The sequence below is a fragment of the Aquila chrysaetos genome, chromosome 1, assembly GCF_900496995.4.
Source record: "Aquila chrysaetos chrysaetos chromosome 1, bAquChr1.4, whole genome shotgun sequence".
Taxonomy (NCBI): domain Eukaryota; kingdom Metazoa; phylum Chordata; class Aves; order Accipitriformes; family Accipitridae; genus Aquila; species Aquila chrysaetos.
The window spans coordinates 74,932,791-75,004,879 of record NC_044004.1 but is presented as its reverse complement, the minus strand read 5'-3'; the positions used below and the strand labels follow the sequence as shown (position 1 = coordinate 75,004,879).

The following is a 72,089-nucleotide window of genomic DNA, read 5'->3' as shown; positions in this document are numbered from 1 at the left end:
CTTTCCCTCTTAGCTGAGAAATTGTCTCTTATTCCTTGTCTAATTTCAAATGTTTGGTTTGTCTTCATAAACATCTTCATAACCAGATGTCTTTATCTGTGTACGTGTGTGTCCTCTGTCCTCTACTAGCTTTGTTTTCAGTACATTGAATAATTTGAGGTTCTGAAAGTGTTGTATCATAAACACTGTTTCCCAGCTCTGGGAGTAGCTAGGTGATCTTCCTTCAAAACTTTTCTAGTATTTTTGCAGCCTCATGAAAGTGTGGAGGAGAAAAATGTACTCTTTAACACTTTAACATAGTGATCTTTCTAAAACTGTGTATGAAAGTACCCTGCCTCAGTTTCTTTTTTTTTTATTATTTATACACATGAACAGAGGCATTTTCCTTTTTCGACCTGTGCTAAACATTCATTTATGAATACTTCTGAATACTCTGTAAGTTTTGAATCACTAGGTGTCACTGTATTTTTCTGGCTTTTCTTAGATTAAAGTCATTTCACTAGGTGATTCTGATTGCTAGAGATTGATGAGAAAGACCATATCAAAGATCTTTCTAGCTCATTAACGTGTCTGGGCCAAAATCAAATACCTTATGCTTAGCAATGAGTATAAGACAGCAAATAGCAATATTTTTCTGGAATATTCTGCACACTTTCAGCAATTTGGAGCTTAGAGAGCTAAAGATATCATTTCTATATCTGAGTTTCCTGGCTGTTTCTTCCCTGAATTTTCCTAGTGCTTTTTTGGACCTATATAAACTTACCACCCACAAAAATCCTGTGTTAAGAAGTTATCTTGCTTAACTACAAGTGTTGTTAAGAAGCACTTCATTTTTCTTGGTGAATTTTCTTCATGCTAGTTTCATTTGAAGCCTCTAGTTCTTAACTTGAAAGACATAGTCAGTAGTTGATCTCTCTTCACCTTCTTTATTCCTCTCTGTTTCATACACCTCAGCTACCTTCCATCCAGGCACCTGGTTAAGTAACTCAAAATGAGTTCTACTATTTTATTATATACTAGTAGTTCCACTAACTTATAGGGCATAGTCATCAGTCTGATCTGTCTGTAATTCGCTAGGGTGATCTCTTTTGTAAGTTGAATACATTAGGATGGTGTTGGCAGGACAAGGCTGTCTTCAGAATGTTTTTATTTTTCCAAGATTTGTTAAAAAGTATCATTAGTGGTTTATCAGTCTCATAAGCTACTTCATTCAAAACTCTTGGCTAAAGTTTTTCGAGCTGTTGGTTTGAAAATACTTTCTTTTAGCAGCAAGTAGATCCTCCTTTCCTTTTCCTCAGCATCACCATGATGGATATTTGCTCTTTTGCTGTTCCAGCTGTAGAACAGAAGTATCTGCCGAACATATTCCTCTTTCAGAGATTCTGCCAACTGATTCAAATAGTCGATCTATATAAGCCTGAGAATTTTCTTTGTTTCTGTTGCTACAAAACTGCTTTTCAGTGAAAAGATTCAGAGCAGTGTCTGAAAATCAGTCCCTCTCAGTTCAAAGATCTAAAATTCAGGCATCTGAATTCCCAAGTCACCTTTACAAATGTGGGTTAGGAAACAGACTGACTAAAATTTTGTATCTCAGGGGCAGGAGGCACATGATTTTAATTAGAACTGAAAATGACATGTTCTTTTATTCTTACATAAAATCAGAAACTTTTTTTTCTTATATTCTGTGAAACTTTTCTGTAGCATAGGTGACCTGCTGTTAGGGAGCTATTAGCTGAAAATTTGTTCTCAAGTACAGATTAAATTACAGCTAAAGAGACACAGAAAAACAAGTATTTTGTGCTGAAGAAGTGCCATAGAAATATACTACTTCTTTTTAGTCTCCTAAAGCATACACATACACAAGTTTTTGAACACCTGATATAATTGCAGTACATTCTACTGTAAGAAAAAAAGAAAAACCCTTCATCCATCCACAAGATTCCTTAATTGGCCTAGGAGTCCTGGATGAAGTGATTGATCTTGCACAGCTGTTTGTAGCAATGCATGGCAAATATGTTTACAATTGACAGAGATAGATGACACTATAATTGACAGTTTACTTTTCTTCTATGTATTTTTTTTAAGCTAGAAGATCAATTGGACATCTCCAAAGTTTGGAAGGGAAAAATAGATCTGTTTCTACTTCCAATTATTTTTATTCTGCATGGCATGCTGAAACCTGTCACAGCTAAGACCAGATTGTCCAGTTTTAATATGGTTCACTCTCTTTCATCAAAATAACTTCTGTTATACTTTGTCAAAATAAATGACACTGCTAAGGTGATTGGAGGCACGTATCTCAGCTTATTGCAAGCCTGGAAAACTGAACGTAGAGAAATACCCAAGTAACTTATTTACCTCAAATTAATCACACAAAGAAAAGAGAGGACACTTTTGTGGGCAAACAAGTGTTGCCTTTTCATGGAAGTCTTTCTAAAATGGTAGCAGTACTGGGAATTCCAGAAGAAAACCAGGCAGTCATCTGCAGCGTTGCAATTACTGGTCTTCTAGGCAACAGTCTCAAATCACTGGATGGCAGTCTGTCTATGCTGCGTACAGAAGTGCTGAACTTAATTGCGTGCGGGGCATGCGATGGTAGGATAGTGGAGTGCAAACGGGCACGAACTCAGGAAGTAAGATATAAAACCTTTTCCTGAAGTAGCAGCTGCTTCTGTTTCCTTCATGTTATTCTAGTGTTCTCTAAAATGTCTTCACTTTACTCATTCCCCATAAGCAGGCAATTATACATAGTCTGACACTATACCTCTTCTCCCTAATTATCTAATTGTAACTAACATGTATGCTCCTGGTCCAACACTGACCAGCAAATGAAGCTGAAAAGCAGAGTTAATGATTTTGCCTTTCCAGAAAAAGGATGAAGAATCTCTCATTTTCCTCTCTACATGCCATTTTCATACTTTTGAGGAGAATAGATACACGTTATGGAGAGTCTATGTGGGGAAGGTAAATTGTTTTGTAGGAATAAACAGGGATTGTGTCTCTGCTTCCAAGGAAACCCTGTGTTTGTATGTGCGTGTGTGGATGTGCACATGGGTGTGCACGTGTGGGGAAGAGATGTGAGCTTGAGAGGTTAATGGTAGGTGGAGGATGTGTTGAGGGTTGTGTATTTAAGTCTGCAGGGTCCTGACAGGAATTGACAAAAGTATAGAAGGGAGAGGATGATTGATGTGGAAAGCTAACAGAAGCAGAGAAGACTCTGAAAGCAAGCTGTAAAGGAAAAGAGAGAAGTGAATTAGATGGAAAAAGATGGCCAGATAAATACCAGAGTAATATAAATTTGAAGAGGAAACAGAAAGATTTAAAGGTACAGTGAAACAAAATGTAACAAAGCAAAAAATCAAGAAAAAGAGGAAAAAAACCAACACATGCAAACAGACCTGAGAGTTGAAAAGATGGCTACTTAATGAAAGCTTGAGGCAAATATGTTTTCTCTATTTTAAAATGTTAACTGGGAACAAATTAGTAAAATGGAGATAAGAAGTCTCATTTCATAGCTTGCCTGAGGCAGCAAAGAGCCCGGAGGCTTACATTATGAAGGAACATTATTTAGCAGAAATTGGTGTTCAGAAAGGACTATGATTTGTTGTATTGTGAATGAATGCAATTGTCAGGAAAGAAAGAAATATTTTTTCTGAGCTGGAAGATTGCACATCAGTAGGCACTTTCGGTACTGCTGCTCTTTGATTTCATCTGCAGGATCTCATGTTATATCAAGACATGCTTTTCTGGGATGTGTTGCTGTAAAGCAGAAAGCTGAGAGAAGCAGCAGTGGTTATGAATGACTGATGAAGGCCAGAGCAGAAAGATGATTATTTTCTTTTTAATGCTTCTGATATAATTCGTTATTCTTCACCAAGCCTGTCCTGGCAGCTTTCCAGCTTTACATTATAAAGATAAAGACACCCTTGCATACATGAGACTAAGGGTCGTAAGGTCTTAACACTTCTGAGCTAGTCATGGAGGCCCACTATCTTGTGAATTTGGAGTCCTTCACAGCTATGAATCATTGCATGAATAAGGTGGAACAACATTTCATATTGCTATGGAATGCAACTTTCTTTCAAATCAGTACTTTTCTGAGGGGCAGGTGGGAGTTACAAATATGCATCCGTACAAATGTGGAAAACCATAAGGTCTATAAGGTATCTTTAAAAAAACTTAAGCAACAGAGAAAGCTAAAGAACAAGTATAGGGTCACTATTCCTTGAACTTTGGGGAGGGCAACACAACCTTACTTTGATAAACACTATTCTAGGATGCAGCCTTCTGCATATTCAATACCAGCAGAAATCAGATTCAAATCTCATGTCGTCCAATGCAATTTTACTCTTACTTTCAGAGTTACTCCTTTCAACAGCTGTGCTTTTGATCTAATAGGAAAGAATGCATCAATTAACTGGAACAGTTAGTGTCCTTTGCTTTAGCCTCACTAGTTTTTTTATGCTCAGTTATTTACTTAGACTTTTTAACAAGGCAAGTGTACATTCCTTTTCTGTGCCCATTCCCTATTTGTTTATTTTAAATGGAAGCAGATGCACATTAGCACCACAGTTTTGGGTAATATGCTAGCATGTGCCAAATTACAGTGATATCTCCAATGCTTTGTACAACACTCCATAAATGCAAAAATGGTTGATTGCTACCTGTTGTCTTACCAACCACCACAGTAATTATTACAGTAATGCATATTGCTACCTTGACGTTGCTTGGAACAGATTTTATATCCAAGTATTTTTTCACCCAATAGCAAAGTAAGCTAGATAGCTGTAAACCGCAGCCCTGAATCAATGCTGTATCTAGCAAAACAGTGCAAAAAAATAGAAGAAAATGCAGGCCATACACTGACAAATGGTAATGAATATGTTGAACATAAAGAAAAAGAATAAATTAGCACTTCTCTCTTTCTCTGCCTCAGTGTCCCAGAAAACTGTATATAGATGATAGCATTACATACTACTGATTTGTTGCAGCTGCTTCTCTATGTTTTCTGTCAGTAGAGCTAGTCCAATTTTGTGCTCTATTTTCATTTCTCTTTTGTACAGCTCCAAAACCCAACATTACACTCTTTATTAAAATTTCCGTTAAATGTCTACACTTTTCAAAAAAATTATAGTAATTCCAAATTTATAATTCATCTTTAAAAAAAGAAAAGCAGTGTACTATGGCAATATAAAATTGCCTTTTCTTGTTAAGCTATTCAGGTGTCAGTGCAATTGTTATCACTAGGACTGCAATCATTACAGATCATGGTTGATATGTAAAAGGATGTTATAAATGTGAATATAGTTAGAGGATTTTCTTCATTTTCAGAGTAAAGACACATTAAAATATGCATTAAAATAGTTCCTCAGTTCCAGCTTGCTTTTTAAAGCAACAGTCTTTAGCAGAAATTCTTTGGAGACTTGGCGATTTAGGTTTGGCTGGGTCAGTGGACACTCATATGTTCTGAGGCTTACCTCTGTGTTTAAAAATCTTCTGGGTTTAAAATCTCTGGTTTTGAAAAACTTAGCTGAGAGCTTTGACAAAATCTGGGACGTTTTCACCTTTCCTCTCTTAGGCTCATAAGCAAAATCAGAAAGAGATGAATTTTCATGCTGAAAAGCTAAATTTCAGATACGTGGAAATAATGTTAAATCACAGTCTAACTGCTTGCTTTAGCTTTTGTTTGGTATAAGACTGAGACTGGTTTTTGCTGGATGTCACTAGAGTATTTAATTACTGTATTTTTAGGGATCATGACATTTGTATGCTTTGATATTTGCTAGCCAAACTAAAATGGTCATCAACAAAAGGCCAAGTTAATGAAAGCACATCGAAATGTTTGCTTATAACACATGAAAATAGGTAACTCGGTTACTAAGATTTATCCACGCTTACATGCAAGCTGTATGAGCAGATCTTATTTAATCCCTATATTTAAGACTAAAAATAATACGGCATAGATTATTCTATTTCCTACCAGTGGTCACAGGTGGCACTCACAGAAGAGAACCTTAGGAATGTACTGGTTTTTGCACAGTACCATATTTCAAGGGTTATCTGCAAGATTTCATTTGGATTTAAATTTTGTTCATCTGTTTTCCATTTCTCTTTCCCCCACTACTGGTGTGTCTGAACTATGTAGGAAAGAAGCTTGAAATCTACAAGTAAAAGACCAGGAAAATAAAAGTCAAAGATAAAGGAATGATAGGATTTTTGGCATCCCTTGCTATAGAAGGGAAAGAGAGAACAGAGGAAAAAAAAAAAGGGTTTTTTGAAGCTATGTTTTTATTTACATTTTGGTGAGGCAGTAGCAGAAATATGATTTTTTTTGTCATTAACCTTAGTTACTATAAATTCTAATCCTTGAAGGCTGTCCTTGTTAGAGTGGGGAGTTAATTCAATGGCTTGAGGATATATAATGCTGATTGGACTCAGTATTGACATGTGATTTTTAAGGATTAACACCAATGGTAGAAAATCAGGCAACATTTAGAACTTAAACTTTAAATCTTGGTTTGATTGCACCTCAGCTTATTAGGTGGTCAGATAATAATGATAGTCTAGGACTGCCACCACCAAATCTGCGGTCAGCAGCAGTGTCTTTATGCTGGAGCTTGTTCCTGTGATATGGATATAAACCCTCCTTTCCCAAAATATATGTAAGCACATAATTAATCCTTACCAATCTTCCTTTTTTTTTGGGGGGGGGGGGTTGAGTATATTATCTGGCTTGTCCTGTATTTATTCCTTTTCTTTCTGTATTTGGTTTCTTGCTTATACCGATGCCTCTGTTTTTATTTCTTGAGCGTTCAGATCATTGAGCTTTATTCTTACTGTTTCTATATTTGCATTTATAATCAGGCTCAGCTGACCAAACTTTTCTAAAACTCGTGAGAACTTGTGAAAAATCACTTATCAACTTTACACGGCAGAAAGTTTTATACCAGAGTAGACTTTGATACATGTTAGTACGTTTTAAATATATAATGCAAGCCATCTATTAGGAAGCCAGTAGTAATATACATCTTCTGCATCTTAGTGCTATGTTTTTTTCCAAACCCACTAAAAATATGACAACACAAAAAAATCATAGTCATTCCATTCCAATAAATGTGCTTCCTAAAATGCAAAACAATGCTATTAAACTTCACAATCTCCTTCCAAGGCTGACCTCCACGAACTTATGTGCATTATGTGGTAGGACTATTCAGCTTTCTCTCTTCCTGACGCCAAAATACAGAGCAAATTAATAATTAAAAACTCATTAGTACATTTAATTTCATTGTTGGAAGTGGAAACTAACACATGGACAGGAAAATGTTAGTCTTGCTCTGCAACGGATGTGCTAGCTTATCTTTTTAGTTCCTTCAGATGTAAAGAATGCAGACTTAGACAATTAGATACCACTCCTTTCTTGGGTGTTGTTGAAGCCTGAAGAAAAAAATACTTCTCAATGTGGAATTTTGGCTTATGTTTATTTTAAATGCCTTTTTTTTTTTTTTTCTCTTCATATGGGTAGTTATCATTTGAGTGGAATAAACACACTCATTTTCTAAGATAGTCATCTACATATTACTCTATGAAAATGTATTTAAAACAATTGCTCAATAGCCAAGAAAAATGATCAAATGTGTCCATGCTTCTCTCTGCATTTAAGAAAATAACTTTTTTGTGTAAGTCAAAATGTCATGACAAAGTATCAAATACTACAATGTGGCAGGAGAAAGCAGCAATTAAAATTCTGGACATTTTAAAGCATTGGCAATGAATTTCAGTAACTGTACAGCTAGAATTGCACTGTGTACTTCGAACAGGGATATAATGTAATTGCATAATTGTCTTTGATCTGTCTTCTTTACTCAAAACCAGAAGCAGCTTATCAAAGCTTAAAGTTATGTATTTAACCAACCAAGGAGTTGTGTGTGATATCCTCATTTACTGTTGTTGTTGGTTTTTCAGTATAAATTAATATAAACACAGGAAATTCAGGAAACTAGAATGTGGAGAACATCAAGGAGGAGCTGGGCTCGTTTCAGAACATGCTGTTTGTAATTTAGGCACCCCACGCTGGGAAGAGTAAAAAAGCTTACATATGCGTTTTAGATGGTTACGAAAGAGTCATTTTCCACAGTTTTATCCCTATTAGAGCCCTGATGTTAGATGATTTGCATAAATGCTAGCCAGTCCCTTTACAGTGTTGAGGAGGACCCTGATTCCCTAAAGTGTTTGGGGAACAATCTGACAGATTCCACCAAAACATGAGAAACCTTAAAATAATTCCACACGTAAACAACAATGATGGAGTGCCCAAATAGTGCAGAATAGCGGCAATCCTGCTTTATCTCTATACTTAAAACATTGAGTCAGCTTTTAAACGGTTCCTCAAGTACTTGGTCTTCAGCAGATTGGTTACATATGTATTAGATCAATCTTTTTATTGTGTTCCGAATGCTGGGGTCAGGTTTCTGGGAACATATATGAGTAGAGATTAGAGTAGCAATGATGAAACAGATATTTACAGTTGCTGCTGTTAGAACCTCCATGGTTTCCCAGCAAGGGACTGCAATTCTGTACAGGATTGCTTCTTCATATGCAATACACAGCAGGATCATAATTCTGGTTATAGCAATGGGAAATGGGACAGAAAGAGACTGCCAAAGAGGAAGTCCCCTTCTGCACTGAAACAGCCTGGTGTGTAATATTTTGTCTATTTAGAGTCGTCCCTGTGGTCTGTACTAATGACATTATCTCCCAGGAGATCATTATCTGATGATTGCATCCCATCATGGATTGTTCTCGGTGACCTGAGCGCTGTTGGAAAATATTATTTTTGTAACACCTGCTACATCCCCGTCTCCTGTTGGAAATTTAGTTCCTCTTTTGGCCTGATGCCTTACTACACTTTCCACGGTCTGTTCTCCTCTGTTACAAAGCCAGTTTGGTTTCCTGTGTTATAGCTGTACAGGGCTACTGCTCCTATCAATGTTGTCTTTCTCATCTTTTCTGTATCAGTGTTATCTGATGTGGTGTCTTCTTTGCTGCTAGCATATAAATTACATTGTTGATTCTTTATGGTTTCTTGCACTCTGAATTGAGTTGTAGCTTTTACAAGCATGTGATCTGGCTCTAAGAGAAGACTCTGACAACTTGTCATTCCTGGAATCTGTGACTGTCTTGTCTTGTATTAATTCATCTTATAAGACTTGCTATTTCAGTCTTCAGCAAGAGTATGAGCTACTGTATTAACATCCTCTACTGGTAGTTCTTCATTACATCTGTCAGTATTTTGCCAAAGGGACTTGCTCTTAGGTACTTCCCCTTCCCACCCAATTTTTTTGCATTTCTGCTTTCTCCTCTATGTTTCTCTGTCATTGCTATGGGAACTGCCTATTTACATTTTATTCTGTTGGGCAAGTTGTTATATTCGTTTCAAAATATAGCTGAGATGAAAATTGCCATTTTCAAAAAAGAATTTTAAAACCAGTATATTTATACGTTTTTACATATGCCATATACTTATAACAAAGTCACAGAGCTGTATTTGCATATGGCTTGTATTAAGCTTCCTGTGCCTCCTGGAGGCTTTCCCAGTACTTTATTAAAATCATACTCTTTATTTTTTCATAATTGGAAAGATATTTGAAATGTATTAAAATATTAAAATTGTGTTAAGATAGGATATGCTTTATTTTACAGCCTCATTCTAGCTATTCTCAATTTTCTTTATCCATATTTTTGAAGGATTAGTCATTCTTATCCACTGAGGTGAGTTACTTTTCTAACATTTCATATTAAAATTGTGGAAAATGATACAGTTAGATGCTATTCTTTTTGTCCAAAAAGCTGCGTAAAGAAGGCCCCATTTTAAAGACTTTCAGGCTTCTGAAATGTAAGAAGAAACAGAATTTTAAAAAGAGAAAACATCTGAAGGCTAATTTTTGTCTGTCTGAATCTTAAAGCAAAAAGCAGTCTTAAGAAAAGCATCTTAGATGAACAGTGCACCTTAAATTGCAAATTGAGAACTCATGTTACAAAGCCCTTTCCTTTTCAGAACTGTATGCAGAAATTACTGTGAACTTTTACGCAGGTTTCCCTTTTTCAGGGCTTTTTGAAGTTCCCCTTTAACTGGCTGCTCTGCATCCTGATTGAGGTTCAGCACATTTATATCCAAAGGAAATCACATCATGGCTAAAAGTAAATGACATTGCTTCAGAAGACTACTTCTTCTTACAGAAGTCATTTTTCCAATCTCCTTTTGATCTTCAGAAAAAAAATTAATATTATTCTTTAAACTAGAAAAACCTTTAAGCTTTCAGCCATTACTATAACCTATAAAAATAGCCCTTTGTAATAAATTAATTACCTTTTCAGTTCATGTATTCATTTAAAACTGTATATGCAGAATCACAGTGTTACCTGTAAGTGGTAGCTTGAACAAGGATAGGTTAATTTTTGCTTCTGAACATTTTAAACCAAATTACTGTTTTTCAGTGACCCTGGAGTGGAGAGGTATGAACTACTTGACCCAGCTATCGAGAGCAATGATGTATAACTCTATTCTGAATCTGCCTGAGAAACCAGAGATTTGGTTCTCACAAAAATTAATTTGCTGGCAAGCTGCAGTTAATGGTTGGGAAGGAGGGATTTGGGTGGGATCATTTCTCTTGTTTTGTCTTTTTTCTTTTTTTCTACAGAAAATACCAGGCTGATTTTCATGGCAAATTGGAAGTTCTGGCCTGTGAAGAGGGGTCAGGCAGTATATGCAGTGGAGGTCATGTGTTGTTTTTTTTTTTTCCTTGATGATCTAATTGGCAGAATCTATCACACAGTAATCCTCAAAAGGGTCCCATTTTTGTCTATAAAATTTTCACAACAGCTATTTACTACTGTGAATTGAATTTAAGGGCCAGTGGCTGGAAACTTTATTGTGTCCATAGAATTTTCACCAAGGCAATTCAATACAAGATGACTTTTGCTTTCTCATTTCTAAGAAAATGCAAAATCTATCTTTGAGCCCAAGCTTTCCCACAAATGCTTTTAAACAGTAACCTCACCGGACTTTTAAATAAAATGACACTACCTATGAAACCTTCTTCTTGCCAGCCAGCAAAAAAAGAAGAGAAATATCTTTCTTATATTACTCCTTGGAGAAGGCAGTTAGATTCTTTGGTGATGAGTATCCATCTCAACACAAAGATAAATTATTAGGGTCAGCTGAGGTTGGCAGAAGTTATTTTAAGCTGGTTTCTCATTTGAGAAGCTGCATTTCAGTTGAGTGGTCTGATTCAGTTGAACTGGAGGGGAAATAAACCAAAACAAACATTTTCTTTAAAGAATAGGCCCCCGTGTCCATGTAGCTCTAGCAGGCAGTGCCCCAAGTTCATTTGTTACCTTCGGCAGTTATCTTTGAAAACTGTCTTTTGCACAGAGATACAGGTATTTGTCCTGAGACAAGTATCTCCCACTTGTATAGTGGGAAGTTTTGATTTCATCAAAATCAGTTATCTTTTGTGGGCAGAAGTCTGTCTGCCCTTTACTAAATGCTATACCTTCCATGAATAGGAAATGTCTCAATTTTTAAAGGAACTTTTAAAGACTTTTCTTCTGATGCAGTTGTTTTCTTTCTTTTTTTTTTTTTTTTTTCAGTGCAGAAATTTTTTAGCCACAGGCTTTACAGGGGTTTTGGTGAATACATTTTTTTTTGCCAACAACAATCCTAGTTATTATAATGCATCAGATCTCTTTGAGTCAGTCTTTCACATTTTTAGTGAATGAAATAAAAGCATAAAAACAAAGTTGCATTTTCTTACTTGAGACTTAGCTTTGAAAGCCAGTAGCATGTTGCTTCTCCTGGTATTCCCCAAGTGAAATTCCTTCTGATTTGACACAAATAGCAAAATTCTTTGCCACTAAATCCCAAACTATTCATTGCCTCCTTATTTGAATAGTTTCTGTGGTCCTTCTTGAGCATTTAGTGTGTACAGTGGATACTGCATTGGTTAAAAAAAAAAAAAAAAAGTACTGCAATATTTTATATGTCCTGTAAAATGTTATTTGAAATGGTTGGACAAAAAAAAGACATTTTCCTTGTCATTTTACCAGCAGCCTCATCATTGCTAGCAGTCTTAGAATGTGTATATTAGATAGAAGTCATAATGACATAAATTATCCTATTTATGAATGCCATTGTGGCTCTTCACGCTTATTGATCATTGACAGTTTCCTAGCTCTTTATGTTGTTGCAGTTTTGTTGTGCTTTCTGAGAAACAGTAAGTTTGGAAAAACAGTGGTATATTTAAAAATAATATTAAAAGTAATAATAAACCATTAATAATGCGCAAAAGAACCATACATGAGAACATAATTAAATACACTGTAGGCTGGAACATCAGGCTGGCATTGCACTATAAAAGAGAATTCCCTGTAACGCCTAATGAAGTAGAGCAGATAACCTTCCACCGTCACCTTTGCTCAGTGCTATTAACATTGAAGGAGGCTGCAAAACAGCTCATTAGCTACAGCCACACGATTTCTGCTCCAGACCACTGCTGTTAAGTGGCAGGTATTGCCTGGCACAAGGTTTATATACACAGATCTGTGACCTGCAAAATGTATATATTTAGAATACCATATTCTATACAATGCTCCTCTCCCTGATAGTATTTTCTGCTCATCCCTTCATGGGATGATGGAATATTGGGGGGGTAGAGGGGATTTATTTTCTTTTCAGATTGCTATTAATTAAAGCTTTTTAACCATGCCTATATATTATATGGGAAAAGAATAGAATATCTAATAGGCTAAGACAGCACTTTAATACCAGTTTCTTTACAACTACCAATACTACTTTACTGGAGTTAAATGCTTGATCTGAAACATTAACATAGGTAAAATTTGAGTGAGTTTAGTTCTGAAATTTGGCTTTCCCTTGCTATTGTCTAAATCTTACTTCTCAGAGTCCAGATCTTTAGAAGAATTTGATTTTGAATCTGTTATACAGCACTGATTCCCTTGGATTTCTAGAAGGATATTTCTACACAGATCTGTCCTTGAAAAGGAAAAATAAATTATTTTCCTATTAAAAAATCATCAGATATTTATTAAAAGAGTGTTTGTTTTATATAATTCAGAGAAAATACTGCTGTTCAGAGCAGCCGGTTGGAATGAAAGATATGCTATATGTATCTTCTTCTCTGCATTCTTCAATACCTTTTACATATCGGTGTTTGCCCAAAGTCAGGTTTTCTTTGGCTGTCTTGAAAACATTGAAGGACAGAGATTTAGCAGCATGAGTTTAGCCCCATCATCTTTGTAACTACTCTTCCAGTAATTGTAGATTGCTATTAGATTGCCCCTTAGCCACCCCTTGACCTGACTAAACAAGCCCAGCTGCCTCAACGTTTATTATTTTGGTAGCCATGTACTGGACCCTCTCAGGCTTCTCCACATACCCAAAGGTGGACACAAAGGGAAGCCCAGTGTTCCAGACGTGGCTCCACCAGCACTGAGTAGAGGGAATAACAGCTCCTCTTGATCTGTTTTCCACACTCCTCCAAATGTAGCCCAGCCTGTGGTCTGTCTTGCAGTGAGAGTTGGCCCATATTCATTCCTGCATCCCCTGTAACTGCCGGGTCCTTTTTGGAAAGGTCAGTATTCATTTTCCCAGCCTGTACCAATGTGTCAGGTGACTCTGCCCCACAGCAGACCCTTCTGCTGCTGCTTACTGAACCTTATGAGATTTTTGTTGGCCCAACCCTCAAATTTTTCAAGGTCTCTGTATCAAGACCCTCCCATCTGTCATGTCAGCTAATTCCCTACTATATTGTCACCTTCAAAGTAGCTGAGGATGCAGTCTGTGTCATCATCCAGGTTGGTGATGAAGATGTTGACGAACGTGGATCCCATGTTCAAGCATTGGCTTATTAGCAGCTGCCAGCACGTGCTGGGCCATTGATCCAGTTGTCCAGCTGGTTCACATTCCACTAAAAGTCTGCTTGGCCAGCCCAGACACCCACTCTTTGCAAATGAGAGTGCTGTGGGAGGTGGGTTGAATTACCTTCACAGTACAGAGTACATAATTTACTATTTTAAAGCAGTATGATTAGGACAACAAAATGCAACTAAGTAAACAAAAATAAAATGCTGTAGAAGGAGGAGGAGGCTAGAGAAGGCTGCAGGGAGAGCTGAGACATCGCTTGATAACTGCTACCACTGAGAATGAACTAGGTGTTTTTTATGTGTGTCTTGCCCGAGGTAGGAAGGGAATGAGTGTTTTCTTGCTCTGGTATGATATTTCAGTGGGATTTGCCAATATTTTCTGACTGAGTTGGATGGAGAGTTTGCAGAGCAGAACTGAGGCTATGTGAAACATTGAATTGCTTGTTGTTTCCCATGTGTCTTATCTTAGCCCCCTTTCTATGTCATCAAGATATTTAGTTGTTTTAGTGGTCTATATAGCCTATAGGGCACTACTGTAAGAAACTTGCCAGCGAAGCTGTTATAGAACATATATTAAGTACTGAAAAGGCCATACGAAAATTCCTTTAGGCCCCTCAAAGGTATGAATAGCTGATGCAACTGTGTCTGTGTAGTAATAAAGAGTTTTATGCAATCTAGCTAAATGGGTTTAGTGTATTAACCTCACTCCAATAGGTCCACCTGACGCAATTTAGCATGTGAAAGAATGCTTCTGCAGCAGAGAACAGTAACAAACTTTTCCAGTTGATAATGCAGTAGAGAAAAGGTACTATCTTTCTGGTCAGCTGCCAAGAGCTCACCATCTGATTCATAAGCAAAGGAAGATGTGGAAATTCCCTATGGATTAACATGCATCACCCAGTCTGATTTACAAAGGCTGTCAACATAAGACAGAAGAGACCCTGACATTTGGCAAGCTATAGGAGGAAGATTATGCTAGTTAATTCTGAATTCTCTTTCAAATCAGTCCTGTTTTTCCAAAATGTAGACTGAAACAAAAAGTGCCCCAGTCATGGACCCCGCGATCATGTGCTCCTCGATCTTTTTGTAGGCTCCTTGCTTGAGATGTGAATGCTGTTTTTTACTGTGACTCTGTCACAGTTTCTTCTGCCAGACTCTGGAAGCTGGGCGAGAACTCAGGAGGGAGGGATAACATCCCCCTTCTGCCAGAGGGTTCCTCATCACCCCTCCTAGAGGAATATGGTATAAATCTGAAAGCAAACATACCATCTCTCACACAGCAACCTTTTGTTTTCACCAGTGATGTTGCGAGTGTTATCTATATCACTGGGTAGAAAGCATGGTCTTTGCCTGTTTTATGATAAGAAAAATGGATGTGGAGGTATATATATATGATTTCAATTGATGACGGTACAAAGAATGGATAGGATGTGAAGAAGAATGTAGATTCCTGCTTTTTTGGGCAATTGAATATTTCATTTCTCCTATTTTGTAGAAAAACATATTTCTGAGACTTCTTCCAATTCAGCAACTTTCTTCGGAATATTGCCACAATCTTAAAAAATTAATATTGAGACTATATTATCTGATACTTTGATTTGCCACAAAAGATAAGAAATATCAACCAAGAAATGTTTAACTGTATTTTTCTTGAATGATTTGAAATGGAAAAGAAAATAGCCTCTAAACCAAAGGCATATATTTTAAACAAGGCATAGCGTTTAAAATAATAAATACCCATTTAATTATTTAAGATTTCATTTGTCCATCTTGTCCAAATTAGTTTTAGAATCACTTCTATTCTAGATGTGCATTTATTAATGGAAATGTTAGGGCAACTGTGATTTCATGAAGCATATTTATTTTTTAATAAATTATTAGTCCATTGGAATTTAAAAACTTAATCTTTTACAGAGAATTGCAGATAGAATCAGTGCCTGTATTTATATGCTAATGACTCTAAGGGAAGAAAGCAGAATTAACATATAATGCTTAATTAAGAGAAAAAAATTGCAATAATCCTATAACTTGGAAGTAAAGCACAAACCATTTCTGGTGCATAATAGAGGTTTTAATTATGTACTTTCAATGTAGCAATTCTTAAATAATTGTTCTGGCACTGGCAATAACAGAAGAAAAAAGTCCCAGTGAAAACTATTGAAATAAAGTAATCCTGTTCAGTTATAATTTTTGAAAGCTCATTCCTTATGGTCTGTTTTGTGCGTTTATATCATTGAGTAGTTTTTATCATTAAGTATTTCATGTGAGAGCATTTAATTCTGCAAGGTGCTTGCCATTCCATTGTCTTTAAAAAAGGTAGTATCGATCCTCTGGAATCAACAAGGTTTTGATACTGGGTTCTAGGGAGGCAGGATTAGATTTAAGGTGTTTTCCTATATGCTTGTATACATCAGTGTTCCCATTTGCACTATTTTAGTGGTCCAGAACAACGCTGGTGGTTCAAGCTGTTACTGTGGTTTCTCTGCAGGCAAATGGTCTTTGTAGAGCATTTACCAAGCAACTGTACTTTGAGATTAAAACCCAAGTCACTTCAGTCCTACACTCACCAGTTATTAACTGTGGTCTGTGTGGCTGATCCAAAATAGAATTACGTCTATTCCAATTCAGATGGAAATTAATCTCAGAAAAACTAAAGAAGTCTACTATGTCTTTGCAGAAATTTTAAGTATGTGATTGCTCTGCTTCTTACTTTCAGGTTTCAAAGTTCTAATTAGAACAAGCTTGATCTTCTGAAGTAACAAATATTCTTTGTGGGTTTGTTTTTTTTGTCACCTGCTGATTTTTTTTTCTTTTGACAGAGAAACTCCAGAGCCTCACCTGAGGTTTTTTTCAATAAGTTTATTTCACAAAAGAGTGTTTTCCCACCTCTGTAGCAAAAATCAATATATGCTATAAAGAAACAAAGAAATGCCAAATGGTCTGTGCACATCTGTCTCTTTCACTCTTTGAACTATGCTATTCATAAAAAAGCCTGACTACTGAGTTTTCCTGAGGAGCACTCTAAATATTGCACAAACACATTGATGTCAGGATTAAATAAGAAAAACTTTAAAAAATTAAACTGCCAGGCTCTGCAGATTCAGGACTGATATCTGATACTAGAAAAAAATTCAAAGGAAATAAAAGCAATAGTTGACTCAGTGTGTGTGTCCAACTTTTGCTCCATAAATTGTATAATTGAGCTTGAAGATAATTTAAATGTAAAGATATGTTTTGCTGAATTCTGGCTTTAGGCTGGCTCTCAGCACTCAGTGCTGTGAAGTATTTTTTCCTGTTTTTCTGTATCCAGTCCACTGCTATGGTGTTTGTATCCAGGTGTTAGAATGCTCTTCAGTATGCCTTTTCATAGCAGCTAACAATCTTAATCACTGCTTTTACTAGAAGCTGTGCATAAATTTTCTGTACTTGCTGAGAGTAAAATCTACCCTCAAAGGATACCACCTTCTATACCCCATTTTGAAAATGCAAGTGGGATGCAAACTGAGGGATATGAAACATACTACTCATATGTCCTATCCGAAAGTAAAAAGTTAAAGCTACATCTTGCCTGTAAAGTGTCCAATAACATAACAGGAGAACCCAACTTTGTGAAATTCATGAATGGTGGGGTTTTTTGCACAACAAAAAATGTCATTAGTAGTAGAGCAGCTACAATACGCAGTGCTTGCTTTGTTTGGAAAATACTGCTTTCTCCAGACTGTCCTCCCATTCTTCCCTTGCCCCACAGTTGCTTCCCACCCACTGTGCTGGTGAAAGATTTTCCTCTGAGGTTACCTACCCCATGGGCTCCTGATTTTCTGCCTATGTTAACTTGTTCCCCCTATTTGTCTTCCACACTAATGTGAACTGCAACTTTGGTGTCAGGCGGCCTTCAACTATGTAAGACTTTAATGTAAGCATTAGAAATAATTTCAATGTTTCTTGTATTCATGTTAATGTTTCACAATGCTTCTTTTTTTATTGATTCTTTTACAGGGTCGAATTCAAAGAGCTTCTGAAGGCCTTCAGTTGCCATCTGGTCAAATTAAGTATCTAAATATTGCCTGAACTGCCTAAAGATTATGAGGTGCGTTTGAAAATTAGTCCACAATTTCTTTCAATATAACAAGCATTGTCGAGAAAACCCTTTCCTACACTTTACTATTTTAGTAAATGTACTTTAAAGAAACATAAGATTAAATGTATGGTTAAATACAGGGTTTATAAGAAGTAGCTGATCAAAGAGATTAAAGTTGCATCATTTGAACAGGAAGGTGGGCTGTGAAAACAACTACTGAAGGATTCTGATAGTTACTTGCATAGAGAGAAAACTTAAAAAATAACCAAAGGATGGAGAGAACTTTCTTAGTCTCTTGGTTCATACGTGGGATGTACTAGAACTGAGTAATTACTCTAGGAAATGTTTGAAGTAATCGGTATTTGGACATAAATGTAAATTAACGTTTGCTTTTGGTAGAAGTCCCATGCAGCTACCTTCCATTCAGATTCCCCATACAGATAGGAAGTTCCCTGCCATTCAGAGCAGTAATACCAGCTTTGCAGTGAAGTGCTGATTAAACTTCAAAAAGTAATAATACAGCTGTGACCCTTTAAAGGCTGATTTTTCTGTATGAATAATAGCATTTACAGTTATACCAACTGTGATGAAAATTATGAAGCTAATGAATCCTGGGGGTTCAGGACACATACTGAGTACTAATTGGGATCAAGAATAAATTTCACCAAAAGCTGTAACATTGAGAAGTGAGCAACTTTCTGGATAAGGGGTTTATGCCTTTTACTCTAGGAACCAAAAGTAGCTATTAGTGGAGATTAGATGGAAGATTATGTGATTGCTTGCTTAGATGGTATGTTTGCCTTAAAAAAACACACAGAGAAGATATTTCTGTATTAAACTAAACAACCAAGACCTTTAAGAAGGTTACGCAAGAGAAACTAACAACTTTCTTGTGTCTTTATCACATAATTAAAAACTAGAACTAATGGCGTGAGTCCTAAAAGCACCTAAAGGTTCAACTCTTTAAGATCTCGGTTGCTTCTATACAGTGCTTGATGTCCTCTGCTCCTGACCTTATTAAAAGTTGCTGACGTTAAGTGATTTGAATGGATGATGCAGTCTGAAGAAATGTTGGTATCTGCAGCTAAAGTAGTCACTCTGTAATCTCTTCAAATGTAGTCCAATAAAATCAATTTTTGCCATTTACTAGTAGGTAGCCAGAGGCTTTCAACTGACCTAACAGCTCCAGCTCTCAGGGCTGTTTGGCCTCCCATGGCCCCATCTGGGCTTAGCTGGGATAACAGCTACCAAGGAGGCAAGTGACTGTTCATTGCCTCCCCTGCTATCACTGGCTCTGGGGATGGCCTGGCACTCCTTGGTGGTCCCTTCATAATAAGCAACAGTCCTTTGCGTTCGCTGGGCTGGGGGAAGATCTCTTGCAACTTTCAGGCTTTAACTGGGCACTGCTAAGAAGGAAGAAGACTGTGATAAGGAAAACATACAAATAACCCTAAGTGACACTAACACTTAGAAGGAAGAACCCCCCTCCCAGGGACATGAGAATCCTTCCAACAAAGATCTCAGGATGCTTTGTCACCTTCCCCCCACTCTTCTTGAGGAAGTCTGAAACTATGAACATTAGGACCTAGAAGAGCACTGGAAAGGGGATACGCTGGGAATCATAGAATCATGGAGTGGTTTGGGTTGGAAAGGACTTTAAAGATCATCTAGTTCCAACCCCCGTGCCATGGGCAGGGACACCTTCTGCTAGATCAGGTGGCTCAAAGCCCCATCCAACCTGGCCTTGAACACTGCCAGGGATGGGGCATCTACAGCCTCTCTGCGCAACCTGATCCAGTGCCTCACCACCCTCACAGTGAAGACCTTCTTCCTTACATCTAATCTAAATCTACCCTCTTTCAAGTTAAGGCATTACCCCTTGTCCTGTCGCTACATGCCCTTGTAAAAGTCCCTCTCTCGCTTTCCTGTAGGCCCCCTTTAGGTACTGGAAGGCTGCTATAAGGTCTCCCTGGAGCCTTCTTTTCTCCAGGCTGAACAACCCCAACCTTCTCAGCCTCTCCTCATAGGAGAGGTGCTCCAGCCCTCTGATCATCTTTGTGGCCCTCCTCTGGACTCACTCCAGCAGGTTCATGTCCTGTACTCCAGGTGGGTTCTCACGAGAGCAGAGGGGCAGAATCACCAACCTCGACCTGCTGGTCATGCTTCTTGTGATGCAGCCCAGGATACGGTTGGCTTTCTGGGCTGCAAACGCACGTTGCTGGGTCATGTTGAGCTTCTCGTCAACCAACACCCCCAAGTCCTTCTCCACAGGGCTGCTCTCAATCCACTCATTGCCCAGCCTGTATTTGTGCTTGGGATTGCTCCAAGCAATGACAATTTTTGTTCTGAATGACAATTTAAACTATATTATCAATAAGACTCTCTTAAATTAATTAGATAATTTGAAATTTTAGCCTGTTAAAGCATTAACTGGGCTAATATATTCTTCAGTCCACATGCACACTGTTTTCCCTTTTTCTCATAACAAGATTATGAGTGTAGCAATAATTGACAGTGAGACAGAGAACTTTTCTGGAGGCTTATTCTGGAGATTCATCTCATCCAGTAGATCAGATAAATTCACCATGAAAGTGCCTTTTTAATTGTTATTATTGACCAGAATGGTTGACCCCAGAGGGACATTTAATGGATAAGACTATAGTGGGATTTTGCAGATGGACCAGAGCTTTCTCTGCCTGTTCTGAACAGACTAGACATGAGCTTTTTCACTGGCTGTTCCAGAGAGGGAACAACACAAACTTGGAGCTTTCTTCAGGACGCTACAAGGATAGGCTCATAATCTTCTGGCTCAACACCAAGCCTTGCCATATCACGTCTTTTAAGAAACAAAAGGGAAAATCTAGGTTTGTTTTAAATATTGCAAATATGAGAGAATCCAGAACATCCCTTATTAAGTTTCATGACTGGTTAATAATTCTTCCTGTTTAAAACACACCTTATTTCTAATTTGCATTTCTTGAGCTTTAACTTCCAGTCAAGGCATATAGTTGTATCTTAGCCTGCTACGTAGAAAAGCCCTCGGGTGTAAGATATCCTCTTTCCATGTCTGTACTTACAGATCCCTTAAGCTTGACTTTGATGAGCTAAATAGATTGAACCTCTTAAATCTCTTTCTGTAAGGCAGATTTTCTAGTCTTTAAATCATTCTTGCAGTTTGTTACTCTACTGTCTCAAATTTTGCAACATCCTTTTAAGTGTGTGGAGAATAGATTTGGATATATTATTCCAGTAAACATCTCAAATAATACCATCACTTTCCAGATATCCACCTGTTAAACACTGCTAAAGATCATATTAACTCTTCCAGCTAGACAGCCTTCTAAGAAGTCAGTCTGAAATGGATATTTAGAAAGACTTCTATTCTTTTTTCCAGAATCACTACTAGAATAGTAATGTAAGCATGACCTATAATCTTTGGTTTAGAAGTATGACATTAAGGTCAGATAAATTTTAAACATATGGTGCTTAATGAGTTCTGCAATATAATGGCAGTTCACTTGCCTTACTGAAGCAATAATATAAATAACTTCTAAACATGTTTTGTTTTGTTTTTTAAAATATTTACCATAGTGCCTTTAATTGGAAAACCTTAGCAATACTTCACATTTTCCAAAAATGGGTGGCACAGATACTGAATGTGACTGGCAGAAGAAAGGTTGCTGCTCAGGCTGTTGTTTGGATGGGACCATTATGTAGTGCATGATTATTGTCTGCTGTTTGAATCCGCACAGCCTCTTTCAAGCATAATCAGGACATCTTATAGACAGAATGAAAATCCCACTCTTCTCTATACCCTTTACAGAATTTTTAAATGAGCCTTTCAGCACAGTTTTCTTTTTGGTATAAAATTTTGAGTATTCAAGCTCATTTGGGAGAGTTGCAAATTCAACCTATATAAACTACTGCAGTGGCACAAGACTTAGTGGTTTACTTTATACGAGCTAGTTCTAATATGGGTGGAGAAGAAAATATCCTTGATCCCCTAGCAAATCACTCCCAGTCTCTCCTTACGTGGAACTGAAGCAGATGTTTGTGAGTTCTATGAACATGACAGAGTACATCTTCTCATATGCATTATGTTCAGAGTTTTGCCATGAAATAACTCGGAAATAACTACTTGTATTGAGCCTATAACAGTGAAGCCAAGTAGGAAAAAAAATGCCTCATTGTTTTTAAAATGCATGTATAAATTCATCTTACAACACAAGGATTTTAATGTGTTTGATGTATTCTTGTATTTATTAAGAATAGCTTGTTGAAAGATTTCTTATTAAAAGGATGCCTCAATTAGACTGAGTAGATTCCAGCAAACTAGCTTAGGTAAAGGATGATTTAACTTTAACTTCAGTCAAACTACTGCTAAAGTTGACAGCTGAATTAAGGATGTCTGAGTCAACAGCAATTCTTTTAAGGTCAGGTGGGTCCAGAGGGACTTGGTCCGGGAGGCACAAAACCAAATAGCTCCAGATCAAACAAGTTATAAGCTCCACTGGGTAAGACCCAGACATTATAGCTCAGGTTCAAGGAACGTATGTATTGATAGAGATTAGGAAGGAACAGCTCAAATATTTTCTTTGAACTTTTTTTTTTTTATAGAAGAGAAATGGAAAGTGAGCATTTAAAAGTACAAAATATTTTCTGTCCAAAGTATGATCAAATGCTCAGAAGTCTGGCTCTCTGAAAATTAACATTGTTTCTCTAATACTAAAAGGTCTTAATCAATTTAAAAATCACAATATTGACTTCAATATGCCATACCTACTGTTCTCAGTAATTACACCTACAAGTATTCTCAAAGTAAGCAAAACCAAAATTGAAGTAGCCTGTTCAACCCCAGCTTTTTCATATGCCTTATGAAATATGCACATGTTTTTACAAAGCATGCTTACACTGTATCTGTTTCACAGAATCCCTGAGTTGTGCGGTGTGAAGAAGGGAACTGAGCAGCTCAGTACCTTGGTACTACTGACACATCAACAGGAAGAACAGACAGCATTCCTTCTGTTTGGAAAGTCCTGATATTGTCCATGTAAGTTAAAATGATGGGCTATGGCCCTAATATAGAATTTGCAATCTGGGAGAGGTCCAGTAGTGCCCTGATGGGTGTGTGGGAAATTCTATGAAGTCTTGCAGAGCGTGTGCAAGGTGTGGATATCCCACTGGCTTACAAAATGCATGAGTTTGCATAGATTCCATAGATTTCCATGGGTGTAGGAAAAGAGGTACTTGGCTGTTTCTGTGAAGGCTAATTTATTTCTTAATTTCAAATTGCTGCTGCATAGCAATGGAGTGCTAATAAAAAGAAAAAATGGGAGCTGAATCCTTTGAGTTATATAGTAAACAATAGGCTCCTTGTATTTTAATATTAGTGAATATAGTTTGCAGTAGGAGCTCTGCCTGGAGTTATACAATGGATACAGCAGAGCAGCATGGTGTGCAGCCTGCCTTGGTTGTCTGGAAATCCTCTCCCAGGGCCTGTTCATGTAGAAGGAGCCTTATCAACAGCAAGGCTGTCTGCAAATAGGTAAGAGTTCTTACTAAAATTTATTAAACATCCCTTAGACTTTCTAAAACCATTTGAAAGCCCAGCATTTTTTGCAAGGAATACTTCCTTCCTAGATATGCAACATAAACCAGGAATATTTTGCTGAAAGGATGACAGTATTGACTTCAAAAAATATAACAACCTATATCAATCTTTGAGAGAGATTTTGACTCATTTTCCCTGCTGTTTAGAGTAAAAATCCAGGCAAGTCTCTTTTTCACAGCTAACTTTTCTCTTTCAGTTTCTTCCAACAAAACATCTCTTCAGGGTTACTTGTCTGTGTGACAGATGTCCTAGTTTTTCATTCAAATTTGATTTTTGGGCACCTTTTCTAATGAGCTCTATGAATATTCATGAAGAGGTTGTGATGTACCTACAGTTGACTTAACTGGGCAATGAATCAGTTGATGCTAAAGCGTACATAGAAAGGGAACTGAAAGAGGAGGATAAAGGAAAAAAAAAACCCCACAACCGTCTTTTTACAAATAATATATTGATGGGGAATAATTTTTGGCTGAAAGAATCTCTCATGGGAATGAGAATGTAACAATTATAAGATGTTATTACTTATGTAGAAGGCAGTATATTTAAAAATCAGTCATATTTTTGAGTGCCTGAAGATAACTATGCTTTCAGCCTGAAAACTGTCTCTAACATGAGGTCCTTTACGAAGTTCTTCCCTCAGTATGTTTCCATCTTGTATATTCTTAGTATTGTTAGATGTCTTTATTGTCTGATCCTGAAATTACGAATAGGGCCCAGGACAAAGAGGCAACAACGTCTTAAAGCCATTAAGGAAAGCTAATGTGAAGTACATCTATCGTATTCCCTTGTGTTTCTGTGTTCAGAAAGATATCCCTATTGTCTGTTTTAGTTACCTTTTTTCCTTTTTTATTTTATTTTGCCACACTTTCCCCCCCCCCACCCCTTTTCCTTTACCCATCTGAATAAGAGCTGTGCTTATAGCCAAAGATTCCATTTTCATTAAGGATATTAAGGAGTCTCCTAATCACTGAGCTTTTTGTTGTTGTGGTGGTAAAGTAAGACACAATGATGGGGTTAGTTTTTTGGGTTTTCAAACTTTGAACAAATGCAAACCAAAGTCAGCTCAAATAACCTTAAACAAGATGTCTTGTGAAGTTCTGATGAAGTGGCCGGGAAAGAAGAAGAGTCAATTTCATTTCTTCTGTTTGTGCTAATTGCTAAAATTTAGAGGGTTTCAACTTTATCATGTCTTTCAGTTTGTTCAAGGTATGATTTTAAGACTGAAGCGCTAGAACCATGAGATACATAAAAGCTATAGTTTCATCTCCTATTTAAATTCCTTTATTTTCTGTATATCCCCAGTCCTTCTCCCCTAAAACCATTTATGTTTTTGAGCTTGCTAACAACATTTAAAATTATTGTTTTCCAACTACATGGTTGAATCTAGCAGGATCTGAATGAGAACCAGAATTCTGATTATTATTTTTTTTAATGCAAATGGTTTTGCTGTTAAACATAGCTTATTATCTGCTACGTCATTCTCCCCAGTTAGTGCTCTGCCCCTGTGGATTTGCTAGTCATTGCCAAGCTAAATCTATGCCACGGTTAGTGGTCATACACCACCTTAATTTAGCAATTGCATTAAGAACTCCAGGCATTTTTTAAAAAGAGTTGCAGTTCTTTTCTCTTTCCTAGATAAAAAACTTTGTCACAGCTCAGCAATCACAGAGACACTGCTCTGCCTCCCTGCTTGATTTGTTTTCTATTTATAAATAGATTTATCCCTCCAAAGACGTTCATTTAGGAGGGAGAGCAACTCTAACCAATAGCAGGAACTGAACAGATTGGAGAAACAAAGCTTTGGAGGGAGGCTGAAATAAATCAAATTAACTATGTAGGTTTCATTTGTCTTCCATTATTCCAAAGTAAGATAGCATTCTGGATATTTTTGAAACAGAAAAGACAGTGGAATCCTAATTATCCAAGCATCCACAGTCAGAGCCACTCTTTCTGATGAACTTTCAGCATCTTTACTCCCTGACTATTGACTTGCTATTACTCATACTTCCATTATTTATGTTATCCCAAAATATTCATGTGAGCCTAACAGTTCACATAATTAGTACTGTAAGAATAAAATGATGCTCAGCAAGAATAGTCATGCTTTGGGGCTTATTTTGAGTATTCTCCTTCGATCTGCAGGTCTTTTAGAACTTGAGTTTGGAAGGATATATCATCCTGTGGGTGAGATTTCACCTGCTGCTGTTTCTAGCAGAAGTGCCTGCATCTAATTTCTGATTCTCATCTACCATCTCTCTCTCTAATAATTCTTTTCCTTCAGAGAAGGAGATAACATATCTATGTGTCTAGAGATACTGGTACATATCTGACCTTTATGTCTTCTGGTAAACATTTAGAATTTAAATTGCTTGGCTGGTGGAATGTTTCAACCTTTCCTCATGAGGGCTGGTCTTCTATGTTTGCAAGGCCCATTAAAAGTAATACGTGGTCATATCCTAGCAGAAGAGCTAATTTCTTTTTTATTTGAACCATCACTTAAACCATCACACCCAGTGCCAACTAATTTCTGAAGTTCTGCTCGTTACATAACAGTAATAAATAGCATCCTGCTCAATGTAATATAGGATAAATCTACCCAAACAAAATATAACTCTTTTTTTTGTGGTGCTTTCTAGAAAAAAGCAATTTAACCTCCTTTATTGAAATTTTATGGCTACATTTATGGGAGAACCACAAGAGGTAAGTATATATCAGGTAGAGCTTAGAAGACAAATTCAATTTCTTTATGGTAAGGTGCTCATAATCTCTACTAAAACAATGTTCTTATATTTTTGACATTTGTGACACTTTACCCCACTCAGTTTCATCTTAGCCTCATGTCTTTCACTCCCATAATGCCCCCAGAGTAGTATACAACAAATATTTAAATAAAATTTGCTTCATATTCTTAGTTCCATCTGTGTGTATCTGATATGTGTGTGTATCTATATGTATGTTTATATAGATGGAAAAAAAAAAATCAGAACTTTTCTGGAGTTTTAATAGTTTTCTGTGTTGTTACACTGAGAAACTCCCCAGATGAGGATTATGTCTCCTTTTATGTATTGTATCAGTCTGAGTAAAGTGTCAGCTTTCGATAAAAGAAAGAACTATGTAAGTGAAGAAACAGGTGTGTATAGTAATTTTTCTGAAGAGAATGAGAAAATGGAATTTGCTGCACTGGATTATATCATTCATTATTGAAGTCTTGTGGCTTGTTCTGACGGAGCCAATAGTTGATGACTGACAAGATGTGAAAATCCTAGCAACATGTACCCATGTATGAAAATATGGCCATACACGTATAAATCCAAGCAAAGGAAGACACTTTTTCCTTGATAACTGCAGTGATGTGTGAAATGCCATAGCATAATTACCCTTTTTTAGTAGGCCAGAGAAAGGTATCAATCATAATGTTTTGTTGGGTTTTTTTAAATTGGAAGTTTAGATGCTATGGACTTGTTCAAGCTATCACTGTAACCAGTATTGTCATGACGCTTAGATCTACCCATGATATTAATTTAAAAAGAAAATTTTAAATTAAATTGTCCTCACTAGACAGCACCAAGCCTGTTATTTCTCTCCTCCAGGCAAAAGCTTAGTGAGAAATTTCTTCTCAGTTATATCCTGTAATCAGTTAAATGATTTGCCAGAAAGATATGCTTTAGCTGTTTGTCTGAACCTGGTCATTTGAACTGTGATGAATCATCAACAAACTTGACTTTTGGAGTTACTTAATACATACACCATACATTCAAATATAGATTTAGAGTCCTCTGATGGGATCCTGAAATGTTTGAGGAAGGTGATGGAGTGTAGATTTCTTAAATTATTTAAAATAAGGTTAATATAGGTTAAGATTGCATATAAAGAATTATCCTGGAAGGTAAATGGGAAGTCATTGCCAGTAATACCTTTGCAATTTTCTGAATTCATAGCCACTTTAGTAATCAGACATAGGGCTTCCCCAGATATTGCAAACTAAAGCAGAAACAGTTAAGGAAACGTAAATAGCAGTCTAAGAAAAAATTCCTGTGGAATGAAATACTTAAATATGTTGAGTTTGTTCCAGTCTATCTGTCTTTCCCTGTGGCAGGTCTTCCTCGTGAGTAAAACAACAGATATTTAAACATTGGCAAATTTCATTTTTAATTTTTATCTTTTGCCTATAGAGAAAACCTGGGAATCACTTCCTTTCCTGAGAAGCCTAGAAGGACTAGTTAGTTAGAGAATGAAGCTATGATGAACAGTTTTTCTTTAAGGACATCATAAGATATTAACATGAATCAGCAGAGCATTGCAAATATTCTTGTAGAAAATAACAGCTTGTCTCATAATTTCAGTATGTTTGTCCATTCATCTAACAAGTCTACAGTCTGAAATTTTGGCAGACTTCAGCTGGATATCTCCTCCCTGCCCCCCCTCTAATTGGGTTTCTGGAAATCTTTCAGGATTAATTACTGGTGAATCTCTACAACAAAATAAAAATGAAATAATTTGGTAGCATACTTGAAGGAAAACAATTCCAATATTGTTTGCAAATTAAAGGTCTCAGTCCAGAAACACTTACTCAATTCAATTGCTTTAATTCCAGGGGATTACTTGGGTTTTTTAGCTCTAAGGGTTTCTGGATCTTCTTTGACCCAAGCTAGAAGAGCATACAAACATATATCTGTCGGTAATGTAATTTAAATCACTGATACTAGCTGTATGCTGAAAAATAAGCATGTAACTTATGTCTAGCCTCAAGTCCTTAGTAATTTGTAAAATCAAGCCTTATATGAATAAAAGTTACAAGGCCAGTCTCTGAAACCAAGGACGTTCTTTTTGGACAACATCAGTTACAGAGGAATAACTTAAAAGCACCCCACCTTTGTGTCTAATAGACATGTGAAATGTTAAAATGACCAACCTCATTCATGGGTCACATGTGGGATTATTAAGTAGTTGTCACTCTCTTCCAAACATCCTGGAAGCTCCAAGTTTGGCTTGAGGAGGGTGAACTTGGATGCAGAATAGATTTAATATTTTCCCCCTAGAAAGTAAGGAGGGGAAAAAGGTTTATAGAACCTGAAAGATCTATTGCATTTCTATTGCAGCCGTTTTTAGCTAAGCAGAGGAAATTTGGAAATCTTGGGCTTGCCTAAAGGAGGTCTTGAGGCAGAGGTGCTGACATCGGTCATCATGTGGTTCAGGGGCACGGTGCTTGCTCAGGGTGGAACATTGAGTCCTAGCCTTTCCTGGCCTCACTCAGAGTAAGAAAGGTAACTTTGGTCTCCCAACTCACAAGAGTGACTATACCCAACTTCTAATGGTGTGTGTAGATAAATAAATATATATGTTTTTATATATTTAGATATATTAAATTCCTTTGTAAAAAGAAGTGTATCAGAAACACCAAAATAAGTATTTTTCTTTTTTTCCTTCTTTTTGTTTCTTGGCAAAAATAATTTGATTGTAATTTTGCAGTAAGCTTGGCCCCTAAACCCAATAAATTTCAGTGAATCATCCTTGACTCTTTCCTTTCTCTGGAAACATGCCTGGTTATATGCAAAATACTTTAAAATTATGGCAGCTTTTTGAACTCCAGATTTGGATACCCCCAAATCACCAGTGACTTATGAAAAATTTTAACTTTAGAGGCATATATAGAAAGCAAGAGGACATGTAATTGAATGAGCATGCTTGTTGTACAGCAAGCTTTTTATTCAGGCTCCTTGTAAGAGAGGCCTTAACTAGTACTTCAAAACTTAGAAGAGAGGAGGAGAGTGGATTGGTAATACAGGAACTACCACGCACAACATAATGTTATTGAAAAATTAACCTTCTTTAGGAATTTTTAGCTTCTAATGAGAAAATAACAAGAATAATCTGTTTTAGTTTTCTGAACAGCAAGCTTTCCTGGTGTTGCACATGCACTGGACTTATGAAAACTGCTTTTACAATTTTACTTTTGTACTTAGTAATTAAAATGATACTATATAATGATGGATTAAGTACTACTCTTTGCTACTTTCTTAATCTCTTTCTAAACAGATAGATAGGTGAATATAGGACTCTCATAGTTTTTAGCAAAGTGAGAATTAATGCCTGTTGAGTTTAGGTGGCTAGTTTGCCCTCATAAATGAGTGCCCTTTCTTTGAAAGGGTTAACAGCAGATGGCTACTTAAGACACTGAGCTGTTTAGCAGTGCTGGCACTGAAGTCGGATAATGCAGGATTAGGCAATACTGTCACCATGCAACTATAAAATACTGGCTTTGTAGATAGTGGTAGAATGAGAAGGAATAGATACACGCTCGGGTTTTTTTCACAGATGAAACTGTGTTCATTTACCGTACCTGGGATTGCGGCTAGTGCATTTCATTAATGAAAACTAGTGCAAAGCTGCAGTGCCACATTTGTCCTGATACACACAAATATAACAACAATTTTACTTTACTTGATGAATTTGAGAGGACAAGGACTATCTGATCCTGTCCTGAGATATAAGGTGTACTGTTTCATAGAAATTAAATTGATTTTAAAAGTAAGGAAGACCTTCATTGTAATGTTTAGTCTTTAAGTTACTATTCCAGCAGAATTTATGTGATTTAAACACTAGATTCCACCCGGGAACTGAAATCTCTAAAGTCAATAAAACTTGGAGTTACAGCTAATCTGGCAGCCCCATGGTGGGTTACCCAACGCACTTCTGGCATTGGAACCATACTTAGTCTTTTTGCTAGCCCCATAGAGCATGAAAGACATAGAAGCTATCTAACCTCCCTCTTTCTCCTGATATATGAGTTTTCTTGTGCATTTTGGTAGGGTGTGTATGATCAGGCAGTCTGAAAACCAGGATGTCAGACAAGATGGACCACACATCTGATTTAGTATAGTAATTCCTATGTTCCTACAGTTAGTTGCTATGGGAAATAATAGTTATAATGTAATCCAATACAATTACTGGCAGGAGACAGTCCAAGAATTGGAATTTTAGAGTTTTGTTTAAAATGAAAAGCATGTGTTAAAAGCCATATTGATTATTTTAATCCAGTCTCCCATAGCAATATTGTTAAGCAGTATGACTCCTCTTTGTCTATAGTTTGCCTGGCAGGAGAGGAACAAAGACATTGATCTGTTATTAACTAAGTATACTGGAGAATACTTTGTACTAACCATTTGAATAGGAAATGGAAGAATGCTTTAAAATAACATTTGCTACCATGCTTCATGGTATCACCATAGTAACTAAGAGTTCAGTCTGAATGCTGTGCTTTTGTGCTTGTATTTTCACACAGAAAAGAGACATTAGCTACTGGTCTTTAAATAAGAAAACTGATCATTAATTTTGCACTTTGTAAAGTCCCATTAACCAGAGCATATTTGCAAAATGATATGCATCGAACAAAGAACATAGCAATTTTAAATTAAAGAAAATTATGACTCAATACACCATAAAAATGGTTTATTTAAATCAATGTTTTCAAAAGTAATAATATTACACAGCCTTTAAAAGCCTAACTAAAAAAAGTGGCTAGATAGCTCAGAAGCTTTGACTCGAATGTTGAAGCACACGCCTGTTATGTCCTTTCAAATACAGCTCAGGTTGATGGTAAAAGGAAGCTGTTTCAAGATCATGATTTGGTTGCACTAGTAAAATGCACTTGTGATCTTCAGGAAGCTGTAGATGTTTAGGTATTATGAAATTTATTTCTAACGGCAATGAATTGGCTGCTTTAGTCATGGTGATGGGAAGTTGCCATGAAGACAATAAAATATGCAACTAAGAGACCTTGAACAAGTCTCTCTTTGATAGACCAATCTGAAGATATATGTCTGCTATGGTTTCTATGTTATATCTCTGGCATCACAATAAAGCCTCCTGTTAACTAATCTCAATACGTTTCATATTCTAAACCCTATTAAACATGTAAAATGCAACCTGCTTACAATTATGATTCACACAGTCACACTGGCTTAAGTAATTAATATTGATAGTGAAACTGACAGCAAACTTAAATGGTAACAATTCCTGTAAATTCAATTAGGATAGTATTTTTCCCCTTCCTCTGCAGGTCCAGAGAACTACACTGTGAGAGAACTAAGGCCTTTAGTCACATTTCACTCCTTGTGAAAACAATAGAATACAAAAAGCTCACGCAGGCTTGCTTGTGCCTTAGATGTGGAACTCAACTCCACTAGACGTGTGACACAGCAGTGGGTTTTTTAGGAACAAAGGAAGGGTGAACTCAACGTATCCATAGGTTGCTCCTCAGTGGAGAAGTTAGTAAACAATATGGAGTGACTGTTGTGACTGAGTCTTAAGTAAAAAGTAAATAACTGTCCCTACTTCAGAGAGAATTCTGTCTTGCCCAAGCAAAGAGGAATTCCATCACAACAATCCAGCTTCTTGATGCATAAAGTTAAAGAGATTAGATACACTATACCAATCATGAAACTCTAATGCTCTCTGTGATGATCACTGAGCTACTAGAGCCGATATAGAGCAGCAGCAACTTAAATATTGACAGAGAAAGGGTCAGCCTGTCACAGCTAAAGTACTGAAGTTCTTGACTTGTGCATATGAAAGTAATTTAAAAAGTTCATTCCACGTTCCTGTGTGTTTCTTTTTTTAGTATATGTTTCATTCAATCCGTGAGGGATGATTACCACTCAGTCAAAATGAAGCTTTTCATAATGAAATGCATGAAATTGTATTCTTAACACCCATATTGCTTGATTTGATATCTGACATGAAGCACATTTAAAAATACTTACGTAGCGTGCAGCTAGTATATATAGCGCAAATGTTGCCGTTAGTGTAACAGACTGTAGTAAGTCTAATAGATAGCAGAAAAAAATATAATAGCAAGTGGGTAATAACAGTTAACAACTTTGAACAACTAACTGCTTTAGGTTAAAATCTCTGGAAATATTACCATTTGTAGTACTGTTGAGTCTTAAGTGCAGCCACATACACATCCCTTTAGGACTCTTTAATAGTACAACAATGCACCATGGAATAGTAATGAAAAATTTATGTCATTTCAAAAAAAAGATATGGATAATATTCATTCATTATTGGTCAAACTTTTCTGGATATTAGAGAAGTGAGTTAACTGTAAGTGCTTGTTCCAAACCAGATTTCACACTGGAAATAAGAAAAGACATTTGCCTTCCAGGTACTTACCGATTCCATTAGACATGATGGATTTTTTGTATTATAGAGATTCTTAGAAGATGAAAAATACTGATTGCTTCCCTTCTCTAATATAGCAATAGTTCATGTCTTGGAACTAGTTTTATTGTCAAAGTGAATAATATTTTAATATGTTTAGAGATGGCCTCATTCTTCTTGATGGAAAAATGAAATGACTTTTGACATTAGGGTGTTTTGTTATCTGTTCCTTGAGTAGCATCAATATCACATAATTTTGATGGTGTGCTTCAGGTGTGATTTCTGGAAACAAAATGTAAGAGGAAAAATGTCCTTAATGCATTACAGTTTGGGGTCCTTCTCTGTAAATAGTGATTGTGTGTTAGAGCAAAAGCATTTGGGTTTCCTATAGAGCAAATACTAAACTAAATCAAAGGTCTATATCAGAATGCTCTTTAGAATAGTTTTTAATTTCTTATTTAGCACTGAAATGTTCACTACCTTATCATACAATAATATCTTTGATTTCTAAGCCTGAGCCCGTGGGACAATGGTAGTCTCTAAGGGAAGTTCCTGAATGGGAGTAAGTCTCTGCCCACTTTAAAGGTAAGTCACTTATAGTTTGATTTATCTTCCCAGTAAGTGGTTGGTAAATTTGTTGAATATTGTAATTAATCAGCTCAATGTTTAATGATTTATTTAATCCATATACATAAATGCAACATTTTTCCAGCAATTTTTCCTCTTCTTTTCTTAATATTAATTATCACCAGTGCTAACAAGTCTAAGCACTCTAAGTAAAACTGGTATAGTTTCTGCATTCCCTGGTTTTTTTGTCATGACATTTAAGATTAACAAAATGTTTAGAAGACATTCTCAGTCTGGGAGCACTTCATTGATTACAGGATTAAATGCCAATGAATACCTTACATATCCTGTGCTCTCACACACCACTGTATAACTGTTCACAACGCTTTCATTTTCTGTTTTGTCTCTATTTGATGTGCTGTGTAGATTTTTCATTGTTTTATTGTTATTAATCATACCTATATCCAGGGTGTAACTCCTTTCACTGTAAAATATGAAATAAGAGTACAAATAACTTTATTGTTGGTCCAGTTTTACAGATTGGCACTCTAGGCCCAAAGGGAAAATTACCTTGGACACCATCTGCTTCTGTTCTTTTTGAACTAAGTAGGAAAAATGAATCTGAGTTCTGTAAAAGTAAAAACACTTGGGGGCAAATCTCTACCTTTTACTTGCAAAGGAAAATTATCAGGTGGAATTTAAAAGGGGATAATTAAGAAGCTCAATTTCATGAACATAGAGATTTTAGGAAAGATACTGTGGTGTTACTAGTCAAGGGAGGCTTGTTTTTGAGAAAGTGTCTATTTCCAGGCTTTCAGGCTGAATACTGCTGTTAATGTAAAAGAGTGACTACTTGAACAAAGAAAAAATATACGCTGTAAAAAAATATGGTTGATTATCTACTATAAAGACCTAGATAGCATTACTTCTGCCCAATAATTTAGCTGTTCAGCTCTCTGGGTTTGCTGGCTGAGTAAGCAATGGATTGTGAGTGGCAGACTTAGCTCCTGTCTAGGACTTTACATTTCAATTCTCCCTCATAAGTGCAAAAAGATTACCAGAAGCCTGAAGAATCTGTTGTCTTTCTGGGTTTCCTTTACTGTAGCAGTTCATGTTAATATTTACATCACTTAAAGTGCTGGCAGCTGAAATGATACAAAAGCAGAGCACTGACTTCAAAGCCAGAGAGACAGTGCTGTCAAAAAAATAAACCCAGAACTTGGTTGCATAGAATAATACTGAATGAGTACTGAATACCTAGAACCCCAAAGGGTCTTTAGTGCAAAAGTATGCAATGTCATCATGTCCCTTGTTTCGGCATTTGCTCTGTAAGCAGACTCTGTCACGCTGAGTCTTTGTGCAGTGTGAGGAAGATCACTGTCTAATACATCCAGGTAAGACACAAAACCAGCTGAAAAGCAGTGTAACCAGCCAGTAGGAAATGGTGAGGACAGGGATGTGTCTGCCCCTCTCTGGGATTTAGGCATTTTACACAATGCTTCCTGGAGATTCCTTCCTTTAATTGGGATTTTTCAGTACTGACCCTACTATTAACTTTAAAAAGTGAGCATGTACCTTTTGAAGTACGTCAAGAAGAGAAGGCAGGCAGGCAGTGTTCTCTCCTCCTTCTCTCTTTCTTTTTCCCTTTATAAAGATTTGGTATCGTGTTATATGAAATTATTGTACCAGCTGATCAATGTTTAGATAGCTCTTTGAAAACTTTGGTTGAAAGACACTTTGTATGCATGATTTTCAATAGCATATTGTAACTCGGGGTCTTGTCCAGTTCAGTGCAGGAAGGCAGCAAATAACCTGAGTTTGTGTAAGCAGCAGATCCAGCAGACACATCAATGAAACCCATTTTGAAACATATTCAGTGCTATAGCAAAGACAAACAGTTGAGCTGGCTGAAAAGAGAAAGAAGAAAAAAATTCCAAGGTAATCCGTATTTTTATAAAAACAAGGAATAAGTGGTAGAGAAGAGGGATTGCGCAAGAAAATCAGTATGGAGAAGCTGCTTGTCTACAGCGTTGTATTCAGTTACCCTGATGTGAATCTGAGTTTATCATATTGAATTAGTGTTTTAAAGGAAAAACTAATCTGGAAAGAAAGCACCCGAGAAGGAATTCCTACAAAGCATTTTTCTGTGAATGTGCTTTATCCATATAACTAGGAAATGATGCAGTCGGACTAAGAACACAGAAAATGTAAAACTAGATAAGACAAAAAAGAAGCTAAGCAATCATGCTAAAAAAGGCTGAATGCTTGAAACTGCTTGACGTAATACTGTGCCATATCCCTGCACCTTTAATTAGTTGGGATAACACAGTGGCCTCACTGAAATGGTGGTGGGGAATGGCACTAAGAAAGATTCGTGTTTATTTCTATGTGGCCAGATGGGATTATACATTAATTTCCCATCATTTCTGATGATAATACAAGATTGTTCAAGACATTGCAGCTTCTAGTGTTTTGCCCATTGCAATAGGTGGGGCTGCTGTCATTTTGTGAGGCATTTGCAATGCTTACAATAATTCCTTTCCCTCCATTTTCAGCAAAAAGGTAATTACATTCCCATAGACCAAACTGAATAATTTATGTGCACAATTGTTGTTTATACCTTCAGATACTTATAGATAATTGACATTATATTCTGTGACATTACAGCTTTTCTTACTTATCTACATATTTATTTTACTTACCTAGCAGAGAAACAAAATCACTTACACAGTAGTTTCGTAGGTTTTGATTTTGAAACCTTTCAACCCACAGAAATACTGTAATTAATTGTTTAATATACTAAATTTTTCATATTAAATTTCACTCAGTTCTTGTTCACATTCCTGCTATGTACATTTCCTTTCTGAGCTGGAGTTGCAGTACACGTTGATTTGGTATTGCCTGCATATTCAAGTAACCTTTATTTATTTAACTAGAAGGCTTGGTAATGAAATTTACAGTCATCTTTGGAGTGCTGAATTATCTTGAAAATAAGCCTAAATATTTGATTTTTTTTTTTTTTTCTGGTTTAAATATTTCTTTCACGATGGGAATAGACACAGTGAATGACAATTAAAAAGATGACCCTCTTCTTTTTTTTTTTAAAGTATCGCTGTTACCAACTGGTATTATTTTTCTCCAATCACTTATTACCTCTTCTCATTTCCACGACTTTTCAGAAATTGTGAGTAGTACAGTGAGCTCATTAACTTATTGCCTTCATGCATTAGAATACATAGCTGGGATAGATAATTTGTATAGATTCATAAGGTATTATCTACTATTCTCCAGTGATACTTTTCATATGTTAAAAGTATATTTAAAAAGACTAAATTATCTTATAGTCCTCAAGTTTTCAGTGTTACTTCACCACAGCCAGACACATTCTGAAGCAAGGAACAAAAGAACAACTAAAACATGCATTAAGAAATCTGTTCTGTAGAGTTTAGAATATTTATCCCAGTCTGAGTGCTTTCTCTCACCATATTCCATGTTATGTTGAGGACACATCTCCTTTCAGAGTCTGTAGCCAATAGTACAGTTGTCACCATTACAGGCAGCAAGCAGAGAAAATGAGAAATCATTAAGTTAGTCTAAAAAAAAAGTTGAAAAAAATCACTGAATGCTCCAAAAAAAGGTAACATGGATGTTTAAAAATCATTTTAAATCTGACAAAAAGGCAATCAAGTCTGGTAGGATGCTGATACAGTTCAATTCCACTGAGAATCCGAGTTGTTATAATCTGTGCATGTTGAAGCTTGCGAATGGCAAACCACTGTATCAAAGCAGCCTACAAACAGGGTATTACAATAATCCAGACTTGATGTTATAAAAAATGTGAATCAAGAGCTCAGCACCCTGTGGAGACAGTAAGCTTTAATCTTTACCCACTACTAAATTCCTGAGATGGTATTAGGTGCTTATGACTCTCAAAGTCTTATCATGTGTACTGAGCTGAAAACAGTAACTTTTCTGTTGACATTATTTAAACCATGTAAGATTCTACTTACTCTACTTCAATTAAATGATCTTTAAAGCTCTCTTTTTATATTGATTAGGATTTCTCAGGCTGTCATTCACAAGTCACTCATATTTCCAGCACCAAGATCAATGCAATTACTTTTTTTCTTTACCTTTCCAGCAATAAGATATTTTAAAATAGAATTGGTGATAGTGCTCCAAGAAAGACTTTGTCAAAACAGGGTAAAAGGCCTTTAAAGGAATATTAATGCTCCTTTTTGTATTAAGATTATAGCAGAAGAAAAGGTCTAACATCTTTTTAACTCCTTCCACGATGCCACCTCAAGATCACAGACTCCAAGTGGTAAGTGGAACTTAACATAGTTAGGTCAATAAGTAAGGAGGAAATAGCTACAGAACCTTAAAAGTATCTGTATTCTTCCCTGAAATTAAATCATCTGTTGCTCTGGAAATCTAAAACGGCATGATTTTTCATGTTGGATTACCAATATTGTTCAACAGAAAGAAAAAAAAAATACTAGAACATCTTTTCTTCCTTTAGACATGCTATATTTATGAGAGAGATGCACAGATTTGTATTGCCTAGTTCCAGACATGAAAAGTTAAGATTCCCTGAGCTGGAGCTAAAACTTAATTCCTAATTTACTTAAGGGAGAATTTAACACAAAATACAGCAGAGACAAGATGGAAGAAAACCTGAAAAAATTAAGTTAATAAAGGACAGAGGAAAACGATCACAGACACAGATGAAAAATGAAAAAAAAGGTGGAAATAACAAGGAAGAGCTAACGAAAATTCTAATGTTCCTAACATTTGGGCAAGAATATCATCCACAGGTTCTGGCCTAGAATTAAGGACTTCCCTATCTTTCTGAATATTGATAGTGTAGATTTAGCTTCAGCTAGGTTAAAATTAAAATAAATTTCCCATGATAAACAATTGGCTTATAAAAGTGACAAAAAAGTGAACATATATTCTTTTTATGCAGTCTTATTACGTAAACACTTTTCAAGTTGGCAAAGAGTGCAGGATTTTGTTTGTTTCATTGATTTTATTAATCTTAGGAGCAGGAGGCCATTTTCACAACAGTTCAGGATCTTTTTTTAGTTTTAGTTTTGTTTTAAATACTAAAATAAATTAGGGGATCTCCACATTGTTTATTTTGCAATTATTTTGAAACTGGAATGCTCTGATCAGCATGACAAGTTGTAATTTTGTCACTGAAATCATATTTTACTTTCTTCCAAAAAATATTGAAAACTCTATCATCAGCTCTGAAGTTAACTGTAAGGAATACACTTATTAACCTTTTGGTATGCACCCCACACTGTATATGCTATATAACTTTGGAAACTTATTTTAGATGCTGACCAGACAATGGGATGATACAAGGCAATCAGATCACTCAGAAGCTGAGCTGAATGATATTTTTCTTTTACATTATTTGTTCCTCAAAAATGCACTTTCAGAATAGCTGAAACGAGAATGTAATGTTGAAACAGTATTTTGAAATACTGAGAAATGTTTCAACAGTTGCAATAAAAGCCAGGGAAATGAAGGACTACATTCACAAAACTGCCATAGAATGAAAATGGTAATTTATCCTCATTTCCCTCAATATCTCATAGGTTAGGGTATTCTCCTATGAAATAGAGGACTGCGTTTCAGATCTCTTTTCGGCAGCTTTTACCCACCGTATTCCACCTACCAGGCAAATGTCCTAGGCTCCAGACTGTAGTTATTTTTATTTTGGGTATCCAATACAATTACTATTTAAGTAGTTCATACAAAGTTCCATCTATCACTGCATTTGTGAATGATTCAGTCTAGCGTAAAGCACTATGGTGAGTCATCTCACACAGAGGAAGGATATGAATCTAAGTGTTTTGTATTTTTAAAGTTTACGTTAAAAAGAGAGAGAGAAAACAAAGGTCCTTTTTTCTCTTCCTTCTGGAATCTTCATTTATGAGATTTCTTTTTTCTTATTTTTCTGTGCTGCTTCGTTTTTAACATGCTCAAAGATTAGGTATTCCATTTTGGGACACATGCAATTAGACCCACAAATATTCATGGTAGCCTTAATTAACAAATTGCATAAGCTACTGGTAGAGGGAAGGACTTTCAGTATTCTTAGTAGCTATTCTGGCATTTCACAATGACCTGAAACTCAAGCTTACTGCTTTCTAAAGCACATAAAGGTGTTACCACATGTAAAAGTGTGATGAGCAAAGGAACACTGAAAATGTTCCCATGTCATGTAGAGAGAAATATCAGCTATGATTTTCCTTTACATGGTGAAGGAAGGTATAGATTCCAATCAGTGGTACCTAAGGAACTTGTTACTGTCCTCTATTCGGTGCATATTACAGTTGAAAATTCAGCTTGTTTAAGTTCTGGAAGCGAAAAGAAGCCTCTGTGCAGTTGCAGCTGTTACTTTGTTCAAGGGGAAAATAAATTCAGCTAAACTAAAACAAATGACTAGTGTTGGCGACAATGGCAAACACTGTTTTGTGACTTCTCCAACTCCAGGGATGTGGGAGCAGTTTTCTGACACTGGTCCCTGTTTACCAAGCTGTAAATTTTATTCTATGCAGTGTCTGAACCACTAATCCACTGCCCGACCCCCCCCCCCCCCCCAAACCAACAGAAACCACAACTTTGAAAATATCTTGTACTTTGTTTTTCTACTTAACATAGCATTATGCATAACAGATGCGTTTCATAACAATAATGGAAATAACAATGGAAACTAAACAGAACACATCTTTCAAGAGTACTTTTGTGCACAAGTAAAGATCATGCTGGCTTATGGTATTTGATGTTAAGCCAAGTACGAACTGCAAGAACAACCTTCTTAGATTTAAAAAGATAGCACACATCTGTTTTCTAAACCCTGGTATTTGCAGGCATAAGGAAATGCTTGCAAAACCCTGACATTCTTAGAGTATCCAGGTAGAAAGCACCATAATATATACAAAAAATAATAATAATAAAAAATTTAACCAGGTTTATTATATTTCTCTGCTAATTTTCAGAGAGTTTATTTAAATTAAAACAATTTTTTACTGTACTTGTCTCTTAAAAGCAGAGTCTACAGGAATCCCTAGTTTTAATACTAGTAGGTGAGAATGTTTTTCATCCCTTATTTTCAATATCGCTGTACATAATGGGAGCCCTGAGTAGCAGGATAATCAGCAAGGGTCTTGCCGTTGACAGTACTGGAAGGATGCTAGGCCCTGTGAGTGGTGATACAGTCTCACAGTTCTGGTGGTCCGTGAAAATCTGCGTGTCTTTCATTCACTCCAGTAAAAGCTGTGGGACTAGAAGACTGTATCTTGCTTTGAAAACGTCTGCATGCACTTCCCATGTTATACACTAGCAGAATTCATTTTCAACTAAATATATAGCTCTGCTACATTAAATATTGTGTTCCCCTGGTTTAATTGTGTTGTAGGAATTCAGCTGTACAAAGATGGTTTCTAAGTTTGTAGCAGAGATGAAGGGCATTATTATCCATTGTCAGTCTGTGCTGAAAAAAGAGAATCAGTAATATCTGTTTACAGGAAAAAATGATTAGATTAATGCTGTAACAGCTTCTATTTGTTTTCCTTTGTTTCACATGTATGCTGAATAGGAGATCATAAAAGCCCCTTGAATGTTAAATGCTGGATATTTAAAATGACTGCCGCTACGCTGAAGCAATCAATGAGATTGCTGCCGCCACTCCCAAATTCTCTTTGCGCAGGGGCTGCCCCAGTGCCTTCCCTCCGGAGCGCGCGGGTCCTCTGAAACCCACGTCCAGGCATTCGCACTGCCTGCTGCAGACTGGAGGCTAGCTGCATTAGAAACCCTAGAGCATATAGAGACATATTAGTGGAGCTGATGCCTCGGGACCCACTGGAAGGTTTACTGAATGCTAAGCACACCTGAGGATATATATGCAAATTTTCCTTTTGGAGAGAGAAAGAATTTAGGTTCATTTCCTCTCCTGGAGTCAGATTTTGGAAGAGAAATTAATTTCTGATGGAGAGCAATTTCCACATCCTCTCTATAATGAACATCCATTCTTTTTTGTGTCCAGAGTATATCCAAACAATAGATTTAATATTCAGCAATTATGTACTTTTATTTTTTGTCATCTTCCTATTGGGAGCACTGAGGTCAGAATTCAAACAGTATATATTTAAATACTGTTCAACCCTGTGAGAGCTACTGTTGCTGTAATACTTGAATTGCATGGATTTAATTATTCTCCTGGAGAATTTGTCTTTAAAATTAAATACTGCCGTGCCTTGCAAAAAAAATGCTAAATATGTACACATTTATTCTGCGTGGTTACTGCCTTTGCTGCCTATCTGTCAAATAAATAAATACATAAACAGTTCACCGAGTTAAGAAGGGCTATCCTTAAATAAGGAAAATGATTGTTAGATTGTTACTTCCAACCAGATTATTATTGTGCATTTATTCTTAACTGCCCTCTGTTATAGGTTTCATTATGCTGCCTGTTAGAAATGACAGCCTGACAGCTCTGTTGTTTCTCTGGGTCAGTTTTATCTCAGTTATTGAATACTCAAACCTCATTAACTTGCTGCCAGGCCTCCAGAACTGCATGGATTGCTGTCTGCAAATATAAGCATTTAGTAACAAGTAGTTTTGCATTAATTTTAGCATTCTGATGGGGTTTCGGGTTGGGGGGGGCAAGTGGCTGGACATGGGAAAAAAGGGGCTGTTAGCCTGGGTACTTCAGTGCATACTTAACATACGTGTAATATTTGTGAGTGGTTTTTTCATATATAACACAGATTTTTGTTCCGCTAAAGGAACTGAATACATTTTCAATCTCCTCAAATTTTGGCCTGTATCTAGTCTACTCCATTTATTTTGTTGTTTTACTTTAGGGCAGCTGGATTATTTGAGCACTAATCAACTCTTCTGTTACTAAACAGTACGTCACATATCTATCAGTAAAAATGATCTAACCTGGCAACAAGTGCTCTGCGGTGGAGTACGCCTTGTTCCCGAGTGCACCATGTGCCCAACTCGGTCTGTGTTTATGCTCAAGGGGATCCTGATTACTATTCTATACTCTTTTTCAATTGCTCCTCAAAGTCAATTCAGAGTTAACTTTTTATATAGCAATCAAAAAACTCTAGCCCAAAAGCAGCTTGCTTACTAATACACGCTAATTTCAGGTAAAGAAGAGATAGGTATGTACACAAAGGCTACTAGCAGTTCACAGGATCTTCAATATATATTCCTGGTTTTCTTACAACTAGAAATGCTCCTGATGGCACTATTTAAACACCGAAGACTTCACATCTTCCTTCTGCTGGCTTAAATATTTATAATGGCATGATCTGTTACTTAAATGACAACTCGGTGATCTACATGCAAAAGATTGATCTTTGTGCTTCTTTTGTCCTCTTGCTATTTCTATGGAGGCTGACCTAGCACTCCATTTCAGACCTTAAGGCTGTTTTAAGTTTCACTGTTAGCTGTAAGTGACTGAAAATGTATCCATGACTGGCAAAGGAGGAACCTGGCTGTGCCTTGTTTTCTTTGCTACAGCAACAGAAGGAAGAAGTGCATAATTTCCAGTAAAAGCTCTAAGGTGAGGCTTCCCAGGAGATTTAGCAGGCCTTTGGTCCAGACTGTCCAGATCATGCAGCACAAAATAATCATGTGGGATGACTCCTACCCTTTCTCCATGCATGTATTTATCTCTCCAGGTGTCTATTGTACAGGATATGAAGCAGCAAAACTTGCAGATGTCTCCCTGCTGAATATTATTTGTGATTAAAGGGATTTCAAAACAAAGTAAGTTTCAGTTTGGGGGACTGAGTATAGGCTAAGTATTTCTTCAATTATAGTTGTCAGTTTGAATATAATATAATGTGATGATGTGCAAAATTACCAGGTGTTTTTTCCATTAGCATCGTATTTGACGATGAAAGCAGAGCCGTATATGACATTATAATATGCCAGCATTAGAAGATTTATTTTGGCTCACTTAATATATAGCAAATAAAAAAGAGAGTCTTTATACTGAAACTCTTAAACTTGCATTTCAACCACTTTAATAAGTATGAAATAGGAGGTCTTACCTCTATCTCACAAAAACTATAAGAAGATCACAGATAGTACTACTCTACTTAGGAAAAAATCGTGGGGGGGGTTGGGGGGAAGAAGGAGAGAGGTGGAAGGAAGTGCATGCCCTCATCTGCAATTTCTTTCCAGGTCAGGACTGAGGCATCTTGGCAGGACGGTAAAAGAAAGCCCCAACATTTTACTGCTGAACTGTACGTATCAATGACTATGAGCAGTGCGTCAGCCATCAAGGCTCTAAATCCAGCACTTCTCATGATTTAAAGGGAACAACCACCTATTCACATTTTGTTTCCAAGGTGATGGATATAAAAAGTATCAAAGCTTTCAACTAAACAAATCAAGGTGTCGTTGTGCAATGCTATGTAAGTGGCTCAGGTAAGTAACACTAAATCTTTTAGTGACATTCAAAGATTTCTATCAGAGGCAAGCCTGTAATCTCAAGAGTTCAAGTTCTGCTTTGCTTGAGCTCTACAGATTAAAATCTTTCAATGCATTGCTGAAGGTAGCCTAGATGCTGCACCGAAGCACAAGTTACAACGCTTAACAATGCTGACCGCCCCGGGTGCTTGCCGCATGGACGGCAGCACGGACTTGATTTCTGGTTTCCATTATCTTTTGACCTTCCAAATGAAATGGAATTTTTGTAGTAAAAAATCTTTACCTTTGACTTAATCTTGCTTCATGCCATTAGGGTAATTCCATACCATGTGACATTATGCCTAGTATATAAACTGGAGTGAGTTGGCCGGGGGGGGGATTGCTGTTGGGAACTAACTGGTGAGCAACTGCATTGTGCATCACTTGTTTTGTATATTCCAATCCTTTCGTTATTATTATTATTGCTATTATTATTAGTTTCTTCCTTTCTGTTCTATTAAACTGTCTTTATTTCAACCCACGAGTTTTACCTTTTTCCTTCTGATTCTCTCCCCCATCCCACTGGGTGGGGGGGAAGTAAGTGAGCAGCTGCGTGGTGCTTAGTTGCTGCCTGGGCTTAAACCATAACAATTAGTCATTGGCTCAAGAAATAGTACTGCTATCATGTAGAAAATATCTTCAATGTTCTATAACAATTATAAACTTACCTTTACAGGTGATGTAGAAAAGCGTTCTTAATCCCATCATGCACACAAAGAAACTGTAGCACACACTTGTTGAAATGATGATTTTCAGATATGACTGTCTAATATTAAGCAATTTAGGGTCGGATTTTTCAGATGAGGTGAGTACCTACAGCTTTTACCGAATAACAAAGTGCCTCCATTTGACTGAGACTATCCAGCAAAACCACACTTATTGAAATACCTCATTTCTTCAGGAATACATACATTGTCAGAGTGCTTTTTATGACCTGTAGGCAGAGCTGCCAGCTTTCTTATAAAAGCAGATCTCTATAAGTAGGACGTTAATTAGGTATACAAATATGTCTTGTTCCTAATACACATTTTGTAAATATCTCCCAAGAAACAGTATAAAGGTTGAAGCGCCTTGATAAATATATATAGTAAAAGGCATAGACACAGCAGGGACAGAAAGACATATGGCAATATGTATGAAGAATCTTACTTGACAAAAGAAATAAATGGCATATGTAGTTTAGACACCTGAGTAGGGACAGTTTGGATGAAGATGAAAGATAGGCAAATTAAAACCTAAAAATCACTGAAAATTGGTATAGACCTCCTAGGCAAGATTTAGAAAGAAAAGGAAGATAAGGAAAGCCTATAAAAAGGATAGATCATTAATCATTGGAAATTCAATTAGTTAATATTGACTGGGCTGGCAATTATGGAATTGATAAGAAAGGGTACCTCTTCCTGGAGGTAATACAGGAGTCTTTTCCGATACATTTTGCGGACTATCCAGTAGAAGTACAGGCTATTTTGTACTTACTCCTAATATTGCTGGGAAATAAGACAAGGATGATAAATAAGATAAAAGTTGAGAGTCATCTAAAGTCTAGTGATCACAATGTCATCAGAACTTCAAATGCCCTTGAGGTTATGAATGTGAAAGGCAATATCTCAAAATCACTGGACTTTAAAATATAAATAAATAAAAATAGAGAGTGAGTGAATGTGGAATGAGTTGAAAAAAAAGTTGATTAAAATCAATTTCAGTTTGGGGAATTTAGTATGAAAAACTAGCTAGATAGCACAGAAGCAGCCCTGAGAGCTGGCCCTCAAGAGACCTTGTTTCATGAGAAACTGCTGGATTTTTATTCTCCTGGATGGTGGATACCGGGTGTATTTTAGAAATAATTTGTGTGGTCTCTCGGGAAATATGCCAGCCATACAATTCTTTCTCATGAAAACCTTGTCTGTTGCTTCAGAAGACCCTGTTTACTTACACTGATGCTTGAAAATGAGATGTTTTAGTTCGAAGGGTACAGATTACAATAAAGAATTATACTTCTAGAAAAACAGGAGCAAAAAGATGCATTCGCTGAAAACACTAATGACTTTGCAGACATTCCTGTTAGAATAGGATTAATTTTATGGTTCCAGAAAGAACACTGCAACCATCTTGAATTACATGAAGTGAACAGGTTGAGAAGAGTAAAGCAGTAAGCTAAGCATATCACTGAAGTCAAGAAGGAGTTCTCTTAAAAAAAAGGTATCATCTCCTAAGTTCATAGGACAGGGAAGGCTGATGTTTGTCAGGGCCTGGCTAAATTAAAAACAGTGTTTGCTGCAATTTTTTTCTCTAGCTTGGTGGCTTTGGTCTTCACTGGTCTTAGTAATAGCTACTCCTGAGGAATGCGCAATCTGCTAGACTGCAGGTAGTAGAGTCAAAATTTTCTTTTTTCTTTCTGTAGTACAAAACAACTGTAATATGTAAAGGCATTCTGCCTGCCCACCTTTTAAGACAATACTTCCCAGTGTTACGATCTGCATATAACCAATAGCTCAGTGGTTAAAGTACTTTCACGAAGCACTGGAAAATTGGGCTCTATTTCACTAATGTGGATGAAGGAATTGAACTCTAAGGCCTCATGTTCTGATTGAATGGGTACTTGGATCACTGGGCTATTGAATACAAATACCAAGGATTCATTTTCAGGGATTTAAGAAATTCTATGAAAGCAGCTTTTTCCCCTCTTACAAAGTGTTTGAAATGAAAATTAAGTTTAAAGCAATATGAATATTTTATATAACACGGATTTTTCCTGTTTATGGCTTATGTTTAGGAAACAATAAATACATAGAATTTTATTAAAATCAGTTGTCCTGACTTCCCTGCCCCTGCCCCCCCTTTTTGCGGGGTGGGGTAGTTTGGTTTGGGTTTTTGACTCAACTGTTGAAGGGAAGAATCAATTAATCCTCTAAATTTAATGATAAAAAGTGGGATGCCAAGCCACTGATCTGGAAAAAATGGAACCGAATAAGGGTATGCTGCTGTTTTTAGCTGTGGCTTTATATTCTAAATATTTAAAACATGTTCTTTACCTTTAAGACAGCTATAAGTTTTAGTTAGCTAGATGGTTTCCCAGGCTCAAGATGGTAACAGAGAGTGTGATTAGTTCTTTCAGAGACCAAAAGCTTCCTGCTGTGAGCCCTTTTCTTATTTCATAATGGCTGAACCTGGAACTTTGGCCTCTTAACCTACAGTGACAGCTGAGGTGTTTCTTTGCAAATTACATCAACTTCAGATCCTGTGTTTGACAGGGCAGTAATGTACACATATCTCAAGAAGTTTGCTTTTGCAACGTACTGTAGTTTGACAAGGCAATTCGAAATAAAAAGTTATTGAGGAGGAGCAGTTCAGGTACCAGGCTCGGAACAAACAGCTAATCATATTTCTTTACGTTAGACTGAAGTTTAAAGAGATATCAATTACAATTAAACTCTGTCAAAACAGCTGAGATATTCTTAATAGCATTAGGAACATTTTAGATTTCATGTCTGGTGAACGATACCCTTAAAATCTTTGTCTGGAGCTTGTAACATAAAATCTGAAAAGCATCTTGCGTTTCTTGAGAGGTTTGGGTAGTAAATCACCCAGGATTATTTATTATAAAACTCAGTGTTGGTTTTTTTTTCTTCCAGAAAGATTACTTTCTTTTTACTTAAAATGTGATTCTACAGTTTTCAGTTGAATTGCAAAATACTGCATGATCCATGAAGTAGGCAGTACCACCCAGCAAATACCAACTTTTATCAACAGCTATTATAACAGTAGCATATATAATACCTCAGTGGTGTTATATGCAAATACTGTATATTAAATACTGCATAATAACAAAAAGATGAGTAAAGGAGCGAGTGGAATTGTTACAGCAAGAAAAGACAAGCAGCTAGAAAGTATTCAAGTAAAAGTAGGACCACAGACTGAAGCCTTAAAGAGACTGCTGTAAGCAAAGTTAGGAAAGGATTCCTATAAGAATATAAACATGAGCACAAGGGGAGTTATTCCTGGAAAAGTCACTGCTTTAAAAACATTGGCTGTGCTGTTGCAATTATACTTGAGGGGCTTTTTGTAAGAAAGAATTTGCAGTCATTGCTGACATTGTTCCTCTGGGTTGAAGGAGTTAGACTTGCTCTCTACAAATGAATTTATGAAAATAAGATAAATACACTGAGCCTGTTGTTTGAGGGGACCACATGCACGGTAGTAGCTAGAGGTATACACAGTTAGTGATGTCTTGGCTAGAGACATACATCTCCAGCCTTTCTCTTCATTGATCTGTGGTGAGACCGCAGATATGGGAGGAGTAGCCATGGCATTAAGTTAGTGAACCTATTGCTCACAGTTAGAGGCATAGTTTTGAGTCAGCTTCAACTGTCTTAGAAACAGAAAGAGTTGGTTAAAACTCCTGTGTATGTGCTTTGATGTGTCACTATCATATTCGTGTTTTACTGTTTTACTAAATTAAGTTAAAAAAGAGATGTAAGCATATGTTTTTATAATACTGTTAGGGAACTGTGATACTGTTTCTACTAAGGTTTGCAGGTTTTGCTGAATACTGCAAATTTCTGATGCATTTCACCACTGCTGTTTGGGTTTGGCTTGATTCTGAGACTCTCTTTTTCTAGAGGTGGTCTAGAGGTAACTCTCTGTTTTGGTGGGGAATATGGTCATTCCCAGGCTTGATTTTTTTGCCAGGACATGCAAAGGTACACGGAAATACGACTGGAAGAGGGGAAAAACTAACTAAAACTGAACTCTCAGATTTGGCATAAGACTTTCACAGGCAATACCGTCCGTGCTTAGGCTATTGAACCTTGAACTGATTCTGGAGTCAGGGTTCATGAGCCCAGGTTCTTGGGAAAGACGGTGTGCTCAACACAATACAAGCAGCCATGCTGGAAGTAGTATAGCCACATCAGCTTTGTAGCCAGGATAATGTCTTTTTTTCCAATCTTACTGCTGAAGAATTTGGTAGAAAATTTTGTATAGTTTTCAGTCTCCAAGCCTGCAAAAAAGGATGGACAGAAAGAAGAAAGAAAAATAATAAATTGCATGGTTATAGCAGAGAAACTTTTCAGTGATTTTGGCTTTGGTTAGTCACATGACGACTTTATAACCATTTATCACATCAAATTAATTTTGCAAATTAACCTGTGGTACTACAGAATATGGATTATCTCAATTATGGAAATGTGGTTTCCATTACTATTCCATTATTATACCATCCCACTTACGACTTTATGGTCATAAGTGCAGGGCATAACTTTCACTGATATTATCACACCCAAAATTGCTCATTCTGCTGCACATTATTTTATAGAAGCTGTTAGGTGCACCTGCTTAGAACTTATACTGCAAAGTTAAATAATATTTCAAAGAGAGAGATACTTAATGTCTGGAAAAATTATGAATGTCTAGAAATGATTAATTGATAGTGTCTAGATGCTATGGTGAAAGGCTTCTCAAAAAAGCTTATATAATTATAATGGTGAACTTGGGTGTAAGATATGATAGTACTATTATTTCCCACTATATGTCATGGAAAATTAACTATTTACTTTGGATAAACTGACTTCGTTCGTTTTCAAGTATTAACTCCTCAGTAGGACGTTCCTCAATGCCTTCAGTTTTCTCTTCCATAGCTTAATCACAAGTCTATGCTATTTTCTCTAGTCAGGGCATGCCGACGCAGGTGAATGCAATACTATGCAGCTATACTGGAGAGTGATTATTGGAAACAGTAAAAAATAACAAGGCATATAGCCTTGCTAAGCGAGATAGGATGAGACAACTATTGTACTTCCAGTCCCTGAGCTAGCAAGCATTGTGCTAGTACAGCATTGTGCTAAGTACACAAATTATGGTTTCTGGGAGGGGAAGAAAGAGTTGGAGTTAATATCTTTTGTTTTAGACCAAGTGACTGTGATCAGGAAATAAAGAGTCATAGAGCTTTAGCTGCTGCAGTATCAGCCAATGCGGTGCAGATTTATCAGAGGTCTGTGTTTTCTAGCAGCTGATTCTAGCAGATTCCGTTTCTTACCCAATTTGCCTCCATACTGCCTGTTCTTTCACACTCTTTAGTAGTCACTGAGGCTTCCTGACCCTGATTGTTTTTTCTGTGGATTTGTATGTCCCAGGTTCACAAAATGTTGACTGTAACAGCTTAAAAACAGATTACGGTCACATAAACACCCATTATGAGTGCTTATTGTAAAGAGATCGTATGGCTTCTCAAAAAAACGTGCATAGAGGCAGTAAGGACTACATTTTTAACCGTGGACAAGGCATGATAGTCATTTTAAGAACCTAAATTTGAGAAAGTAGTCCCTGGCACCAGAGAAATGCCAGTCATCTTTACAGCAGGCAATTAACATGCATGACTCTGGAATCCTCTCTGGGTTTATGTGATAAAACACCATGAGGTTGATTGGACTGCTTTTCCTCTGCAAAATGTAGCTTCCCTTTGATTCTGAGGAAAGTCCTAACTCTGTTTGATTATAAGGTCCTGTACAAATCCTCAAGAGAGGTAAGCAGAGGTCCCTGTACGTTGGGTCTGTCATAATTTTTTTATAACAGCTCTATTATGGATAATTCCATGGAATTCAGCTGTAAAGCTCAGCAGGTCCCCTCCTGATATCCTTCACATTTGGATAATTAACTGAGCTGTTTGAACAACAGAAACTTTATAATGTTCAGCAGTGGGAGTCTTGCAGCTGATCAGCTTTACCTTCATCAGCACTTGTCATTTTAACACTTGAAGGGTAATGTTTCGGGATGAATATAATCTTCAGCAGGAAAAGAAAAGATTTTAAATGTACAGAAAAATAAAGGCTTCAATAAATTTATTATGCAGACTGTAATACTCCTTATGCTGCGTTGCTCATGTACTCTGTGCTGCTGTCTAAGAAGGATTTAGTCAACCTTGCATCTGTACAAAATAGGCTTTGCTTCATTGCAAGGGAAAAACAAGTAACGAATCCTCACGGAAACCCATCCTCGACATCCTGAGAAATAGCACGCATGAAACCTTCCTGCTGATCACAGCAGTCTTTTCCAGACAAAACTTAATTTGTTTAGAAACAGTAAAACGAAATAGCTTCTTATTTTTTGTTCAATTCATCTGATAGTTAAAAATGATCCTAGTTCCTGGATGCATGGAGGCCTAAAGAACATAAATATAACCTGACAGAACACTGTAAGTAAAAAAAAAAAGAAAAAAAAAATTCTCTATACCAAGATCTCTTATTATATACTGGTTATGAACATTTCCATGGATGAATTTGTAAGAATAGGCATTGATTCCCACGAGATTCATGCTGATGAGGTTAAGATGCACTACGCTCAGGTCAGGTTAATGTTTGCCTTCTGAGGAGAATCGTTCAGCATTTGTTTCTCCCCCGCCCCCCCCCCCCCCCCCCCCAGCTTGGATAAGAGCAAGCACAATAAATATTGTGTTATATGAGAATGACTGATAGCAGAGAGGCTGTTTGTTGTTATAAGCCATTCTTCTTAGCACAAAATAGACTGCATTCTATAAGATAAGTAGAATGCCTTTTCAGTTAAAGAGGTGCCAGTTTCTCTAGGTCGTTACACTCCTCTGAGATGTGAACCTGTTTTTTAACAATACAAGCAATGTCTAGGCTTGTTAGCATAGCCTCCCATGATAATATTTCTTTATCCTAATAAAGTGAAAGAATAAGTAGTATAATAAGTCACTCTGCAACCAGGTTAACTTAAATATTTTATTAAGACAGAGGCCATTAAACTGTAGCTGCAGTTAGATAAAACAAAATTCAGTGTTAACCATATCAGGATTTTCTCTGACACCTTTCTCATATTGCTTTACATATTTTTTCATAATACTTAAGAAATATTTCTCTCAAGTGTCACCGATCTCTTTCTTATAAATGCCTTGTGCTAGAATTGTCCCTGCAATGTACAACTCTACAGACGAAAAATTAATATACTGAAAGGCTTTAATCACCTACTAGAGCTCAGATAAGCCAATATTAAAACACATTTATGCATGAACAACTAATAACTAATAATTGAAAGAAATTACATGCAACTCTAGAAACCATTTCTTAATTGTTACTCATTAAAATAAATTATGGTATATTATCCCAATTACAATGCTGAAAATAGAATTTAGCAGCAGTTGTTCTGTCACTTTACCTTTCATTTTAGCTTTTTATGGCAGTTATGTTTTGAAAATAATTTGTCCTAATCAGATGGTGTTATATTTTACCAGCTAGTAGCTACACCTCCTTGCAAGCATATCCTTAGAGAGGCATTGGGTTAAGCATTAACACTTACACTCATTAGAGCTAATTGAATGTTATTGGAGTGATCATGAAGAGTTGTTGCTGTGGTTCAAACAACATACAAATCTATAGATTCTTATAATTGCATAGCTGTCTACTGCCTTATTTATTGTAGGCCATACAGTATTATTCTAGAGCTGATGTTGAAAAATTGATTGAATCTAGATGTAAGCTAAATAGCAAATACTTTGTTATTATTACAGTGCAGGTTCCTCTCGTTCAGTGAACGTGGGTTTTGCAGTAACACCTAAAGCGCTGGGCATAAAACCACATGGAACTTTTAAAATGCTATGTAGTCACACATATGCTCTGTGTAAATGTTGCCTTTACTATAAGATCAGCTATTGGAGACCTCAGTACTACTCCTGAGCATCAGCAGCTGCTTGCCTCACCTAGAATTAGGGACACCCAGCACTAAACAGTATAGGACTCAAGGGAGGAGAGCAAGCCAAATCAGGAGCAGTTTGAGTATCTGCAGTTCCCCAAAGTTATGGGTCCTCGACACTTTCAGGATTTGGCCTGTTTAATGGGAAGGGGTTAGTCGTTTGCTTCAATTCACTAATCCACAACGACTCCAATATAAAACAAGTTCTGGGTCTCTTGCAATTCAGTTACAACTTAACATCTACCTCCTCTTTGTTGTTAAAACCAACGTCTTTGGTGCCCACACCATAACCACACAGGAAAAATCCTATTTCGTTTTAGTCTGAAATGAATTTAATCATTGCGATTATGTTATCTATATTTCAAGAATATGATTCTAGTATTATTTTCTCTTTCTTACGGTTTCATTCTTGCCTTATATTAGTTAATTCTACGGTCTCAAGCTGGCTCTGTAAAGGAGAAATATAACTTAAGGTATGGAGACATCTACAGTATGCAGTGGAATTAGTGAATTTTCTGAAGTGACATCAAACTGAGCTGACAGAAAAAATGACTGAAAATCTTCCAAAGTTTATGGGTAAGCTTCTCCTTTAATAAGCTTATTTATGTTTCTGAAGTAGCATTTGGCACCCACAGGAATGGCTATACAATTGTTATAAGGGGTTTCCGAAACAGCTGCTGGGTGGGTGGAGTTGGGGATGTTGGAAGACTGCTGTCCTCTGTTCCCTTTTGCCATGATCTCTGCTTATTATCAGCATGATTGCATTACTAACTCTGGCCTGCAAAGTGTGAACTTTTGGGGCTAATAACAAATGTTTTCCTCTTTTCACCCCAGCTTGAAATGTTTGTCTCCCTTCACCGGTTAAAAGAACATGTGTCCTTCAGGAATGTGTGGCATACAAATAATTAATGCTTGTCAAGGGAGGGAAAAGGAGAAAGGGGACTAATCCAGTGCACATTTAAAATGAAAATGGGAGTCAGAGACATTTGGATTAGGCCCAGGAAACATAAAAGTTACAAAATAATTTCTGTTTTCAGTGGCATTGTAAACGAGGATGTGTCTCTTGCCTTGTTTCTGCTTTCTCTGGAGGAGGCTGTACTACATAACGGAACAAGTATTTTTTGTAAGTTGAAGTTTAGAGACTTTATAGGACAGAATATCTATCTTTTTGCTTCACTTATTGTTTCTCTGAGGGATTGCTACAAAAGGAAGAAAAAACCTTTCTACCAGACACTCTCTGTCATTTAAGTTATCTCCTTCCACCCATAGTACTATTTTACAGACTGAAATAAAAAGTATAGAAAAAAGCTGGTACCATTAGATGAACTCTCTCAATCCCTGTTTTACTTCTGGTTCGTTTTGTTGGGTTTTGGTTGGGTTTTGCGGGGGGGTGGGGGTGGGGACGACGACAACACCTGGGAAGGTCATTGTTGTTTATTTGAAGTTACTAAATTTTTGTTTTACTTGTGTTCAATATAGATTACTGAGACTGAAAAGTGAGGAAGCCTGGAAAGAAAAGGAGGAGCCTGGAAAAATACAGGCAAGAAAAAGATAGAAGAAATGAGGAAAAATGGAGAGGGATACACTAAGAAGCTGAGGTAAACAAAAGTGTCATGAATGCATCTATGTGGGTGTGAATTATTAAAACACTTACATTCCCTCTCTTCTCAAAAATATCCCCAAACTTTCTGTTAATTGAATACATTTCAACCACTGAAATTTAGGAATTATCATAATGAAGAGTTAAGGTTGATCTCCAGCTGCACCATCCCTGGTGTCTAAGCTGTGTGGTATGCTCTTTAATTACACTGTATCTTTGTAATTTTTTCTACAAGTTTGTTATGTTGTCTAATGCATTGAATGGGATAAAGATCACAGGATGGTCACTGTTCAGCATCCTGAATGATGAAGATACTAAATTATATTCAGCTGTGAGTTTTCCTCACTTCCATTACTATACACAATTCATATCTATTCATTATTACATTGCTACTCCTTCTCTTAAAGGAGGCTCTGGGAGTCAGGGTGATTGGGGCTTGAACTATGAGGTTTCCACTGATTTTAAATATCTGATCTGAGACACACAGGATCTAAATTTTCAGGCGTGTCAGGTCCTGCTAATGACCTTTCAGCCACATCTGGTTTTCTGGACAGTTTGGTCTCTTGTCTTTTCTGTTGGAGAGACAGACAACCATTGTTTGAGTACAAAATACAATACAAACAGCCAATATATCCTTCTACATCTGGTCATAGTCCAGCTGTTGAGCACATAAACCTTTCCCAATTATAAGTGCTGCCTTCCACTTCACCCTGTGGTACATGCAAAAGGATGACTTTGGTTCCATATTGCCACAGTGGCTGGTTTTGTCGCTTGTCCAAGCAGTCAGACACAAGTTACTGTAAATAAGGCTTTTGCTGTGCAGGAGTCTTCTCTCTTTTTACTCACTTTTGCTGAGAAGTTCCCCGCTTCTCCAAGAGGGGAAGTGGTTGATGTTAGGTCCTCAGATCTGAAATAACTGGCTACTGAGCTTGGCTCATGCTGTTTTAGCAAAGTCAGTATTTTAAGTTGTCTTTCATGTATTCAGGATATATATGCTTTTGACTTAGTTCTGTCTATTGGTCTTCAGACCTTTAGAAAACCAGACCTCAAATCTCTGAAGTGGAGTACCGTAAAAGGAGGAATATGAAGTAGCCACTAGCGGAAAAGCGTGATTTAAATTAATTCCCTGAACCACAGAATAACTATATGACACAGAGAAGGCATTTTATACACACATGCACACACATAAATTTTTCAGTATGCTGCTTAGTTGCTATTTAACCAGAAGTTAATCCTTTCCTTTTCTTGATAACTAAGCCCAATGTACTAGTCCAATACTGAATTCCTCTAGCTCATCACACTCACATGTGCTGTTTCTATATGTGTTCCACTCAGGTCAGAGATGGAATAAAAAGAACTGGTTTTCATTACATTTACAAATTGTCATTCAGTTCCCGGGGAGAATGGAAGCGTGATGGCAGTTTAATGGGTAAGGAATTGTTCACGTTTCTGGTACTGCTAATAGAATGTGTTATATTAATGGACACATTCCAGTACAAATAAAAACAGGATTCCAGTGCAGGAGTTTTAGAATAAAATGTGTTTCAAAATTACTTGATACTCATCCCCAGATTGAATTGCTGCTGAAATGAGATTGAACAGATATCTGCAACCTTATCTTCAACCCTGTGTGTGTATAACCTGTACGGCACTAAACCAAGCATTCGAAATATCAGTTTAATGCTAGAATTTGCTTTGTTAGACCACATTAGGTTGCAAGCAGCATGTTCTAGAGTAGCTAAATGCTAACTTCAGCATGCAGTGGTCCTTGTGTTTGCAGCCCTTGGATTTAAAGAGAAGAAAATGTTGGATCTCTTCCTTGTAATTTTAACTGCTGCTAGAGGAACATCCCATTTCGGTTAGACAATTGACATTGGTTTAGACAGAAAACCAGACTGGAGAATGTAAAATGCTGGTTTTTCCTTCCTTTTTAACATATCCTGCTGGCATAGTTACTTTATAACCAGTAGATACTTGGTCAAGTTAGGATTAGGATGGAGAAAAGAAGATTCTGTGAGACCAAAGACCAAGAGCTTATTAAAGTAAGAACTTGGTCAGTACCCGTCAAGGGAACTGCACAGCATTACTAATCCATAGATACTGCAGAAAGGTACAAGAATCCTTACAGAAAACATCTACCTACTTAAATAAAAAGGACAGTTGGTTGGGGCAGTAGAAACGTTGGAAGCATGGTACAGTATAACTCAAATTGTACTGTGGCTTTAAATTAGTATTAAAGCAAATCAAAATTGCATTTGCTCTGAACTCACCTGCTGTCTGTCCAAAGAAACCCACAACATGGCTTTGATATTACACTGGTGCCACTTTTCCATATCCTCTTTGCCATTGGAGCTGGCAGAGATTGTAATTTCGCACTACTGCCATCAACAGACTTTTCCCCTTTAATAATGGCAAAATTCTGGTTGTTACAATACACTAAGTTTACATTATCAGCCCTTCTGTAGGTAGGTTCTGCAATCTCCCACAGAACAGGACTGTAGCTTTCTTCCCCTTCTACTGCACGTTCTTTTTCTACAGGTGCTTTGCCACACACAAATCTTCCTGCTGCTTTTTAGCAGAGACTGTTTCCAAAAGAATCCCCTTTTTTCTTTAAATTATGTGTTAGGGGAAAGGTAAGCATACAAAAAAGAAAGTCAAACTCCTTTCTAATCTTACTGCAATAGACCTTTAATGGCTTTTATCATTTCAATACTGGAAAACAAATGTTAAAATTAGAGTAACCGGAATTTAACCTCACAACACTGCTGTAAGGGGCGTATATATTATTATCTCCATTTACCAGTGGTAGCCTGAAGCATAGATAGATTTTTTTTGTGTCTGGCCCAAGGTCATGTAGAAATGCTGGAGCAGAAGTATAATTAGATGCAAGATCTTCTGAGTTCTAGTCTAATACTTACTAGCTATCCTTTCTATGCCATTAATGGTAATGGGAGGCATTTATACTTACCTAGGAGAACACTAGCCTGAAGAAATGTTTTTTTTCCAGGCATGGCAGGCTAGAATCTTGTACTTTCTGTGATGGCTCCTCTTGGCCTTAGCACACAGTTAGCTAAACTTGTCTGGGTTTAACCTCAGTAATAAAAACGTCAAAGAGGTTGCAAAGTGAAATTCCGCTCTCGGCAGTGCCGGCACAGTTAGCATTGTGAGGTTCCAGCTTGCTATTGCCTCAGTGTTCTGGATCACATATGTTCTGTTTAAAAGTAGGGTGGAATTTTCTTCCTACTGGTTTCAACTGCTGGCCTTCCAAGTCCGTTTCAGAAAGAAAAAGTTAAGTCACTTACCAGTGGTCTATGCATCAACAATAACAGAGGTTATGTACGTGATATTTACTGTAGTCAGCTAATCTTCTGGGCCATGAAAACTAAAATGACTTCTTGCTCTTCTGAAGGCTAAGAAAGAGAAGGAACAAGAAAACCCTGATTAGTCAGAGTGTCATAAAGATATGGCAATAGATGAAGTCAAAGGAGATTTGTCATTCTTTTGTCATTGTTTTCTGTTGCCATTGTTATTTGTTTGTCTGTTTTCTGTAGCGGAGCAATGCTTTCCAGGCCTCTGCACTGCCAGAACTGACAGAACACAGGGGGACACTTCTCTAACTTCCTTCATTTGTTTTACAGTATGCAGTTACTGCCGTGAGGTCCGACTAAGTAAAGGACTGAACTACAGCTATCAAAGCTCATATATAAGTTTTCCGTGCTTATACTTTTGACACCTGTATTCTTCATAAAAATGCACAGTTTGTGTGCCTAAGATATAGATAGCTGCTGCAGGGATGTCACAAAAGAAATCAGAACTTCAATTAAAATTTTATAAGAAAATAAAATCAATCTTAGATGGGCAAAATATTTCTTTGAAGCTTCACTAGGTTACTTAAAAAAAACCCTGTGAAGTCTCTGTATATCACAGGAATCTCTTTGTATTGCAAAAGATTGCCACTTACATGGAAATGAGATCTTTTATTCCAGCACAGCAAGTGATGCAGTTCCACTCACTGATACTGTGCCTGAAAACATCTCTATAAGATCTTTCTGAGATGTGAGGTAGTATTAAGGGGTGGGTTTTGGTGGGTTTTTTGTTGGTTTGTTATTTTGCTGTTGTTCCAGTGACATGACACATCATTAAATTTATCACTATGCTAAAATATCTCTCTCCACGTAATTGGTAATGGTAGCAAAGAGGGGACCAAGCTCTTTGTATAAGACATACATTATACACTAAATAAAGGTTGTTATAATCTAGTTGCTAATAAAACTCCACAGGAAATCAGGTGAATCACATAATTTATTTGTCCTTGCTGAATCCAGAGAGAAAGGACATAATAGTTTTGTATAGTAATGTCATCCAATAGATGGCAGTATCATCTTTATAATAAAATACTTTTTTTAGCCAGTACAGAGACATTTGGGATGAATTTCAGCTTCTGGCTGCCAATTGACAAAAGAAATATGGGACTTTTTGTTTTAAAAAGTGGCATTATAGGAAAACATAGCAGAGAGCATCGTTTTCTAATGGGACTTTTGTCAGTTCTACTTAATACAATCACAATTTTGTTCATTGGGAGTATTGCTCTTCTCACTAATCAGGATTAAAAAGTACAGCTTGAATGGTTCCAAATGATCATTGATTCCTGACTATAAAAGACTTTGTTTCTGTTTATTGAACAAAAGCTTAGAAAGAGGAAAGCTCAACTCTACTATTAGAGTTAGAAATATGTATGGAGATAGCGTACATGCATGTGAACAAACATGCCCGTGCACACACACACACGCACACACACAAGTGTGCAGTCTTCAAGCTGTCAATTGAGAAGAAACATCCTTTTCTATAGGAAAAAGTGTTTCTAAATATACTGTTGTTGCATAGCTATTATTTTGGAAAGAAAGATGAACAGATCTGCATATGAATGCAAGTTCTCATGCTAGGAAAGATGAATCTATCTAGGTCTGAATTCTTGCATTAGGCAAAGATGAACACTAGAAACATGAACACTTCAAGATCAGAGATAACTCCAATTATGAATAATTTATAACTTTGACAACAACAATTATTTCCTAATTTAGAGGAAAATTGAACGTTAGGTGACTGATCTTCAAATTTTATTTGAGGAAAATACTTTCCTTCAAACTCATTGACCATTCTGATTGCCAGTTCTGCTATATTTAGAGCAAGAAAGATATCTTCTTTGGAAATATAAACAAAGGCAATTTTGTGATCACTTTCAGAATAATCTCCTTTTTCTCAGATTGAAAAAGTCATTAGTTCACTAGGTGCTTTGTCTTATCTTATGTAACTATTATGGATGCTTCTAATTTATGATTCAGAAAATAACAGAAAGTGATTACCAGAACCACCCCACCACAGACACAGATGAGAGTGTTGTTATTTTCTCAGTAATAACCAGACTACATAACACAGACTATCAGTCCATTCTACTGAGTATAATTATTACACTTCAAATAAATACAGCTATATATGTAGATCTATATATGTTTCTTTATGGTTCCTAAAATAGATCAGCAGTATTTAAAGGCAGTTAAAAAAATTAAACTTTAATTTGAAAATTATATTACTCTCTATCAGAAGAGCAAAGCTTTCTGTTCAGCATATCCCGTGACATTTTATGTCCTTCCTCCACCGAAATACCTTGACTTTCAACAGGGCACTTTGCATTAAGCAGAGAAACCCCTATGCACCCATAATTACAGACAGTTGTTAATTATTGTAAGTAGTGCATGATTTTGGAATAATTAAAACCATGAAATCCATTCTGCAATATGATTCTGATTTGAAAAAGGAATTTTTAAATTATGATAACTCAGATGAAAATATAACCTCTCTTATTGACAAGTTAAATCACATAAAGCAAGGAACAGTTGGCTGAAGTCTGTTTCCTTTTTAAATGTTCTCTAAAGAATTGATGAGCTACAGTTCAAATTGATGCTTGATGCTTAATTAGTCATGTATGGAATTACTATGCAATGATTGTAGCAACATGTAAACTATTAGCTAGTACATGGTATGTTCTTTAAGTTTATAGTGTAAGCATAGGAAATAAAAAAGGCAGTCAGAAGCAAAATGAAACTCAGATTTGTGAAATTCTACAAATATGTGGTAGAGAACCTAATGACTGTTCAGTTCCTACCCCCATCTTCCAGGAAAGCTATGGTAAAAATACTAATGAGCAATTGTAATTATAGAGCAACAGAAAGACTAATGTGGGAGGAGACTACAGTTCTTTTACTGAAGGTGAGGGGAGGACATGAGCAGATGCATTGGGGACTATTTTCAAATGTGCTTGCCTTGTTGTATTAATTTCGGTATTGAGGGGTGTGTCTGTCTTCTTGCACTCTGTATCACTGTGGTTTTATACAGGAGCAGTTGAAGACACAGAATGGGGGTAAATCCTTCAGCGAAAGGGAAGGGAAAAAAGAATAGTCTTGCAGAGACCATTTTAGCTCCCCAAAAGGTCCCTGAATCAGGACAACACAGAAAGTGGTAAAAAACCCATTTGTTTTCAGTTCAAGAACTGTACCTTCAGTGATGAGTCTCCCAGGAAATAAAAGACGTGATGTAGGACTCTATTTGTACAAAAAAGTGAGGGTAATTGCTTTGGTTGGCATTGATCCCACCAAATTTTAAGTACTTAATTGAGGATCCTAATTAAGAGTGTAGTTGTCCTAGGTTCTTGTATAATCAATAGAGAGAAGCTTCTAGAGGGCAATTCAAGTCTTGCATTAACTCAATCACTGCAGGAGTAGCAGTCTTTCTCCGCTGAGTCTTAATCAGCTTTTTACTAACAAATGTTAGTTAGGTTGCTTCACATTAGAGAGGATGAGGGTAGACCTTTAGTTTTGAAAACCAGACTCTTGAAGTGGTTCATTTTTTCTTTTCATGCCATACAGGAAATTGTTCTTTCCTCCGTCTGCCTTTTCTGCTACTCTTTAAATTGAGCTGCTCTTCATGTTTGGGTGAATATACAGAAATCAAAACATTTGACTCAGAACAGGATTTCCAAGGAGGAAAAAAAAAAAAGGAAACAAAATTGCAACATCAGTCCCTTAATGCAGCCGAAGAAGTCCATTCTTTTCTTGAAGACCTTTAGACAGAGGCATGAAAGGTAATGGACCACCTACTCTCTGTCTTGAACTGAGCGCTCTCAGGGTATTTCATCCTTAAAGCAATTTGTGGTGGTTGTTGTTTTCTAGGAATGTTGTCATTCTGAGTTATATATGCGCACTGAACTCTCTCTCGCATTCGCAAACATAACCTCACTGCAGATAATAACCTGTGATGGAGTTATTTGCTATTTTTGAGCAATTACTTTAATAATTTCTTGTGTTCCCTGCTCCAAATTCCTTGCTGTTATCAAAGCACAGAGAGTCTCAGACCTCAAGACAGGAACTGCAGACAGACTTGATGAGATACTGACATCCATCTCAGCTCGATGTTCAGCTGATGAGATCAAGAATTTTCTGTTCCCTGCCTTTAGCACCTAAAAAGAACTTCAGGTTTGATGTGAGGTTTTTGAATTGCTTGGACCAGGCTGGGCTTTCACTCTAAGGTCTGGCTTAGGTTGCTTAAAGAGGTACAGGCATTTTTTTTTTCTTCCCCCCTTAACAAAAGAAACAGAACATTATTTTTAGATGCCTGAAGGGTTGGCTGTCTGACTCACAAACCAACCCATGTAATCAGCTTCAGAACTTAATAACATTGTTCAAGTGAACAGGGATACAGGCTGCAAGATTAAAGAGAGTCAAATGCACATAACAGCTCACTTCAACTCTGCAATCAGACAGGTAATTATTATTTCTCAGGATGCCATAGTCCAGCAATTATAAAATTTAAATATTAATTTTAGAAGTCTTAATTATAGCAACCAGAATAGTTCTGTTCAAAATAGTCCCAAAAATAACCTAGCAAGAAGTTAATAGCAATTTACCTGATTGAGGAACAGGTAGAGATTTAATTAGAAATGGAAAATGCAGTTTGCTTCTATTTGCATAGTAAATAGAAAAAGAACTTGCTCTTTTGGGGGAAGTTTTTACTTGTTTTTCATTATGGAAATAATAGGTTATCAACAAATTCACAAAAAATACGGTTCAATTGATGAACATAAACATATGATTTGCATTGATTTATGCCTGATCTGTGTCTATTTTATTTATCTGTAAATATCAGGTAAATAGATTACAGTATGTAAACAAAGATTTTTTACAGTCATCCATTTTCTGATGTATGGGAATAACATAGTGTGCTAATTTACTTCTCAATGTAAATCTCGTTTTAATCACGCCCTTCACTGGGAATTAGATACTACGTAGTTTTCTCTTTTTGTCTCCAACAGTGGTTGTGCAGCGAAAGGTCACATGCTGGTTCTATGGCTAGCACATCCAGCGTGGTTTCATGTCTTCACACTGCTGCTAAGGAGCTGTCTATGCTGACTCTCAACAGCAACCCGATTGAAATGCATTACTAGTAAATTCAATGGTATTACCAACAGCACTAATCCGGAAGACCACGCCATCATAAACACGTAACAAATAAGGTTCATTGATTAAAACTGTAGAATTTAAAGACTGCAGCTGTGATCTGGTCCGACTGTGCCAGGTTCCATAGACCCTGCTGTGGAGACTTCACATTATAAATAGACAAAACAAAACAAGAGCATATACTCCCCATTTTACAAAATGGGAAAACCAAGTCATATAAAATTTAAATAATTTGTTTTACATCCCGCAGAAGAACATTTCTTGATCCTTTTCTGAACTACACTGTTTCACTTAATTCAGATCTTTTGCCCCTTTCATGTGCTATATTGAACTGTCAGTCATTTTCCTTCCCTTCTTTACTGAGCACAGAACATGAGCGCTTCCTTTTTTTCTCTCTCCCCCCCCCCCTTTTTTCTTTTTTTTTTTTTTTTTTTTTTTCCCCCCAGTTGTCAGGATTTACCTTTCAGGATGTCATTCACAACCCAATGACCCCTTCTCTGAGTTACCAAAGCTATTATATGTCTGAGCTGGTGTGAGAATTGTTGCAATACTTCACATTAGTCTTAATTTACCTCTTTGATGGATACAGGGAAACTGTTTTATGATAAATGGCTTGTATCCATTAATCCAGTGTAGATGTTTGCTGTACAGCAGAGAGGATACTGAGAATCTTATACTGTTAGAGTTGGTGTTAGGTGCTCACTCAACAGTTTAAGTAGATGCATATTTATTTGCCTGTGTTACCCAAAGAGAAACTTGAAGGAAAATGATTTTATTGTTCTTAGAGAATTTTCTGAGCTTAAAAATTCAATACTGTGGGCTTGGAGGTAGAAAAAAGAAGACCAAGCAGATTAAATACTTTCTAGCTTGGCAATTTTTTTATTTTACTGAGACTGGGATTGAAGTATTTGCTCCAGGAGGTAATTACTAAATGCAAGGTAGAATAAGACTTGAAGAGCGTGAGAGAGAACAGCAAGTGGGGGACACTGGAAAAATGAGGTTCAGTCCTCAAAACTAAATCACCTTCTTTGTGCACTAACAATAGACAGCTGGGCCTTCTGCATTGCTTTTGTTCATCATGACCATAAATTTTATTCTGGGCATGAGGTATTTGGCAGATTTTAGTGATTGAATTTCTTCGTGAATGAACAATTTCTGATGAAAACGTTGAACTGGAGAATTTCTGACTGGCTGTAGGCACTAGAGGGAGTTACCTCAGATCTATATGGTATCAGTATACTACCCAGCAACCATGCTCCACCCTTAAAAAAACAATGGTTACTTTTTTTGCTGCAGCTGAATTAATCAGCAAAGATTCAGTGGAAATGGTGGCAGTAAATTGCATAAGCTGTGTGTTGCCCCAAGCCTTATCTGAATTAATCTTCTCTGAGATATGTGTCCTGAATTTAGATCACCATACTGGCCTTTTTTTGTAAATACTGTAGAAAATGTAGAATACAAATACTGTGTGGAATAGAATTTCAAAATAAATGGTCTGTTGACTCCTCTTTAACGCTAAACATGCCTCCTAAAAATAGAAGGAACCTTTCATGGTTTTGGAAATGGCTTTTCATGATCCCTGATAAATTATTCCCTCTTTCTGGAAGAAGAAACCAAGAGAATGTTGTTGATTGCCATCAAAAAGTGGTATGCTTTAAAATTTACACCATTGGTCAGAAAATCACTTCGGGACTGAGAAAGCTGCATATGTTACCAAGATTAGTTTACATAGCTCTCACTTACAGTGGTATCTTATTTTATACAGGTGTTGAAACAACTCAGCAATGGAAATAGACAGAATAAATATACCATCAAAAATAAAAAAGGAATAGTCACCAAAACCCAAACGGCTTTCTCTGACAGTGCCTGAATGTACCATCTGTTTGCATTGCATTATAAATTGATGTAGAAAATTGATATGCAGTGCTATTTCTGGGTAGCTTCTCATTTGCATTTGCTTTTGTTAAAAATGGGCCGAACTGAAAACCATCACACTGAAACCCGCCAGACTTTGGAAGGAAGCGTTCAAACCAGCCTGGGGTGTTCCAGCCCAAGCCTGGATCCACAGCTAAATGGTGCAGCTGCCCACATATGTATAGTGTGCTAAACCACAACTTTGGATCTAGACACCACACAGCTTGTCAGATGTTCAGGCTCCTGATCCAAATTGTCCACTTTTATTTAGGACTGTAACAATTGAATCATTATAATGACATAAGGCTTACCACCTAGCTACATTAAATAACCATATAATCAGTTAACTCAGGCAGCCAATGTGTAATAGCAGTAGTATGGTTACTTTCAAGCAATACCAAGAATACGGACTCAGTCATCTTTGACTTAATATGTGCAGTACAATGAAATCTCTAAAACAGAACAGGGTAACAATTTGCCATGGCCATGGTTGTGATTAATCTCAATGTAAATCACTATCCCAAAGTAACATTTCATCCTACGGCTGGAGGAAACTGAGTTACAGCTTCCTAACCCTGTATTATAGTCCAAATCACTCGCAGGCAGAAATGGAATAGCCAAAGAGCTCCTCAAACCTAAGCCGGTGACATATTGTCTCTGTTGGACTCTATGCTGGGCAAGAACAGATCTAAATGAAACTCCTCCCTGACATCCACTTCTTTCCCTGCATGACCTGTATTGGAGAGGCTTAAGAGACAAGAGGTGCGGGAACCAGCTCCAAAAATGACGTGTCTATGGTGGATATGTCTATCCCCATGATCAGATGTATTTGTGAAGCAAGCATTTACATGATTTTGCTTCACAGCACAAGGAGCTTTGAATGTCTACTTTATTCCAAAAAGCTACATGCCATCTTTCCTGCTCCCTAATGATTCTGAAATAAGATTCTTCTTTGGTTTAGCCCTCTCCATTCATTATTGCATTTATTTTATGAGCTTCTGGAAGGAAGAGAAAGGAGAATTCAGCAAAGATTGAAATTTGCTCAAAGAAACTTCTTGTTTTACTGTTTGAACATACTGTTGAGTAGGGATGCTAGAACCAGTGTGAACGCAAACCTTGCTGTGCTGTGTATTTGTATTTCTGGAATTTAGAAAATTTTCATTCAAAATTACAAACACAGACAAGGCTGAGCTTTTCTCAGAACTGTGGGATACAAAGTGAAGGATTGTCTGCACAATTACCGAGAGCCATGGCAATAATATCCACACCTCTGCAGACCAGTAGGAAAGGTAATTTTGACGGCAGGCCAGCAATGTAGAAGGGATGTGGGTTCATGCTGACTTACCACAGGAAAATTTGGATCCATCATTCCACATTCTGGGCTTGAGCAGCAGCCTGGGAGGCACTGGGTATTAAAGCCAGCATGTGGCCCCAGACTAGCAGGAGGAGCAAGGAAAAGGAAAGGTTAATTTGTCTTCCCTATGTTCTCCACCCTCTGTCTGTGTAGAGCTTAAATACTTGGGTTCTAGGTTGTTATGTTATAATATTTGCATTATATGTGATAATGTGAAAATCCAGATAAATGCATAAATAATAGATATTTGAAACTCACTGCTTTCCATTTAGTAAAAGATGCTCGTTAGTTCTTTATATTACTTGTTAATGAACTGGAACTTTTTCCTTGTAAAAATCTCAACTGGTATTGCTTGTCGATCAAGCCACTGCTTTTTAAAATGTTGAGGTCAGAGCCATCAAAAAGTTCTGTATTAATTACATTATATTTTTTTCGTTATGTTGCGTTATGCCTTGCTGACAGAATGCCAGAGAAGGAAGAGGTCAAAATTAATATATTTACTGAGAAACTGCAGAATTAAGCCTGCTATGCATTTACTCTAAAGAACCTGTAAGTATAGAAGACATAGTGAATCTGGAAGCGGAGATACAGTGAATGCAAGGTAAATTTAGCATTTGTTGTAAATATCTAATGTTACTCTACCTTTTTGACAAATGAAGTCTAAAGGGTATATCTTGCAAAAAAAGAAAGTATAGTCTCTTTGTTCTGATTGTATATAAGGTATTGGATAACAGCATGAATATTGCCATTAGGAAAAAGCAAAAATACCATGGTATAATGAACACAAATTATTGTAGATAAATTGGTAGTATAATTTAGCCGCAGGTTTGTGACAATACGAGGGACCTCAGCTGTTTGTCTTAAGGCTGTAATTCCAAATGGTGTTGAAACTCCCGTTGATTTTAATGTTGCTTATGTGTAGCTGAGTCACTATCAGCTTTTACACCACATTGAACTTGCTGCAGGTGTTCTTTCTAAAACTTGTGCTTTATAATCTACTTTCTGGACAGCATAGTGTATGACAGCATCAGTGTCAGTCTGTTTGCAGTCTATGAGATATATTCCTTTTGGGGAATTGTACAGTCCTATTTCAGTCATATCTATAGGGACACAGACGCTGTCTGCTGCAGAAAAGAACTTGGTGATATTTCTGCCTGCTTGTAAAACTGTGTTTGTAATCACAGGTTGGGGCCTGCCTTGTGTCTTTACCGTGGCTTGCTCTTGCTTGGTTGTATCCCCTGAAGCGTTTGCACTGGCATATCTGAAAGATGTGAATATCAGAGAAAGAACTTGGTTTTGCAATGACTCTTCTCCCTGCACTTAATAGTGCTTTCTTTTGTAGGTACACTGGGCAGAGGAAGTATAAACCAACCTTAACAGACCTTTTCCTCTTTAGATTGTGCACTTTTCCCTTGTTTGAATATTCTGCTTCAGTGCTACCACCTAGGTTAGCTACCACCTGAAAATGAATGGATTGCTCGTGATTTCCAGGGATTTAACTCAAACTGCTAGTAACCCTTTGGGGGGACAATGGCACACAGATCTTGTGAACATTTAATTAAATCACATTTATTACATTAGTAAGTTTTCAAATGCTGTTGGATCAGAGAGCAGGAAAATTATAAACTGTGAAACTAAATAGTTCTATTTACCATTGCACATACCTGGCTGTGAGCTTTGCAGACTACCTAGACATAGGCTCAGGTCAGTATAAGCAAAGGTAGCAGGTTACAAGTTTTCTGAAAAGAAATGCTCTTTCATTTCCCTCTCTTCCTTTTTTTCAAAATGTTAGTTAGCAGGGCCTGTGAAATTTTGCTTTGTAGACCATAAAATTGAAAGGAACAAACCTGGTACCTCATCACAGCTTGTATGGTCAACTGAAAAGTTATTGAGGCTGAAGATATAAAGGACTGGATAAACAGGATTTTTTGTTATAGAGGAGTGAATGAATTCAGAAATCTACCTGAAAAATGGCAAAACACCCAATGAAAAATTCGTACTGGATGTATGCGCTTTTTATAAATATTCCTGATTAGGGATTTATTCAATTAAATACAGTATGGACACTGCTGAATATACTTTTGAAAGGACTGAACATCAGAAGATCTTTTTTCCCCTTGGTTCTTTGTAAAGAGCACAGGGAACTGTTAGGCGTTTAAATGTATAAAAATGCAAGCCTATCTAGTTTATTCGATAAACACGAACCAGTTTCCACCCCCCTTTTCACAAAGTCCTACAATAATCAATAACTGAATGTTGTTAAGAACTCATTTCTCAATAGAGAAACAAAGTACAACAGAGAATAAATTAATTGTCCAAGGTCACAAAAAGAATCAGTGACAGAGATGTCAATGAAATCAATGCGTTGCAGCTTCTTTTTATAGGCTTAACCTGATACTATCCTGAGATCATGCAATATTTGGTCAAGAAAAAACTTAGCCACATTTCCTGCTCCAGATTTTCTGTTATAAAAATGGTAGCCATATTATGTTAAGGACTCAGAATCTGTAGCTTGTTAGAGATTTTCCTCCTCAGCTCTAAAAATAAAACAACTTTAAATCAGTGCTAAAGTAACATTAAAGTGGTATTGATCCTATTGAACAATGAAAGTGTATATGTTTGTGGTTATCTTATCCATCAATAAAATGTATAGACAAAAGAAGCTTGCAATCCTCGTAGCTGTTGACAGAAGCAGGAAGAAAGCATTGCCAAAACAGAGACTTTTTTTTGATCATTTATAAGCTAATATCTTTCAGGGGACTGTCAGTCACTGTTTCACCTCGAAGATATAGATGTGGAAGGTTTGCTGCCAACTGATGAGGAACTGCCAATGTATTCCTCCCTCTTGCATGCGAGCTTCATCAACTTCTGGAGTGCCCAGCAGCTGGGAATAGCTACTCAATGCTGAAAATTCAAAATAATCCATTTTCCTCTTCAGCAGGTGTTTTTTTCCATTGAGCCTGCAAAGGAGTTGGAGAAATAAGATCTAAAGTAGATATATGTCAGGCTGAAATAATCTCTACAATGTCTTTAACCATTTTTCCAGCTCCTGAAGATCTCGAGACACACACGCTATCTCTCAAGACCAATATGATGACTCTCCAGCTAGCTGAGAGTATGCCTCTTAGCACTGCAGCTGGCAGTGGCACCCTAGGAAATGATGCCACAAGAATTTACTGCTGTTTCACTCCTGGAGAAGTGATCCTTTGAAAAAGAGGAAGGTGTTTGGGTGTAAAGTTAGAAAATCTTGTACTATAGCCACACTTGTTCTACAGAAGAAGTAATGAAAAAAGATTTCAGTTTTGCAGGCTGTCAGAGTCATAGCTTTTACAAGCACTAAGAGAACACCATGAACTTGAAATCTAGTCATTCTTGGAAACGTTAGAAGCATCTTACCTACTAGAGGGTCTTGTCAGCCAATTTTTGTAGAGTTACAGTTACACTTTCCTATTTTTTTTCTTTCTAACATTGTAGGGAAGGACACACAAAACTACAAAACTAACCTGTTGCATGTGGAGAGAGCAAGTAAAATAACTACACGTAGTCTGTCAACAGGAAAAAATAAATAGAAATAAATAGCCTTTTTAACAAACAAAAAATGGAGAAATTATTTCCTTGCTAATCTCCAAAGTCTATAACAATGTTAAAGGTTGCATCTAATAACATGGGGAAACTAATAGGTTGGCTGTATCTCTTTAAATTTTTCTAGCATCATCTACTGAAAAAAAGTATTTCTGTCTTCCAAAAAAACCTATGTAGATGATAGTAGATTTTGAAATTATGTAGACAAATATGAATATGTCAATGGCCATAGAAGTGAAAGTATTACCAGTCACTGCTTTTGTGATGTCTTTTCTAATGTTTAACCTTTGGGGAATAACTGATTAAATACTAAACTATATCACCTTGTAAGGACACTTTAACAAATCTGTTTATCTTCCAAGGACGTTAATGTGTATAATGCAAGGAAAGAATTCCTAATCTGAACTGTGGGAAGTGCAGGCAGGCAGACATCCGTACCTTCACTCTTTCATTAAAAATTATAACTGGAGACATTATTGGAAAGAAAAAAGCCTCAATAAAGTCTTTCTGTGTGCTGAATGGTAGACACAGCATTTATTGGGAAAATGCTAGACACCTTGAACAGTGCAAATACCAATACAACCTCTATCAGAATAATGTCCATTGCTTTTAATTTAAATTCTTTTGGTTTTGAATCCTGAGTGACTGCCTCGATCGTTATTTTTATACTCAGTCACTTGTACCATGCTGAATGGCTCAAGTTAATATTTTATTTTTATATATCAGATATAATTTATCTTGAATAGTATCATCTAGTCCTGCTTTACTTTGAATGATTTATTACAATATTTTTTCAGTGTTTGATTAGGTGACATTTAACACTGAATTCCAAACCTGTCATATTGCCTCTTTTAGGGATGATCCCAGAAATACTTACAACCAGGCATCATTTACTCTGTGTAGCCCAATTAACTGTGCTGGGAAGATACCTGGTTACAAGCTCTGTGAAATGTTTGTCAGACTAGGACTTTAAATTTTAAGCATTTCAGACCAAAACAGTTGCATAGTGCCATGTAAATGCATAATTCTACTATTTGCACATTATTTAACATTACATAAGTACGCTTTCCACTATATAATACATTACAGATTTCTGAGAGAGAAGACACAGTTGAAAAGTGACATTTCTAGAATCTAGGAAGGGACTCAATCATTTAGCTTCATAGTTTTTGCACAGCTTGTATTTTCATAATCTCTGCAGTCTTTAGAGATGAAGATTTGCTGATATTTTAACTCTTAAATCTCTTCTATTCTTATTGATTGCATTAATGCATTCTTCTATTAGTAAATAATTTCATTTGTATGCTTCATTCACAAAGTATTCATGTGCACTGAACTCTGACCCACTCATCAAATCAAGTGAGCCTGTGTATTAACTCCTTCTATGTCTATTCATAGGTATCATTCTGCCCTTGTACTGCTTAGTGATAATTTGAAAAAGTTGGAACATCGCTTTTATATGCCTTTATGTCATTAATATCAAAAGTAAAGAGGTGGAGACCTTGCCTAATTAACTTCTTAATACCTTCAAAAAGATCTATTAACTGTCTGTTCAATATCTTTGGCCAAATCTCTGCAGTTGTCAAAGGGAGTACGGCTTTGTATAAAATCTGTTGATTTATCCTAGCCAAACATCATGCCCACAGCATCTGCACTGTCTATTTTTTGTACTTCGATGTAGTAGTAAAAATAATTTCCAAGCTAGTGTCCACAGCTGGTTCAGAAATGAATGAAGGTTTTAAATCAGATTCATAAAGACAAGTACGTTTCTGAGGACAGGTGTCAAATTTTGACTAGTTATGCTCCATAGTGGGCTACTAATCATTCGTCACGAGCCTTCTAGCATCTTCTGGTTAATTGTACAAATGTTCATAAGTCTCAGATGTTTTAATTATTTGAGATGGATCAATTACACATCTAAGAATTCCTCCTGGACATGTTGGGGGGGGGGGGGGGGATTTGTTATTATTTGCAAGAAGATTGTCAGCCAATACTGAAATTGAAACAGTGCAGCAACCACCCACTATCCAAATCTGAGAACACATAAACCAAACCATAAGTAGCCTGAAAATTAGTTTTCTAAACTGTTCCAGGAGAGCTTACATGTAGCAAATGTATTAAAGACAATGAGACTTTGCTCATGAACAATTCATAAATCTAATAGAACTAAGTTGGTAACAAATATTATTCATGCAAAAGAGAGTGATAGCTCTATTAACTTCCAGTCATCAAAGTACATGGAAAGTTCTGCATACAGCCGTGCTCTTCAAGTCTGTCCTTATTTGGCTTCTGCATAGTTAAATTGTGACTGAAATTAAATAACCTTGTTTACAGTTTTTCTGGGTAGCCCTAGGCTTTTCTTCATGTAATGAGTATTTCTTGGCTTCTTGAAGTATAGGACTACACATAGAATCATAGAATCTTTTGGGTTGGAAGGGACCTTTAAAGGTCACCTAGTCCAACCCCCCTGCAATAAGCAGGGACATCTTCAACTAAACCAGGTTGCTCAGAGCCCCATCCAACCTGACCTTGAATGTTTGCAGGGATGGGACATCTAC

At 36.8% G+C, this 72,089-nt stretch overlaps 1 long non-coding RNA gene across 1 annotated transcript; it reads left to right on the top strand.

The window, feature by feature from the left end:
- The first annotated feature begins 43,072 nt into the window (after positions 1-43,072).
- On the top strand, positions 43,073-55,586 carry LOC115343698. Its single transcript, XR_003924247.1, has 4 exons — positions 43,073-43,160; positions 43,586-43,826; positions 54,051-54,169; positions 55,507-55,586. It is a non-coding gene; the product is annotated as an uncharacterized LOC115343698 (long non-coding RNA).
- Positions 55,587-72,089: the final 16,503 nt, after the last annotated feature.